The sequence below is a fragment of the Triticum aestivum genome, chromosome 1A (genome assembly GCF_018294505.1).
Source record: "Triticum aestivum cultivar Chinese Spring chromosome 1A, IWGSC CS RefSeq v2.1, whole genome shotgun sequence".
Taxonomy (NCBI): domain Eukaryota; kingdom Viridiplantae; phylum Streptophyta; class Magnoliopsida; order Poales; family Poaceae; genus Triticum; species Triticum aestivum.
Window position 1 is genome coordinate 346697357 of NC_057794.1, and position 72089 is coordinate 346769445.

Below are 72089 nucleotides of genomic sequence, written 5' to 3' on the forward strand. Positions count from 1 at the left end.
GACGATCTTGATGTTTAACCGTCGCAGGGCTTCGCCTAAGCACCGCTACAATATGACCGAGGTGGAATATGGTGGAGGGGGGCACCGCACACGGCTAAGTAACGATCACGAAGATCAACTTGTGTGTTCTAGGGTGCCCCCTTGCCCCCGTATATAAAGGAGCCAAGGGGAGGGGGTGGCCGGCCAAGGAGGGCGCGCCAAGGGGGAGTCCTACTCCCACCGGGAATAGGACTCCCTTCTTTCCTAGTTGGAGAAGGAGAAGTGGGAAAGAGGAGGAAGAGGGAAAGGAAAGGGGGGCGCCGCCCCCCTCTCCTTGTCCTATTCGGACTAGGAAGGGGAGGGGTGTGCGGCCACCTCTTGCCTCCTTTCCTCTTCTCCCTTAGGGCCCATGTAGGCCCAATAACCCCTGGGGGGGGGTTCCGGTAACCCCCCGGTACTCCGGTAAAATCCCGATTTCACCCGGAATGATTCCGATATCCAAATATAGGCTTCCAATATATCGATCTTTATGTCTCGACCATTTCGAGACTCCTCGTCATGTCCATGATCACATCCGGGACACCGAACAACATTCGGTACATCAAAATACATAAACTCATAATGAAACTATCATCGTAACGTTAAGCGTGCGACCCTATGGTTCGAGAACAATGTAGGCATGACCAAGACACGTCTCCGGTCAATAACCAATAGCGGAACCTAGATGCTCATATTGGTTCCTACGTATTCTACGAAGATCTTTATCGGTCAGACCGCATAACAACATACGTTGTTCCCTTTGTCATCGGTATGTTACTTGCCCGAGATTCGATCATCGGTATCTCAATACCTAGTTCAATCTCGTTACCGGCAAGTCTATTTACTCGTTCCGTAATACATCATCTCACAACTAACTCATTAGTTGCAATGCTTGCAAGGCTTATGTGATGTGCATTACCGAGAGGGCCCAGAGATACCTCTCCGACAATCGGAGTGACAAATCCTAATCTCGAAATACGCCAACCCAACATGTACCTTTGGAGACACCTGTAGAGCACCTTTATAATCACCCAATTACGTTGTGATGTTTGGTATCACACAAAGTGTTCCTCCGGCAAACGGGACTTGCATAATCTCATAGTCATAGGAACATGTATAAGTCATGAAGAAAGCAATAGCAACATACTAAATGATCGTGTGCTAAGCTAATGGAATGGGTCATGTCAATCAGATCATTCACCTAATGATGTGATCCCGTTAATCAAATAACAACTCTTTGTCCATGGTTAGGAAACATAACCATCTTTGATTAACGAGCTAGTCAAGTAGAGGCATACTAGTGACACTCTGTTTGTCTATGTATTCACACATGTATTATGTTTTCGGTTAATACAATTCTAGCATGAATAATAAACATTTATCATGGTATAAGGAAATAATTAATAACTTTATTATTGCCTCTAGGGCATATTTCCTTCAGTCTCCCACTTGCACTAGAGTCAATAATCTAGATTACACAGTAATGATTCTAACACCCATGGAGCCTTGGTGCTGATCATGTTTTGCTCGTGGAAGAGGCTTAGTCAACGGGTCTGCTACATTCAGATCCGTATGTATCTTGCAAATCTCTATGTCTCCCACCTGGACTAGATCCCGGATGGAATTGAAGCATCTCTTGATGTGCTTGGTTCTCTTGTGAAATCTGGATTCCTTTGCCAAGGCAATTGCACTAGTATTGTCACAAAAGATTTTCATTGGACCCGATGCACTAGGTATGACACCTAGATCGGATATGAACTCCTTCATCCAGACTCCTTCATTTGTTGCTTCCGAAGCAGCTATGTATTCCGCTTCACACGTAGATCCCGCCACGACGCTTTGTTTAGAACTGCACCAACTGACAGCTCCACCGTTTAATGTAAACACGTATCCGGTTTGCGATTTAGAATCGTCCGGATTAGTGTTAAAGCTTGCATCAATGTAACCATTTACGATGAGCTCTTTGTCACCTCCATAAATGAGAAACATATCCTTAGTCCTTTTCAGGTATTTCAGGATGTTCTTGACCGCTGTCCAGTGTTCCACTCCTGGATTACTTTGGTACCTCCCTGCTAGACTTATAGCAAGGCACACATCAGGTCTGGTACACAGCATTGCATACATGATAGAGCCTATGGCTGAAGCATAGGGAACATCTTTCATTTTCTCTCTATCTTCAGCAGTGGTCGGGCATTGAGTCTTACTCAACTTCACACCTTGTAACACAGGCAAGAACCCTTTCTTTGCTTGATCCATTTTGAACTTCTTCAAAACTTTGTCAAGGTATGTGCTTTGTGAAAGTCCAATTAAGCGTCTTGATCTATCTCTATAGATCTTAATGCCTAATATGTAAGCAGCTTCACCGAGGTCTTTCATTGAAAAACTCTTATTCAAATATCCCTTTATGCTATCCAGAAATTCTATATCATTTCCAATTAGTAATATGTCATCCACATATAATATCAGAAATGCTATAGAGCTCCCACTCACTTTCTTGTAAATACAGGCTTCTCCAAAAGTCTGTATAAAACCAAATGCTTTGATCACACTATCAAAGCGTTTATTCCAACTCCGAGAGGCTTGCACCAGTCCATAAATGGATCACTGGAGCTTGCACACTTTGTTAGCTCCTTTTAGATCGACAAAACCTTCTGGTTGCATCATATACAATTCTTCTTCCAGAAATCCATTCAGGAATGCAGTTTTGACATCCATTTGCCAAATTTCATAATCATAAAATGTGGCAATTGCTAAGATGATTCGGACAGACTTAAGCATCGCTACGGGTGAGAAGGTCTCATCATAGTCAATCCCTTGAACTTGTCGAAAACCTTTTGCAACAAGTCGAGCTTTGTAGACAGTAACATTACCGTCAGCGTCAGTCTTCTTCTCGAAGATCCATTTATTCTCAATTGCTTGCCGATCATCGGGCAAGTCAACCAAAGTCCACACTTTGTTCTCATACATGGATCCCATCTCAGATTTCATGGCTTCAAGCCATTTCGCGGAATCTGAGCTCACCATCGCTTCTTCATAGTTCGTAGGTTCATCATGATCTAGTAGCATGATTTCCAGAACAGGATTACTGTACCACTCTGGTGTGGATCTTACTCTGTTTGATCTACGAGGTTCAGTAGCATTTTGATCTGAAGTTCTATGATCATCATCATTAACTTCCTCACTAATTGGTTTAGGTGTCACAGAAACCGGTTTCTGTGATGTACTACTTTCCAATAAGGGAGCAGGTACAGTTACCCCATCAAGTTCTACTTTCCTCCCACTCACTTCTTTCGAGAGAAACTCCTTCTCTAGAAAGGATCCATTTTTAGCAACGAATGTCTTGCCTTCGTATCTGTGATAGAAGGTGTACCCAACAGTCTCCTTTGGGTATCCTATGAAGACACATTTCTCCGATTTGGGTTCGAGCTTATCAGGTTGAAGCTTTTTCACATAAGCATCACAGCCCCAAACTTTAAGAAACGACAACGTTGGTTTCTTGCCAAACCATAGTTCATAAGGCATCGTCTCAACGGATTTTGATGGTGCCCTATTTAACGTGAATGCGGCCGTCTCTAAAGCATAACCCCAAAACGATAGCGGTAAATCTGTAAGAGACATCATAGATCGCACCATATCAAGTAAAGTACGATTACGACGTTCGGACACACCATTACGTTGTGGTGTTCCGGGTGGCGTGAGCTGTGAAACTATTCCGCATTGTTTCAAATGTAGACCAAACTCGTAACTCAAATATTCTCCTCCACGATTAGATCGTAGAAACTTTATTTTCTTGTTACGATGATTTTCAACTTCACTCTGAAATTCTTTGAACTTTTCAAATGTTTCAGACTTATGCTTCATTAAGTAGATATACCCATATCTGCTTAAATCATCTGTGAAGGTGAGAAAATAACGATATCCGTCACGAGCCTCAACATTCATCGGACCACATACATCTGTATGTATGATTTCCAACAAATCTGTTGCTCTCTCCATAGTACCGGAGAACGGCGTTTTAGTCATCTTGCCTATGAGGCACGGTTCGCAAGTACCAAGTGATTCATAATCAAGTGGTTCCAAAAGTCCATCAGTATGGAGTTTCTTCATGCGCTTTACACCGATATGACCTAAACGGCAGTGCCACAAATAAGTTGCACTATCATTATCAACTTTGCATCTTTTGGCTTCAACATTAGGAATATGTGTATCACTACTATCGAGATTCATCAAAAATAGACCACTCTTCAAGGGTGCATGACCATAAAAGATATTACTCATATAAATAGAACAACCATTATTCTCTGATTTAAATGAATAACCATCTCGCATCAAACAAGATCCAGATATAATGTTCATGCTCAACGCTGGCACCAAATAACAATTATTTAGGTCTAATACTAATCCCGAAGGTAGATCAAGAGGTAGCGTGCCGACCGCGATCACATCGACTTTGGAACCATTTCCCACGCGCATCGTCACCTCGTCCTTTGCCAGTGTTCGCTTAATCCGTAGTCCATGTTTCGAGTTGTAAATATTAGCAACAGAACCAGTATCAAATACCCAGGTGCTACTGCGAGCTCTAGTAAGGTGCACATCAATAACATGTATATCACATATACCTTTGTTCACCTTGCCATCCTTCTTATCCGCCAAATACTTGGGGCAGTTCCGCTTCCAGTGACCAGTCTACTTGCAGTAGAAGCACTCAGTTTCAGGCTTAGGTCCAGACTTGGGTTTCTTCTCCTGAGCAGCAACTTGCTTGTTGTTCTTCTTGAAGTTCCCCTTCTTCTTCCCTTTGCCCTTTTTCTTGAAACTAGTGGTCTTGTTGACCATCAACACTTGATGCTCCTTCTTGATTTCTACCTCCGCAGCCTTTAGCATTGCGAAGAGCTCGGGAATTGTCTTATCCATCCCTTGCATATTATAGTTCATCACGAAGCTCTTGTAGCTTGGTGGAAGTGATTGGAGAATTCTGTCAATGACGCTATCATCCGGAAGATTAACTCCCAGTTGAATCAAGTGATTACAATACCCAGACATCTTGAGTATATGCTCACTGACAAAACTATTCTCCTCCATCTTGCAGCTATAGAATTTATTGGAGACTTCATATCTCTCAATCCGGGCATTCTTCTGGAATATTAACTTCAACTCCTGGAACATCTCATATGCCCCATGACGTTCAAAACATTGTTGAAGTCCCGATTCTAAGCCGTAAAGCATGGCACATTGAACTATCGAGTAGTCATCAGCTTTGCTCTGCCAGACGTTCTTAACATCGTCAGTTGCATCAGCAGCAGGCCTGGCACCCAGCGGTGCTTCCAGGACGTAACTCTTCTGCGCAGCAATGAGGATAATCCTCAAGTTACGGACCCAGCCCGTGTAATTGCTACCATCATCTTTCAATTTTGCTTTCTCAAGGAACGCATTAAAATTCAACGGAACAACAGCACGGGCCATCTATCTACAATCAACATAAACAAGCAAGATACTATCAGGGACTAAGTTCATGATAAATTTAAGTTCAATTAATCATATTACTTAAGAACTCCCACTTAGATAGACATCCCTCTAATCATCTAAGTGATCACGTGATCCAAATAAACTAAACCATAACTGATCATCATGTGAAATGGAGTAGTTTTCAATGGTGAACATCGCTATGTTGATCATATCTACTATATGATTCACGCTCGAACTTTCGGTCTCAGTGTTCTGAGGCCGTATCTGCATATTCTAGGCTCGTTAAGTTTAACCTGAGTATTCTGTGTGTGCAAAACTGGCTTGCACCCATTGTAGATGGATGTAGAGCTTATCACACCCGATCATCACGTGGTGTCTGGGCACGACGAACTTTGGCAATAGTGCATACTCAGGGAGAACACTTTTTATCTTGAAATTTAGTGAGAGATCATCTTATAATGCTACCGTCAATCAAAGCAAGATAAGATGCATAAAAGATAAACATCACATGCAATCCATATAACTGATATGATATGGCCATCATCATCTTGTGCTTGTGATCTCCATCTCCGAAGCACCGTCATGATCACCATCGTCACCGGCGCGACACCTTGATCTCCATCGTAGCATCGTTGTCGTCTCGCCAATCTTATGCTTCTACGAATATCGCTACCGCTTAGTGATAAAGTAAAGCATTACAGGGCGATTGCATTGCATACAATAAAGCGACAACCATATGGCTCCTGCCAGTTGCCGATAACTTGGTTACAAAACATGATCATCTCATACAATAAAATTTAGCATCATGCTTTGACCATATCACATTACAACATGCCCTGCAAAAACAAGTTAGACGTCCTCTACTTTGTTTGTTGCAAGTTTTACGTGGCTGCTACGGGCTTAAACAAGAACCAATCTTACCTACGCATCAAAACCACAACGATAGTTTGTCAAGTTGGTGTTGTTTTAACCTTCGCAAGGACCAGGCGTAGCCACACTCGGTTCAACTAAAGTTGGAGAAACTGACACCCGCCAGCCACCTGTGTGCAAAGCACGGCGGTAGAACCAGTCTCGCGTAAGCGTACACGTAATGTCGGTCCAGGCCGCTTCATCCAACAATACCGCTGAACCAAAGTATGACATGCTGGTAAGCAGTATGACTTATATCGCCCACAACTCACTTGTGTTCTACTCGTGCATATAACATCAAACCATAAAACCTAGGCTCTGATGCCACTGTTGGGGAACGTAGTAATTTCAAAAAAATTCATATGCACACGCAAGATCATGGTGATGCATAGCAACGAGAGGGGAGAGTGTTGTCTACGTACCCTCGTAGACCGAAGCGGAAGCGTTGACGCAACGTAGAGGAAGTAGTCGTACGTCTTCCCAGTCCAACCGATCCAAGCACCGTTACTCCGGCACCTTCGAGTTCTTGGCACACGTTCAGCTCGACGACGCTCCCCGGGCTCCGATCCAACAAAGCTTCGGGGAGGAGTTCCGTCAGCATGACGGCGTGGTGACGATCTTGATGTTTAACCGTCGCAGGGCTTCGCCTAAGCACCGCTACAATATGACCGAGGTGGAATATGGTGGAGGGGGGCACCGCACACGGCTAAGGAACGATCACGAAGATCAACTTGTGTGTTCTAGGGTGCCCCCTTGCCCCCGTATATAAAGGAGCCAAGGGGAGGGGGCGGCCGGCCAAGGAGGGCGCACCAAGGGGGAGTCCTACTCCCACCGGGAGTAGGACTCCCTTCTTTCCTAGTTGGAGAAGGAGAAGTGGGAAAGAGGAGGAAGAGGGGAAGGAAAGGGGGGCGCCGCCCCCCTCTCCTTGTCCTATTCGGACTAGGGAGGGGAGGGGGGCGCGGCCACCTCTTGCCTCCTTTCCTCTTCTCCCTTAGGGCCCATGTAGGCCCAATAACCCCCGGGGGGGTTCCGGTAACCCCCTGGTACTCCGATAAAATCCCGATTTCACCCGGAACGATTCCGATATCCAAATATAGGCTTCCAATATATCTATCTTTATGTCTCGACCATTTCGAGACTCCTCGTCATGTCCATGATCACATCCGGGACTCCGAACAACCTTCGGTACATCAAAATACATAAACTCATAATGAAACTGTCATCGTAACGTTAAGCGTGCGGACCCTACGGTTCGAGAACAATGTAGACATGACCGAGACACGTCTCCGGTCAATAACCAATAGCGGAACCTGGATGCTCATATTGGTTCCTACATATTCTACAAAGATCTTTATCGGTCAGACCGCATAACAACATACGTTGTTCCCTTTGTCATCGGTATGTTACTTGCCCGAGATTCGATCGTCGGTATCTCAATACCTAGTTCAATCTCGTTACCGGCAAGTCTCTTTACTCGTTCCGTAATACATCATCTCACAACTAACTCATTAGTTGCAATGCAGGCTTATGTGATGTGCATTACCGAGAGGGCCCAGAGATACCTCTCCGACAATCGGAGTGACAAATCCTAATCTCGAAATACGCCAACCCAACATGTACCTTTGGAGACACCTGTAGAGCACCTTTATAATCACCCAGTTACGTTGTGACGTTTGGTAGCACACAAAGTGTTCCTCCGGCAAACGGGAGTTGCATAATCTCATAGTCATAGGAACATGTATAAGTCATGAAGAAAGCAATAGCAACATACTAAACGATCGGGTGCTAAGCTAATGGAATGGGTCATGTGAATCAAAGCATTCACCTAATGATATGATCCCGTTAATCAAATAACAACTCTTTGTCCATGGTTAGGAAACATAACCATCTTTGATTAACGAGCTAGTCAAGTAGAGGCATACTAGTGACACTCTGTTTGTCTATGTATTCACACATGTATTATGTTTCCGGTTAATACAATTCTAGCATGAATAATAAACATTTATCATGATATAAGGAAATAATTAATAACTTTATTATTGCATCTAGGGCATATTTCCTTCAGCGGGCGGGTGTCAGCTTCTCCAACTTTAGTTGAACCGAGTGTGGCTACGCCCGGTCCTTGCGAAGGTTAAAACAGCACCAACTTGACAAACTATCGTTGTGGTTTTTGATGTGTAGGTAAGATTGGTTCTTGCTAAGCCTGTAGCAGCCACGTAAAACTTGCAACAAACAAAGTAGAGGACGTCTAACTTGTTTTTGCAGGGCATGTTGTGATGTGATATGGTCAAGGCATGATGCCAAATTTTATTGTATGAGATGATCATGTTTTGTAACCAAGTTATCGGCAACTGGCAGGAGCCATATGGTTGTCGCTTTATTGTATGCAATGCAATCGCCCTGTAATGCTTTACTTTATCACTAAGCGGTAGCGATAGTCGTAGAAGCATAAGATTGGCGAGACGACAATGATGCTACGATGGAGATCAAGGTGTCGCGCCAGTGACGATGGTGATCATGACGATGCTTCGGAGATGGAGATCACAAGCACAAGATGATGATGGCCATATCATATCACTTATATTGATTGCATGTGATGTTTATCTTTTATGCATCTTATCTTGCTTTGATTGACAGTAGCATTATAAGATGACTCTCACTAAATTTCAAGATAAAAGTGTTCTCCCTGAGTATGCACCGTTGCCAAAGTTCATCGTGCCCAGACACCACGTGATGATCGGGTGTGATAAGCTCTACATCCATCTACAACGGGTGCAAGCCAGTTTTGCACACGCAGAATACTCAGGTTAAACTTGACGAGCCTAGCATATGCAGATATGGCCTCGGAACACTGAGACCGGAAGGTCGAGCGTGAATCATATAGTAGATATGATCAACATAGTGATGCTCACCATTGAAAACTACTCCATTTCACGTGATGATCAGTTATGGTTTAGTTGATTTGGATCACGTGATCACTTAGAAGATTAGAGGGATGTCTTTCTAAGTGGGAGTTCTTAAGTAATCTGATTAATTGAACTTAAATTTATCATGAACTTAGTACCTGATAGTATCTTGCTTGTTTATGTTTGATTGTAGATAGATGGCCCGTGTTGTTGTTCCGTTGAATTTGAATGCGTTCCTTGAGAAAGCAAAGATGAAAGATGATGGTAGCAATTATACGGACTGGGTCCGTAACTTGAGGATTATCCTCATTGCTGCACGGAAGAATTACATTCTGGAAGCACCGCTGGGTGCCAGGCCTGCTGCCGATGCAACTGACGACGTTAAGAACGTCTGGCAGAGCAAAGATGATGACTACTCGATAGTTCAATGTGCCATGCTTTACGGCTTAGAACCGGGTCTTCAAACCACGTTTTGAACGTCATGGAGCATATGAGATGTTCCAGGAGTTGAAGCTAATATTTCAAGCAAATACCCGAATTGAGAGATATGAAGTCTCCAATAAGTTCTATAGCTGCAAGATGGAGGAGAACAGTTCTGTCAGTGAGCATATACTCAAAATGTTTGGGTATAATAATCACTTGATTCAACTGGGAGTTAATCTTCCAGATGATAGCGTCATTGATAGAATTCTCCAATCACTTCCACCTAGCTACAAGAGCTTCGTGATGAACTATAATATGCAAGGGATGGATAAGACAATTCCCGAGCTCTTTGCAATGCTAAAAGTTGCGGAGGTAGAAATCAAGAAGGAGCATCAAGTGTTGATGGTCAACAAGACCACTAGTTTCAAGAAAAAGGGCAAAGCGAAGAATAAGGGGAACTTCAAGAAGAACATCAAGCAAGTTGCTGCTCAGGAGAAGAAACCCAAGTATGGACCTAAGCCTGAAACTGAGTGCTTCTACTGCAAGCAGACTGGTCACTGGAAGCGGAACTGCCCCAAGTATTTGGCGGATAAGAAGGATGGCAAGGTGAACAAAGGTATATGTGATATACATGTTATTGATGTGTACCTTACTAGAGCTCGCAGTAGCACCTGGGTATTTGATACTGGTTTTGTTGCTAATATTTGCAACTCGAAACAGGGACTACGGATTAAGCGAACACTGGCGAAGGACGAGGTGACGATGCGCGTGGGAAATGGTTCCAAAGTCGATGTGATCGCGGTCGGCACGCTACCTCTACATCTACCATCGGGATTAGTATTAGACCTAAATAATTGTTATTTGGTGCCAGCGTTGAGCATGAACATTATATCTGGATCTTGTTTGATGCGAGACAGTTATTCATTTAAATCAGAGAATAATGGTTGTTCTATTTATATGAGTAATATCTTTTATGGTCATGCACCCTTGAAGAGTGGTCTATTTTTGATGAATCTCGATATTAGTGATACACATATTCATAATGTTGAAGCCAAAAGATGCAGAGTTGATAATGATAGTGCAACTTATTTGTGGCACTGCCCTTTAGGTCATATCAGTGTAAAGCGCATGAAGAAACTCCATACTGATGGACTTTTAGAACCACTTGATTATGAATCACTTGGTACTTGCGAACCGTGCCTCATGGGCAAGATGACTAAAACGCCGTTCTCCGGTACTATGGAGAGAGCAATGGATTTGTTGGAAATCATACATACAGATGTATGTGGTCCAATGAATGTTGAAGCTCGTGGCGGATATCGTTATTTTCTCACCTTCACACATGATTTAAGCAGATATGGGTATATCTACTTAATGAAACATAAGTCTGAAACATTTGAAAAGTTCAAAGAATTTCAGAGTGAAGTTGAAAATCATCGTAACAAGAAAATAAAGTTTCTATGATCTGATCGTGGAGCAGAATATTTGAGTTACGAGTTTGGTTTACATTTGAAACAATGCGGAATAGTTTCGCAACTCACGCCACCCGGAACACCACAGCGTAATGGTGTGTCCGAACGTCGTAATCGTACTTTACTTGATATGGTGCGATCTATGATGTCTCTTACAGATTTACCGCTATCGTTTTGGGGTTATGCTTTAGAGATGGCCGCATTCACATTAAATAGGGCACCATCAAAATCCATTGAGACGACGCCTTATGAACTATGGTTTGGCAAGAAACCAAAGTTGTCGTTTCTGAAAGTTTGGGACTGCGATGCTTATTTGAAAAAGCTTCAACCTGATAAGCTCGAACCCAAATCGGAGAAATGTGTCTTCATAGGATACCCGAAGGAGACTGTTGGGTACACCTTCTATCACAGATCCGAAGGCAAGACATTTGTTGCTAAGAATGGATCCTTTCTAGAGAAGGAGTTTCTCTCGAAAGAAGTGAGTGGGAGGAAATTAGAACTTGATGAGGTAACTGTACCTGCTCCCTTATTGGAAAGTAGTACATCACAGAAACTGGATCTGTGACACCTACACCAATTAGTGAGGAAGCTAATGATGATGATCATGAAACTTCAGAACAAGTTACTACTGAACCTCGTAGATCAACCAGAGTAAGATCCACACCAGAGTGGTACGGTAATCCTATTCTGGAAGTCATGCTACTAGATCATGATGAACCTACGAACTATGAAGAAGCAATGGTGAGCCCAGATTCCGCAAAATGGCTTGAAGCCATGAAATCTGAGATGGGATCCATGTATGAGAACAAAGTGTGGACTTTGGTTAACTTGCCCAATGATCGACAAGCAATTGAAAATAAATGGATCTTCAAGAAGAAGACTGACGCTGACGGTAATGTTACTGTCTACAAAGCTTGACTTGTCGCAAAAGGTTTTCGATAACTTCAAGGAATTGACTACGATGAGACCTTCTCACCCGTAGCGATGCTTAAGTCTGTCCGAATCATGTTAGCAATTGCCGCATTTTATGATTATGAAATTTGGCAGATGGATGTCAAAACTGCATTCCTGAGTGGATTTCTGGAAGAAGTGTTGTATATGATGCAACCCGAAAGGTTTTGTCGATCCAAAAGGAGCTCCAGCGATCCATTTATGGACTGGTGCAAGCATCTCGGAGTTGGAATAAACCCTTTGATAGTGTGATCAAAGCATTTGGTTTTGTACAGACTTTTGGAGAAGCCTGTATTTACAAGAAAGTGAGTGGGAGCTCTGTAGCATTTCTGATATTATATGTGGATGACATATTGCTAATCGGAAATGATATAGAATTTCTGGATAGCATAAAGGGATACTTTAATAAGAGTTTTTCAATGAAAGACCTCGGTGAAGCTGCTTACATATTGGGCATTAAGATCTATAGAGATAGATCAAGACGCTTAATTGGACTTTCACAAAGCACATACCTTGACAAAGTTTTGAAGAAGTTCAAAATGGATCAAGCAAAGAAAGGATTCTTGCGTGTGTTACAAGGTGTGAAGTTGAGTAAGACTCAATGCCCGACAACTGCAAAAGATAGGGAGAAAATGAAAGATGTTCCCTATGCTTCAGCCATAGGCTCTATCATGTATGCAATGCTGTGTACCAGACATGATGTGTGCCTTGCTATAAGTCTAGCAGGGAGGTACCAAAGTAATCCAGGAGTGGATCACTGGACAGCGGTCAAGAACATCCTGAAATACCTGAAAAGGACTAAGGATATGTTTCTCGTATATGGAGGTGACAAAGAGCTCATCGTAAATGGTTACGTTGATGCAATCTTTGACACTGATCCGGACGATTCTAAATCGCAAACCGGATACGTATTTACATTAAACGGTGGAGCTGTCAGTTGGTGCAGTTCTAAACAAAGCGTCGTGGCGGGATCTACATGTGAAGCGGAGTACATAGCTGCTTCGGAAACAGCAAACGAAGGAGTCTGGATGAAGGAGTTCATATCCGATCTAGGTGTCATAACTAGTGCATCGGGTCCAATGAAAATCTTTTGTGACAATACTGGTGCAATTGCCTTGGCAAAGGAATCCAGATTTCACAAGAGAACCAAGCACATCAAGAGACGCTTCAATTCCATTCGGGATCTAGTCCAGGTGGGAGACATAGAGATTTGCAAGATACATACGGATCTGAATGTAACAGACCCATTGACTAAGCCTCTTCCAAGAGCAAAACATGATCAGCACCAAGGCTCCATGGGTGTTAGAATCATTACTGTGTAATCTAGATTATTGACTCTAGTGCAAGTGGGAGACTGAAGGAAATATGCCCTAGAGGCAATAATAAAGTTATTATTTATTTCCTTATATCATGATAAATGTTTATTATTCATGCTAGAATTGTATTAACCGGAAACGTAATACTTGTGTGAATACATAGACAAACAAAGAGTCACTAGTATGCCTCTACTTGACTAGCTCATTAATCGAAGATGGTTATGTTTCCTAACCATAGACATGAGTTGTCATTTGATTAACGGGATCACGTCATTAGGAGAATGATGTGATTTGAGATTATGCAACTCCCGTTTACCGAAGGAACACTTTGTGTGCTACCAAACGTCACAACGTAACTAGGTGATTATAAAGGTGCTCTACAGGTGTCTCCAAAGGTACATGTTGGGTTGGCGTATTTCGAGATTAGGATTTGTCGCTCCGATTGTCGGAGAGGTATCTCTGGGCCCTCTCGGTAATACACATCACTTAAGCCTTGCAAGCAATGCAACTAATAAGTTAGTTGCAGGATGATGTATTACGGAATGAGTAAAGAGACTTGCCGGTAACGAGATTGAACTAGGTATTGGGATACCGACGATCGAATCTCAGGCAAGTAACATACCGATGACAAAGGGAACAACGAATGTTGTTATGCGGTCTGACCGATAAAGATCTTCGTAGAATATGTAGGAGCCAATATGAGCATCCAGGTTCCACTATTGGTTATTGACCGGAGACGTGTCTCGGTCATGTCTACATTGTTCTCGAACCCGTAGGGTCCGCACGCTTAACGTTACGATGACAGTTTCATTATGAGTCTATATATTTTGATGTATCAAAGGTTGTTCGGAGTCCCGGATGTGATCACGGACTTGACGAGGAGTCTCGAAATGGTCGAGACATAAAGATTGATATATTGGACGACTATATTTGGACACCGGAAAGGTTCCGGGTAAGATTGGGACAATACCGGATCACCGGGAAGTTATCGGAACCTCCCGGGAGGTATATGGGCCTTATTGGGCCTTAGTGGAAAGGAGGGGAAAGGAGCAAGGGAGGGGGCGCCCCCCCAAGCCCAATCCAAATTGGGAGGGGGGCCGCCTCCCCCCCCCTTTCCTTCCTCCCTCCTTCCTCTTCCTTCCCTCTCCTACTCCTAATAGGAAAAAGGGGAGTCCTACTCCCGGTGGGAGCTGGACTCCCCCCCTTGGGCGCGCCACCCTCCTTGGCCGGCCCCCTCCTCCACTCCTTTATATACGGGGGCAGGGGGCACCCCAAAGACACAACAATTGATCATTGATCTCTTAGCCGTGTGCGGTGCCCCCCTCCACCATAATCCTCGATAATATTGTAACGGTGCTTAGGCGAAGCCCTGCGATGGTAGAACATCAAGATCGTCACCACGCCGTCGTGCTGACGGAACTCATCCCCGACACTTTGCTGGATCGGAGTCCGGGGATCGTCATCGAGCTGAACGTGTGCAAAAACTCGGAGGTGCCGTAGTTTCGGTGCTTGATCGGTCGGGCCGTGAAGACGTACGACTACATCAACCGCGTTGTTATAACGCTTCCGCTTCCGGTCTACGAGGGTACGTAGACAACACTCTCCCCTCTCGTTGCTGTGGATCACCATGATCTTGCGTGTGCGTAGGAATTTTTTTGAAATTACTACGTTCCCCAACAATCACCGCAGGTGCAACATCTCCAAGGTATCCACACGTACGGAGCAACGTCACTCGCCGGATTGCTAGATCCTAATGGGCAACTTGGGTGGGGGAGTGGTGTCGATGGTTGGATGGGAGACAAAGATCAACCCTAAACCGTGTGCCCCACTCTCTTTTATATACACCTCCCTAATGGGCTTAGACCCATTAGAGCTATAATCTCAGTCTAACTTGAACCCTAATCTGAACCATACTTCAACCCTCTTAAGTGTGCGACCCTATAGGTTCACGTGTACATGAACACAACCCGAGTCAGTAGATCATAGATGGTAGAGGTTCCTAACAGAATGTGTCAACTTTCATGTGCGTGTAAAGTCGTTTGACGAACCTTGAAGATGTGGCATATGCAACATTCCTTTTGTCTCACAATATGTGTTGTATAGCTCAAGGAAAGTACTTGTCGCCCTTGTTGGTAGCTCGACCTCTCCTTTTGAAACGGTGATTCCCAAGCTAGGTTAACGCTTAACCCAAGTCGCATGGCCATACTTTTTGAATATAATCATTCAAGAGGGCATACAGAATAGCTCTCTGAATAGGGGGGGTCTCATCTCGGTTAACCATGTCTCGCGACATATTTCATGACTAACAAGAAAATTACCTTTATAAATACCATGTTACGGAGTAGCGTTTGATAGACCTTAAGTAAGTCTATTCACATCAAGAGTACATGAGAAGACCTCTGGTCTAGGATATGGCATATACATTGTACAGAGACTAACATATGACAATATCTCGCTCCTTACATGACTAACGTAGAAATCATACAAAGCTTGGTCAAAATCAGGATCTGAAAAATCTTGCCAAATATGTGAAAAAATATTAAGCAAACACAAAAGCATGAAAACATACTAACAAAATGCAACCAAATAACTAAGAACTCGAGACAATTGGAAAAAATCATCCTCAGCAAAAACACCAGGAACAAAATGTTCCACATCTGAATCATCGCTCTCTTCAGGACAGCCGGCAGGAATGCCCTTACAACAACTCTTCTGGACTCTACCCATAGTATAAACTATTTCCTAAATATAGTTAAACGCACATATGAAAAAAACTAAGAAGTATTGCAGCATGAATAACCACGCGACCAGTGCTGGTGAACTAACAAAAATAAACTCCGAACATTACACACGTTCAATAATTGTCCATTGCATAAACATTACCAGGTTGCATAAAATGGAGCAACAATAGCAAATTATTTGATCCAAACAAAAATAATAATATCTACTGACCGAAGGCATATAAAAATACAAATACAACACTAAACAAAAAAGTGCAATTTACAAAATATAAAGGGCTCAATACACAAAGATAACAACAGAACACATCAATTGAGCCAAGAAAATATATACAATGGAAGTAATTACAGTGACCAAATGCCTAAGGAGACTACTAATTGAAATTATACTTAAACTAGAAATTACAACTATTGAAAAAGGGTCGACCACATTTCACCCCCCCCCCCCCCTACAAATACCAAGAACTCATATTAGCATACGCATGACAACAAAAAATACTAATAAGCAGAGAAAACTAAACTAAATCACTATCTACCATGCTTATAAAAATCTAAATAGTCAAGCATCAGTTGTGAAACTTACTAAATCACCGGGTAGCAAACTAAAACTTACAACATTTACAAAAACAAATCAGGAACTACAACTCAGGGAGAAATACTCAACAACTCTAGGTAGTCAACTAACCTAAACTCAATGTTCCACAACAAAGGCATCTATACAGCCAACTAAGCTAACAACAACTAACATCACTTGTGCAACAAAATCTCCTGCAAATTACAACGAATGTAACACAACCAAATCAACAAACACTACTAACCCTGACACAATCAACTAGGGGATGCATACGATGCAGAAAGAACTAACCAACAGCTAAATGACGGATCCAAATTGTCAAAAAGACAAAAATGTATCACGCAAACAACATACCCACGTCAGAAGAAATAAAATCATGCAAAACCTATGATGAAACTAACACATGCATCATACAATGGAGCATGAGCAAACCTACGTATCAGAGAACACAAGCAAACCACAAATCTCAGCAATGAATTAAAATCAGGAACAAAAAGGGGAGAGATGCAACGCTGAGGGAGAAGCAGTAGGGGGGAGAGACGAAATGAACCACGAATCCTAGAAGAGCACCAGACGGCCGACCACCAAACCCCCCAAGCACAGCAAGGTAGAGCTCCAAACCAAAATCGCCATGCCAAGCCCTTGACGCATCTGCCACTGGACACAAATAAAGGGGGACTCTACCGAGAGACACCGGGCGCGCGAATTAACGGGTCTCCTTGAAATTTTTACGGGTTCGATAACAACCAACCAACCCGAGAGCTGAAAGAAAAGCAGAACTGCATGAATCTCAACAAAGAGATCTGACAACAAAAAGGAATGAAAGCCAAAAGCTTTCACCCGGCTAAAATTTAGCAATTCTATTAAACATTGATGCCTGCTTTGAATTTATAAAACCATTCATACTTTACTTCGAATCTGATAATCTGGATGCTTTGTTTCTTCATTGTCGCTATGATACGAGGGCCCAATCCTTTATGGTCATGTGGAAAAGAGTATTAAACTTGGAATTTCCCAAACCATGTAACTTTAACCCAGGCAGCCAGGCTCATTTTTGCATTTCAAAGCAAAAAAAAGTTAGAAATTTACATGAAGTTAGAGTGACTGGTGTTTCTAACCAACAAAATTCCACAAAAAGAATGATTGTTTGTGTCTTGTAAAAAATGACAAGTAGGTTCTTCATGTCTTTTCCATACGAAATATAAATAGTCATATATTTTTTTACATTTCGTACAGGTTATTGTTCTATAGCATTTCCTATGACCATGAATTTTGTGCATTTTTGGAAGTCACGAGGTTTTAAACAATTTCAAATCCGGTCTAATATTTATTTGAAACAGTTTTTGAAATTCAGAATGAACCTTGCGGAACATTTTCTTCTCTACCAAGATGTCCCATTTCCCGTTACTTTCCTAACGGAGCCTGCAGCAGTTTATTGCTTAAAGATGATCAACTAGTTCATGCTGCCAAAACAATAAACTGCTGCAGTAACCATACACCATAACACATAATTTTCAGAGACCCAGCTCAACCCAATAATACTGATCCATCCCATTCCCATACCGCGTCTGAAAACACAATCAGACATCTCAGTAGAAGACTGGCAACACACTCAAGCAGCAGTGCACAAGAGCAGGTAAACAAGCTAGAGTTCTTGAATTGAAACTGAAAGCATTCTAGAATTCATGATCCACAGAAGAGAGCGATCAAACGCCTAGCCTAGAAGGTGAAGATCTCAGCAGGTACATGACCATGAAGATTAAAACTCACGTTAGTGACAGCGAGAGCTACAGCATTACAGACGGCGGCTAAATTAATCTTACTTAGGGAAAAACAGCATGCCAGAGAGCAAGAACCTAAATCTCCTAGCTACCAGGTCGGCCATTGCTGGTCGACGGCAGACGTTACAGCAGTACCAGCTCCTCTCCAGCCCAGCCAACAAATGGGGCTCTCTTCGAAGGCTTGAGCATGCGGTGTTAGTTCGACATCATCTTCATGTCAGCGTCATGCCTGTTGTTGTTCTGATGGTGCGCCGAGAGCGACCAGCCGCCGGATGCGTAGGCAGGGGGCATGTGCTGCTGCTGGTGCTGCTGCCCACCAGAGTGGTTGTAGGGCATCCCGCCGTGGTTGATGGGGCTGCCGGAGTCATCGGATGATGCGCTGGATGTGCCCTCTGAGGGAGGGCTGGCCACTGGAGCTGGCACATAGGTGGCCATCTGTGGAGGTGCGGACATCGGTTCAACCTTCCGTGGCTCAGCGGGCTTTGATTTTTTACCTTCGGCTATGAAACTAGCCACGACAACCTGATGGCAAAGATCCCAAGTCAGCATTTGACATATTTTAACAAAATGGAGCTACGGCAGAGACAATTCCCAAATTAATAGAACCTGAACAGGTGTCGCAGCCGTTAGCTGCCCAGCTACACATCCACCAAGAACCCGGCCATCAGATCCTGCAAGTGCAACGCTCAATCCACCAGTCCTGCTACGGGTGTCACCATCTTCTGCAAGCAGGAATGAACCAGATAGGGAGATGATCTCAAATCGACCCTGCACCAGAATCATATATCAAAGTTAGCCAAGTGGCATTAGGAAGAAAGCTCTATGAATGTAATACTCCCTCCGTTCCGAATTACTTGTCTTGGATTTGTCTAGATACGGATGTATCTAGACTCATTTTAGTGCTAGATACCTCCGTATCTAGACAAATCCAAGACAAGTAATTCGGAACGGAGGGAGTACAAGGTAAAGGTGTGCAATCATAAGCAGAAAGCCGCAAGCTTTGAGGATCAGACTGAAATAGTACTCCTATTGAAACACATGGAATTCTGTTTGATGTGTATAATTCTGATAGTTAAGAATAAATTCAGCAAAGAACAGAATACTAATTTAATTGTCACGTACATGTGGAATGTGCAAGCATCAGTATCCTATTTAATCCACACAAGATAATTACGTACCTCATAAGTCACCAGTCCACCAGATGTAGCTGGCTGCCGAAGTGTTACATTGCTTATTGCACCATTTGCTGAAAGAATGCAAACTGTGCGAGGTCCTTGCTGTGAGAAGGACATTATTTTTGAAGCAACATCCTGTCATGAAAAGAGATGGCTTTTACATTAAAACAAGCTTTCAGCCACTACAAACATAATCAAGCGGGCTGCAGGCAATTTAAGCATGAAGTGACGACAGAATTAGATTGCAGACGGAAATTGCATGGCATTGAGGAAACAAGTATGCAGGTGACTCCTCAAAAGAAACAACAAGTACAAACATCTAAAGCTCGCTATATCATTGAGTTGCTAGCAAAGAAAAATCACAAACGACTCGAACAATGAATAATCAATATACCTTTACCAAATGCAAATGCAATCTGATCTATGCACGTAAACCACACCATAATTAGGACGAGGATCTCGTACTAAACAAAATTACTTCACTTCAAGTTCAAACACAGCCTGATGTGCCCACTTCTACCTAATCTAGGTGAACTACCATAAAGAACATATCTCTGCATGCTTTGTGCCAGTTACAACAACATTGAAACCTACACCACTTGAGACATTATATCTTCAGGCGAAATTAACTCGGTCAAGAAAAGTTACACCCCCTTTTACTGCATAAAGAAACTTTTTATCAACGTGCAAGGTTGCTCCTGATCTAGATGAACTAGAAACTCTATGCACCAAACGGTGAATTTGATCCAACAATACCGTCAATCGTTTCAACTAGTCCCTCTTTTGATGGTCCAGACTCAACACTAGCAACAGACACAGGTGCCACCACTTGCTGGTATGTGTAGTTGCAAAAAGGCCAGGAGCCCATCTCCATGGTTTCTTCAGATCCTACTTGCTGCTGACCGGTGGGGCCGGTCAACAGCCATGCTGGGAATCTGCCGGGCACAGCACCACTACATCTTGCCGGCCTCCAAACCGGCAGATCCTCCTCTCATGTTCCTTTGATACGGCGAGGAGCTCCAACTACTCGCTAGCGAGTCAAAGGCTCGCAAGTCGCAGAGAGACATAGATCCACCACCATCAGTACTCACTGAACTGGATGGATGAATGGATGGAGAAGGAATAAACAATGTAAGATCAGGAAAAGAATGCGAGATCTGTGGTGTTTCTTCCACATGCATGGATGTTTATTACCTCGCCGGCCTTGACGGAGAGGATGTGCGGAGTGAAGGAGATGCCCCACGACCCTGCAGGAAATGGCAGACATGGCAAGTTAGTTAAGATTTACTCCTGGAAGAAGCGGCGGTGATTATGGTAGTAATGGTGCGCGCGTACCGAGTGCTTCGAACTGCTTCTTCTTGCCGGAGCCAGGGGGGCGGCCGCGGCGCTTGGCGTTGGGATCGGACGGGGGGCTGCTGATGGAGAAGCCGTGCTGCTGGCCTGGAGGCGGGGGCGGCGCGGCGCCGCCGGAGGCGGAGGAGAGTGGCGCGAGCGCGAGGGCCATGCTCCCGTCGGGCGCGTACTTGCGCGGGCGGCCCCGCTTCTTGCGCATGAGGTCGCCCATGCCGAGCGCATTGCTGCCCGGCGGTGGCGCCACCGCGTGTGGCGGCGGCGCGGCGTAGAGCATGGGGCCCGGAGCGTGATGCTGGTGCGGGTGCTGATGCTGATGCTGATGCGGGTGCTGGTGCTGGTGAGGGTGGTGCTCCCCGGGCGGCTTCCCCACCATCTGGTCGAACGAGAGCCTCATGCCGCCTCCGGGCATGGGCGCGGCAGGGTTCGCCGACCCAGCCGGCGGCTGCTGCTGCTGCTGCTGATGCTGGTGGTGGTGGTGGTGCTGATGGTGCGCGAACGGATGCGGCGGCGGCGGCATGGAGGCGATCGGCGGTGGCTGCGTGTGCGGCTGCGGCTGCGGCTTGGCCTGCGAAACCGGGGCAGGGGCAGCGGCCGGGGCCGGCGCCGGCGCCGGCGCGGTGGTGGGGGCGGCGGCGGTGGCGGCGGCGAGCGGCGCGACGTCCTTGGCCTCCATTCCGCCCAGATCCAGCCCTCCTGGTCTTCCGGGTGGCGCCGTTACCGCAGCTGCTTGGCCGTGAGCTTGAGTTTCAGCTCTCGAGTCTGAAGCCAACAAACAAAACCAATCAATCAATCAATCAGTCCGTCAGTATCCGGTCCGAGTTTGACCAAGCTGCTGCTGCTTTATTTCTCCCCCACTCCACTCGGAAGCTGCATCTCAAACTCACAAACTCACGAACAAAAAGGCTGGAGATAACAACCGAGGAGGAGTAACATGGGAGGGATCGAGCAAGCAAACAACCTCCAGAATATTATCAGCAGTTTTGCTAAAGCATGGAGGATGGGAACAAAAGGGAGCGAGAGATTAGGTGGGGGTTAGGAGGGGCGGCGCGCGTGCACGCACCTAATGGATGGACGGATGGATGAGATCGCCGAGGACACGCCGTGCTCCTCCTCCTCTCTTGCTTGAACACCAGACGCCACTCCCTCAGCTCACTCCTCACTCAGCTCAGTAGTTCTAATGCGGACTCGGCTAGGTAGAGGCAGAGCTATTCCAATCCAGAGGGAGGGAGGGAGGGGTGGCGAAGGGAAAAGAGGGGGAGGAGGGCAGCGAAATTACGGGGAATGGAAATTACTAAAGTAAAGGCAATAAAGAAGGGGGAGGGAGAGAGAGGAATTGGGGGCAGAAAGAAAGGCGATTTGTTACGGGTACACGCTTCACATGCAGGCACTGCATTTCGGGTAGTAATAAAGGCCAGCGGCAGGGCGTAGTTGGGGAGCTACCTCTGCTTTTCTCCTCTCCCCCTCTCTCTCTCTCTTCAAACGGAAAAAATCTTTATTTTTCTCACCTTGGGTTGGGGTATGTTTTCCTTGTCGTTCGAGAAAAATAGCAACAGTGCTCTACTCGGGCGGGGAAGAGAGAGAGGGGGGAGAAGCGGGAGTGGTCCACTCTACTCGAGAACCGAAACAGTAGCCGAATTAATATTCGAAAAGGGGAGCCATTGCTTGCTTGCCTGCTCGTTTACGCCACGGATTTACTACTCTATAATTAAATTGGCATGGTACCAGTGGCCGTATTGATGGCCGGTTTAGAAAAGGCCTCGTCTTTTTGGGCGTGCTCGGCGGGCAGGAATCAATCGCCCATGGTCTCATTACTTTTCTCTCTCCCATCTTTTTTTTCTTCTCTTTTTCTCCTTTGCTTGCTTGCCTGCGCTTGGCCTCCCTCTCGCCAGCTTTTCCCGCTTGCGCCACCCCGCCTCTTTCCTCGTCCCGTTTTTAAACCGGAAAATGTTTTCGTTTTAGGGAGGGAAGAAAGGGCCCGCGTGTCGGTCGGAGGCCGAGGTGGCCTGGTCAGAGGAGGAGCGGGCAGCTGGCTGACCGGTCAGAGGGACAGCAGGCCAGGATTCCAGGCCCGTCACGTGACACCATCCGGCCGCAGAAATAAACAACGCCGCGGGCCCACCGTCCCGGCACCGGTTCCCGAGGCGCGCCAGCGTCTCTCCCTGCGCGCCGGGACCCGCGGACTGACTCGCGGCAACGGTCACGGCCGCAGCCCGCGCAGGGCGTCTCTCGGCCGTCGGATGGCGCGCACGCACGCATGTTCCGGTGGCCCGGATGAGTCCACGAGGATCGGAGAGCCCGCCGCGGACCCGCGCCCGCTGCTCGCGGACCCATTGACCGGGGAAGTCAACGTTCTGGTGATCGGCTGGAGCGACCCAACGGAACGTACTGCTGCTGCTGCTGCTGGGGTGCTGCTGCTGCTGCTGCTGGAGCGACCCAACGGAACGTAGCAGCAGCGCACGATACGACAAACGTCGCCGCTGTTGGCGCCTCTCGTCACCGGTCGTGCTCATCCGTTCCATTTCCGCCCTGGGACATCGAGGGCATTCCTGGTAATCCACACGGGCAGGTTGCCGGGTCTCTCGTCAGCTAGGGTTTAAGGGCGTTCTGGGTGTAATTGTTCACACGAATCACCTCCGTTCGTGGTACGTCTGTCTTTTCTTCTGTGGGGAGATCTCGTCAAAGCATCGGTACAAAAATTGCTGTATGTACCAGAGGAGTACTGCTTCGCTTTTCTTTACAGTTTATTATTACGCTGAGCCGATAGGTGAGGCACTGTAGGTGCTGCTATGTTTTGTACTACTACCATTTGCACATAGTAGTTCATTTTTTCTGGAGATTTGTAGGCTGGTCATAGTGGGAGTAACTTGACAAAGTAACCCTGTGTATATTTAGATAAATTTGTTTATGTGACATGTAATTAATGAGAAGAGAGGTTTTTACAGTAACGTAATATGTTATTGTAACATAACGCAACATAAAGTAAAATAAGTCTATAATTTAATAAATGTATGCATCTACTCCCTCCTTTTCGGTTTATAGAGCTCAATTCAAAAATCTCATCAACCAAGATAGATGGTGAGCGGTGGAATATTTTTTATAAGTTTACAAAAGCACCTAATTAATGCTCTTATTTTCCTCAAAAAAATATGTTTATCAATGCATTAATTGTAATGCATGCATGCATAAAGTACATGCATTGATCAATTTTCTCTTAATACTTGTATGCAATGATTTAATGCACCTTGAAATCTGAACATGTGATGAGAAACAATCAAATTGATCCTTATAAAATGGAAAAACTAAAATTTGAGATAAGCCCTATAAACTGAAAAGGAGGGAGTATGATACTATTTTTATGTTACTTTGTGTTATGAGGTAGTAACATAGACTAGTGTCATACATGCATGACATTAGTCTAAGTTACTCCCCACTATGACTAGCTTAGTGTTGCTCCTAGATACCACGAAGCTGCACATAGTGGTTGTATCTTAGCCGATATCATGCACTCGGGACAAGCAAACAAGCTGATGTGGCAGACAATTAAATACTCCATCCATCTTTATTTAGTCTGCGTATTAGCTTTTACATCATATAGATTTGTTATGGTAAATGTGTATATTGCTTTCTATAAAGTTGATCAAATTTTACTGAGTTTGACTTTAGTCAACTCTAATATCCAGAATAAATAAAAACTAAAGGAGTAAGAGAGAGAGGGGTTAAAGTAACATAGGTATATACCGTGTCATAATAAATGGTATCCTACTATGTGTCATGCATGGGTAAATAACATCATACTTCTATATGACACTACTCTATAATAATATGCACTATGAAAGATAGTGTCATACACTAGTATCATAGGGTGAGAACTTGTGGCTCTCGGGTGCTGGTGCACCCGATATGCAAAAAAAATACAAATTCGAAAAAGTTCTAAAAATCTTGAAAATTTATGTAAATATACATGTCCAGCGATAGTACCCGTATAATAAGTTTCACGAAGGAATCCCTTCCAGGGTATTGTGCCCGACGGAAAAGAAAATGAAACTATATACAAGGTACTGTATATGAACAGTACACTTGGAAATTTCTTTTTTTTGGTCTGGGGTCAACGGAATTTCATTCCCGCCTTAAACTTTTTATACGGGTATAAAAGTAGGTCAACTTTGTATTCAAAAAAGTTTTAGCATTTTTTGACTTTTTCTGTAATTACTAAATTATTTTTAATTTATCATGGGTAGCAGTACCCATGTGCACCAAGGGATTTCCCTAGTATCATATGGATGATGTTAGTATATGATACTCCCCACTATGAGTAAGATGATGTGATTGCTTTTGAGGGATGTAGGTTAATGGTCCAGATTTAAGGAACACACCGTGCTTGAGGATCTTCTTCATGGAGCGAGTTGTCCTCAATGCTTACTTTAATCAAAATTTGTAACTAGCATACCAGATTTGATTTTGCATAAGTACCGAACACATTGGATGTGTTTCGTTTCTGATCTGATGATGATCCTTGTTCAGTTGCTTTTGTTTTCCTTCTCGGGCGTATAACCAGGAGCGAGTGGGTCATGGTGGTGGTTTGCGTGCAAGCGTCCAGGGGCGATGGCATGTGGGCCATAGTTTGACATAGTTGCGTGGCATAGCAAATCTAATCCAAGTGTCGCCCACTCCCCTCCCCCACATGCATCATATCAGGCAGTGCTATGGCTAATTTTGGTAACCGCGCCACCACCTTCTCATTCCTCCCTCTGCTCTCCTCGCCCCCTTCTTTGTCTGGCATCGTGTCGCTTGAATCGCCGGTGGTTTTTTCACGGCGGACGCCGATGAGTCCTCTGGGTGAGCCGAATCCCCCCTCCCTAGTATGCCCCTCATTCTCTGTTTTCTCCGGCCGACGATAATGGTGTTCGTTCCATGGTCATTGTCCTATGTTAGCACGGATGGTGGAGGCATCCCAATGCGCTCTATCGATGTGGGATTTGCTATTAGTTTAGAACCTATTTGCATGCATGGCCAATCACATGGTGATTGTGTAGTTCTCGAGTTTGTGGGGTGTAGGAGGGGTTGGTTGCGGACACTGGGACCAATCCCCTCAGTTTTTTGTTGATGATTTTTGTGCTAGGGTTTCGAGTGTGTGAAATTTGTAGCGACTGGTATTTTTGGGTGGGGTAATTCCGGTGATCCGTTTGTTTCTTAATCTGCTAGATGAAATCCCCTAGTAAAACAATGCTCAGATCATGTGTTGTTTCAAATCCCCTAGTAAAACAATGCTTAGATCCCCTATTGTTCACTATAATTGGTAGTTTAATTTTGGATCCTACCATGCTAGTTAATGGTTTTTTACCATGCTTGTTGTGCTGAATCTATCAGGGGTATCCCTATGTTTGATGAATTTGTTTTGTAAATCACCTAGCAAAATTGTGCTCGGGTCATGTTTTGGTTTGGATCTTACCATGTTAGTTTTAGTGTTACTTACTCGTAAATGTTCCGCTATATCTAACTACGGGTATGATGTGATGCATGGAAAAAAATTGTTAGTAGTTTCATGTGTTCATTACTTATCATCATTCTTCTTTGTAAGTCCACATGCATGATGTGGCCATTACCGGTGTAATTATTTTGTGTTTTTAAGTCAAAATTTCAATTCGTTGTTTTTTGGTCAACGAGGGCCACTAAAGTTTTGCATTGATAAATGAATGGTTGTGTCCCTACTTTTTATCTTCTCTCTTTCTAGTTATTTTCTCTCTTTCTAGTTATTTTAAGTCTATGATCTGTATTATGCATGTACTTATCATATTTGTTATGTATAAATTACCATATCTAATGTACACCAATTACCATTAAAGTATAAGCAAGTTTGCCAGCTGGATTTGTGCTTTTTTCGTCATGTTCTTTCTGATAGGGTTCGTAGGTATCATGTGTATCTGTACCATGCCATTTATCTGTTGGGTAACATAGCATGCAATTTCAAAAAAAATCTTACGCTCACGCAACATCTATCTAGAAGATGCATAGCAACGAGAAAGGGAGAGTATGTCCACGTACCCTCGTAGACCTAAAACGGAAGTGTTTTGTGTTGGGGAACGTTGCAGAAAACAAAAAAATTTCCTACGGTTTCACCAAGATCCATCTATGAGTTCATCTAGCAACGAGTGATTGGATTGCATCTACATACCTTTGTAGATCACGCGCGGAAGCGTTCAAAGAACGGTGATGAGGAAGGCGTACTCGACGTGATCCAAATCACCGGAGATCCTAACACCGAACGGACGACACCTCCGCGTTCAACACACGTACGGTCGACGTAACGTCTCCTCCTTCTTGATCCAGCAAGGGGAAGGAGAGGTTGAGGAAGATGGCTCCGGCAGCAGCACGACGACGTGGTGGTGATGGAGCTGCAGTACTCCGGCAGGGCTTCGCTAAGCTCTATGGAGGAGGAGGAGGTGTTGGAGAGGGAGAGGGAGGCACCAAAGGCGTGGGTTTTGAAGTCCTCCATCTCCCCACTATATATAGGGGGGGCTAGGGGGGGCGCCGGCCCTAGGAGATCCAATCTCCTAGGGGGGCGGCGGCCAAGGGAGGAATCCCTCCTCCCCAAGGCACCTAGGAGGTGCCTTCCCCCTTTGAGACTCTTCCCTTCTTGAAACCCTAGGCGCATGGGCCTCTTGGGGCTGGTGCCCTTGGCCCATATAGGCCAAGGCGCACCCCTTAAAGCCCATGTGGCCCCCCGGGGCAGGTGGCCCCACCCGGTGGACCCCCGGGACCCTTCCGGTGGTCCCGGTACAATACCGGTGACCACGAAACTTGTTCCGATGCCCGAAATAGCACTTCCTATATATAATTCTTTACCTCCGGACCATTTCGAACTCCTCGTGACGTCCGGGATCTCATCCAGGACTCCGAACAACATTCGGGTTACTGCATATACATATCCCTACAACCCTAGCGTCACCGAACCTTAAGTGTGTAGACCCTACGGGTTCGGGAGACATGTAGACATGATCGAGATCGCTCTCCGGTCAATAACCAACAACGGGATCTAGATACCCATGTTGGCTCCCACATGCTCCTCGATGATCTCATCGGATGAACCACGATGTCGAGGATTCAAGCAACCCCGTATACAATTCCCTTCGTCAATCGGTATGTTACCTGCCCGAGATTCAATCGTCGGTATCCCAATACCTCGTTCAATCTCGTTACCGGCAAGTCACTTTACTCGTACTGTAATGCATGATCCCGTGACCAGACACTTGGTCACTTTGAGCTCATTATGATGATGCATTACCGAGTGGGCCCAGTGATACCTCTCCATCATACGGAGTGACAAATCCCAGTCTTGATCCGTGTCAACCCAACAGACACTTTCGGAGATACCCATACTATACCTTTATAGTCACGCAGTTACGTTGTGACGTTTGGTACACCCAAAGCACTCCTACGGTATCCGGGAGTTACACGATCTCATGGTCTAAGGAAAAGATACTTGACATTGGAAAACTCTAGCAAACGAACTATACGATCTTATGCTATGTTTAGGATTGGGTCTTGTCCATCACATCATTCTCCCAATGATGTGATCTCGTTATCAATGACATCCAATGCCCATAGTCAGGAAACCATGACTATCTATTGATCAACGAGCTAGTCAACTAGAGGGTTACTAGGGACATGTTGGTGTCTATTATTCACACATGTATTACGATTTCCGGATAACACAATTATAGCATGAATAAAGGACAATTATCATGAACAAGGAAATATAATAATAATGCTTTTATTATTGCCTCTAGGGCATATTTCCAACAGTCTCCCACTTGCACTAGAGTCAATAATCTAGTTACATTGTGATGAATCGAACACCCATGGAATTCTGGTGTTGATCATGTTTTGCTCTAGGGAGAGGTTTAGTCAACGGATCTACTATATTCAGGTCCGTATGTACTTTACAAATATCTATGTCTCCATCTTGAACATTTTCACGAATGGAGTTGAAGCGACGCTTGATGTGCCTTGTCTTCTTATGAAATCTGGGCTCCTTGGCAAGTGCAATAGCTCCAGTGTTGTCACAGAAGAGCTTGATCGGCCCCGACGCATTGGGTATGACTCCTAGGTCGGTGATGAACTCCTTCACCCAAATTGCTTCATGCGCTGCCTCCGAGGCTTCCATGTACTCCGCTTCACATGTAGATCCCGCCACGACGCTCTGCTTGCAACTGCACCAGCTTACTGCCCCACCATTCAAAATATACACGTATCCGGTTTGTGACTTTGAGTCATCCAGATCTGTGTCGAAGCTAGCGTTGACGTAACCCTTTACGACGAGCTCTTCGTCACCTCCATAGACGAGAAACATTTCCTTAGTCCTTTTCAGGTACTTCAGGATATTCTTGACCGCTGTCCAGTGTTCCTTGCCAGGATTACTTTGGTACCTTCCTACCAAACTCACGGCTAGGTTTACATCAGGTCTGGTACACAGCATGGCATACATAATAGAACCTATGGCTGAGGCATAGGGGATGACACTCATCTCTTCTATATCTTCTGCCGTGGTCGGACATTGAGCTGAGCTCAATTTCACACCTTGCAACACAGGCAAGAACCCCTTCTTAGACTGATCCATATTGAACTTCTTCAATATCTTATCAAGGTATGTGTTTTGTGAAAGACCTATGAGGCATCTTGATCTGTCTCTATAGATCTTGATGCCTAATATATAAGCAGCTTCTCCAAGGTCCTTCATTGAAAAACTCTTATTCAAGTAGGCCTTAATGCTGTCCAAGAGTTCTATATCATTTCCCATCAAAAGTATGTCATCTACATATAATATGAGAAATGCTACAGAGCTCCCACTCACTTTCTTGTAAACGCAGGCTTCTCCATAAGTCTACGTAAACCCAAACACTTTGATCATCTCATCAAAGCGAATGTTCCAACTCCGAGATGCTTGCACCAGCCCATAAATCGAGCGTTGGAGCTTGCACACCTTGTTAGCATTCTTAGGATCGACAAAACCTTCTGGTTGTATCATATACAATTCTTCCTTAAGGAAACCATTAAGGAATGCCGTTTTGATGTCCATTTGCCATATCTCATAATCATAGAATGCGGCAATTGCTAACATGATTCGGACGGACTTCAGCTTCGCTACCGGTGAGAAAGTCTCATCGTAGTCAACCCCTTGAACTTGTCGATAACCCTTAGCAACAAGCCGAGCTTTATAGATGGTCACATTACCATCCGCGTATGTCTTCTTCTTATATATCCATTTATTTTCTATGGTTCGCCGCTCAACGGTCAAGTCAGTCAAAGTCCATACTTTGTTTTCATACATGGATCCTATCTCGAATTTCATGGCTTCTAGCCATTTGTCGGAATCCGGGCCCGCCATCGCTTCTTCATAGTTCGAAGGTTCACCATTGTCTAACAACATGATTTCCAAGACAGGGTTGCCGTACCACTCTGGTGCGGAACGTGTCCTTGTGGACCTTCGAATTTCAGTAGGAGCTTGATCAGAAGTATCTTGATCATCATCATTAACTTCCTCTCTAGTCGGTGCAGGCACCTCAGGAACATTTTCTTGAGCTGCGCCATTTTCCGGTTCAAGAGGTAATACTTCATCAAGTTCTACTTTCCTCCCACTTACTTCTTTCGAGAGAAACTCCTTCTCTAGAAAGGATCCATTCTTGGCAACAAAGATCTTGCCTTCGGATCTGAGGTAGAAGGTATACCCAATAGTCTCTTTAGGGTATCCTATGAAGACGCATTTTTCCGACTTGGGTTCGAGCTTTTCAGGTTGAAGTTTCTTGACATAAGCATCGCATCCCCAAACTTTTAGAAACGACAGCTTAGGTTTCTTCCCAAACCATAATTCATACGGTGTCGTCTCAACGGATTTAGACGGAGCCCTATTTAAAGTGAATGCGGCAGTCTCTAAAGCATAGCCCCAAAAAGATAGCGGTAAACCGGTAAGAGACATCATAGATCGTACCATATCTAATAGAGTGCGATTACGACGTTCGGACACACCATTACGCTGAGGTGTTCCAGGCGGCGTGAGCTGTGAAACTATTCCACATTTTCTTAAGTGTGTGCCAAACTCATGACTCAAGTATTCTCCTCCACGATATGATCGCAGGAACTTGATTTTCCTGTCACGTTGATTCTCAACCTCACTCTGAAATTCCTTGAACTTTTCAAAGTTCTCAGACTTGTGTTTCATTAAGTAGACATACCCATATCTACTCAAGTCATCAGTGAGGGTGAGAACATAACGATAGCCACCGCGAGCCTCAACACTCATTGGACCGCACACATCAGTATGTATGATTTCCAATAAGTTGGTTGCTCGCTCCATTGTTCCTGAGAACGGAGTCTTGGTCATTTTACCCATGAGGCATGGTTCGCACGTGTCAAATGATTCGTAATCAAGAGACTCTAAAAGTCCATCATCATGGAGCTTCTTCATGCGTTTGACACCTATGTGACCAAGGCGGCAATGCCACAAGTATGTGGGACTATCATTATCAATCTTACATCTTTTGGTACTCACACTATGAACATGTGTAGCATTACGCTCGAGATTCATTAAGAATAAACCATTCACCATTGGAGCATGACCATAAAACATATCTCTCATATAAATAGAACAACCATTATTCTCGGATTTAAATGAGTAGCCATCTCAAATTAAACGAGATCCTGATACAATGTTCATGCTCAAAACTGGCACCAAATAACAATTATTAAGGTTTAAAATTAATCCCGAAGGGAAATGTAGAGGTAGCGTGCCGACGGCGGTCACATTGACCTTGGAACCATTCCCGACGCGCATCGTCACCTCGTCCTTTGCCAGTCTCCGCTTATTCCGCAGCTCCTGCTTTGAGTTACAAATGTGAGCAACTGCACCGGTATCAAATACCCAGGAGCTACTACGAGTACTGGTAAGGTACACATCAATTACATGTATATCACATATACCTTTCGTTTTGCCGGCCTTCTTGTCCGCTAAGTACTTGGGGCAGTTCCGCTTCCAGTGACCACTTTCCTTGCAATAAAAGCACTCAGTCTCGGGCTTGGGTCCATTCTTTGGCTTCTTCCTGGCAGCTTGCTTGCCGGGCGCGGCGACTCCCTTGCCGTCCTTCTTGAAGGCTTTCTTACCCTTGCCCTTCTTGAACTTAGTGGTTTTATTCACCATCAACACTTGATGTTCCTTTTTGACTTCTATCTCTGCTGATTTCAGCATTGCAAATACTCCAGGAATGGTCTTTTCCATCCCCTACATATTGAAGTTCATCACAAAGCTCTTGTAGCTCGGTGGAAGCGACTGAAGGATTCTGTCAATGACCGCGTCATCCGGGAGATTAACTCCCAGCTGAGTCAAGCGGTTATGCAACCCAGACATAGTGAGTATGTGCTCACTGACAGAACTGTTTTCCTCCATCTTACAGCTGAAGAACTTGTCGGAGACTTGATATCTCTCGACCCGGGCATGAGCTTGGAAAACCATTTTCAGCTCTTCGAACATCTCATATGCTCCGTGTCTCTCAAAACGCTTTTGGAGCCCCGGCTCTAAGCTGTAAAGCATGCCGCACTGAACGAGGGAGTAGTCATCGGTACGTGTCTGCCAAGCGTTCATAACGTCTTGTTCTGCAGGGAGAATCAGGTGCGTCACCCAGCGGTGCTTGTAGGACATAATCTTTCTTGGCAGCTATGAGGATGATCCTCAGGTTCCGGACCCAGTCCGTGTAGTTGCTGCCATCGTCTCTCAACTTGGTTTTCTCTAGGAACGCGTTGTAGTTGAGGACTACGTTGGCCATTTGATCTACAAGACATATTGTAAAAAAAATTAGACTAACTTCATGATAATTAAGTTCATCTAATAAAATTATTCAATGAACTCCCACTTAGATAAACATCCCTCCTGTAATCTAAGTATAACATGATCCGAGTTAACTAGGCCGTGTCCGATCATCACGTGAGACGGACTAGTCAACATCGGTGAACATCTTCATGTTGATCGTATCTTCTATATGACTCATGCTCGACCTTTCGGTCTTCTGTGTTCCGAGGCCATGTCTGTACATGCTAGGCTCGTCAAGTCAATCTAAGTGTTTTCATGTGTAAATCTGTCTTACACCCGTTGTATGTGAATGTTGGAATCTAACACCCGATCATCACGTGGTGCTTCGAAACAACGAACTGTCGCAACGGTGCACAGTTAGGGGGAACACTTTCTTGAAATTATTACGGGGGATCATCTTATTTACTACCGTCGTTCTAAGCAAACAAGATGCAAAAACATGATAAACATCACATGCAATCAAATAATAATAGTGACATGATATGGCCAATATCACATAGCTCCTTTGATCTCCATCTTGGGGCTCCATGATCATCTTGTCACCGGCATGACACCATGATCTCCATCATCATGATCTCCATCATCGTGTCTCCATGAAGTTGCTCGCCAACTATTACTTCTACTACTATGGCTAACGCGTTTAGCAATAAAGTAAAGTAATTTACATGGCGTTTCTCAATGACACGCAGGTCATACAAAAAATAAAGACAACTCCTATGGCTCCTGCGGGTTGTCATACTCATCGACATGCAAGTCGTGATTCCTATTACAATAGCATGAACAACTCATACATCACATATATATCATTCATCATTCATCACAACTTTGGCCATATCATATCACAAAGCACTTGCTGCAAAAACAAGTTAGACGTCCTCTAATTGTTGTTGCAAGTTTTACGTGGCTGAAATAGGGTTCTAGCAAGAACGTTTTCTTACCTACGTGAAAGCGACAACGTGATTTGTCAACTTCTATTTACCCTTCATAAGGACCCTTTTCATCGAATCCGCTCCAACTAAAGTGAGAGAGACAGACACCCGCCAGCCACCTTATGCAACTTGTGCATGTTAGTCGGTAGAACCGGTCTCACGTAAGCGTACGTGTAAGGTTGGTCCGGGCCGCTTCATCCCACAATACCATTGAAGCAAGATAAGACTAGTAGTGGCAAGAAAGTTGCCAACATCTACGCCCACAACAAATTGTGTTCTACTCGTGCAAGAGAACTATGCATAGACCTAGCTCTGATACCACTGTTGGGGAACGTTGCAGAAAACAAAAAAAATCCTACGGTTTCACCAAGATCCATCTATGAGTTCATCTAGCAACAAGTGATTGGATTGTATCTACATACCTTTGTAGATCACGCGCGGAAGCATTCAAAGAACGGGGATGAGGAAGGCGTACTCGACGTGATCCAAATCACCGGAGATCCTAGCGCCGAACGGACGGCACCTCCGCATTCAAAACACGTACGGTTAGCGTAACGTCTCCTCCTTATTGATCCAGCAAGGGGAAGGAGAGGTTGAGGAAGATGGCTCCGGCAGCAGCACGACGACGTGGTGGTGATGGAGCTGCAGTACTCCGGCAGGGCTTCGCTAAGCTCTATGGAGGAGGAGGAGGTGTTGGAGAGGGAGAGGGAGGCACCAAAGGCGTGGGTTTTGAAGTCCTCCATCTCCCCACTATATATAGGGGGGGCTAGGGGGGGCGCCGGCCCTAGGAGATCCAATCTCCTAGGGGGGCGGCGGCCAAGGGAGGAATCCCTCCTCCCCAAGGCACCTAGGAGGTGCCTTCCCCCTTTGGGACTCTTCCCTTCTTGAAACCCTAGGCGCATGGGCCTCTTGGGGCTAGTGCCCTTGGCCCATATAGGCCAAGGCACACCCCTACAGCCCATGTGCCCCCCCGGGGCAGGTGGCCCCACCCGGTGGACCCCCGGGACCCTTCCGGTGGTCCCGGTACAATACCGGTGACCCCGAAACTTGTCCCGATGCCCGAAATAGCACTTCCTATATATAATTCTTTACCTCCGGACCATTCTGGAACTCCTCGTGACGTCCGGGATCTCATCCGGGACTCCGAACAACATTCGGGTTACTGCATATACATATCCCTACAACCCTAGCATCACCGAACCTTAAGTGTGTAGACCCTACGGGTTCGGAAGACATGTAGACATGACCGAGATCGCTCTCCGGTCAATAACCAACAGCGGGATCTGGATACCCATGTTGGCTCCCACATGCTCCTCGATGATCTCATCGGATGAACCACGATGTCGAGGATTCAAGCAACCCCGTATACAAGTCCCTTCGTCAATCGGTATGTTACCTGCCCGAGATTCGATCGTCGGTATCCCAATACCTCGTTCAATCTCGTTACTGGCAAGTCACTTTACTCGTACCATAATGCATGATCCCGTGACCAGACACTTGGTTACTTTGAGCTCATTATGATGATGCATTACCGAGTGGGCCCAGTGATACCTCTCCGTCATACGGAGTGACAAATCCCAGTCTTGATCCGTGTCAACCCAACAGACACTTTCGGAGATACCCGTAGTATACCTTTATAGTCACGCAGTTACGTTGTGAAGTTTGGTACACCCAAAGCACTCCTACGGTATCCGGGAGTTACACGATCTCATGGTCTAAGGAAAAGATACTTGACATTGGGAAACTCTAGCAAACGAACTATACGATCTTATGTTATGTTTAGGATTGGGTCTTGTCCATCACATCATTCTCCCAATGATGTGATCTCGTTATCAATGACATCCAATGCCCATAGTCAGGAAACCATGACTATCTGTTGATCAACGAGCTAGTCAACTAGAGGCTTACTAGGGACATGTTGGTGTCTATTATTCACACATGTATTACGATTTCCGGATAACACAATTATAGCATGAATAAAGGACAATTATCATGAACAAGGAAATATAATAATAATGCTTTTATTATTGCCTCTAGGGCATATTTCCAACATTTTGACAATGCAGTTGATATAGTCGAACTTCTTCTCGTTCCGACCGATCAAGTACCGAACGTACGGCACCGCTGAGTTCTGCACACATTCAACTCGATGACTTCCCTCGAACTCTTGATACAACAAAGTGTCGAGGGAGAGTTTCGTCAGCACGACGGCGTGGTGATGGTGATGGTGAAGGGATCCACGCAGGGCTTTGCCTAAGCACTACGACAATATGATCGGAGGCGTAAACTGTGAAGGGGGGCGCCGCACATGGCTAGAAATCAATCTTGTGTGTTCTAGCTGTGCCCCCCACATATATATAGGTGGGAGAAGGAGAAGGGCTGCAAGGGGCGCCCCAAGTAGGAGTAATCCTACTTGGGGGCATCCTCCAAGTCGGCCTCCCTGCTACCTCTTGAGCACTACGTTGGTTTTCCCGGAAGAGGAAGGGATGATGCAGCAAAGTAGCGTAAGTATTTCCTTCAGTTTTTGAGAACCAAGGTATCAATCCAGTAGGAGGCTACGCGCGAGTCCCTCGCACCTGCACAAAACAAATAAATCGTCGCAACCAACACAAATAGGGGTTGTCAGTCCCTATAAGGCCACTTACGAGAGTGAGATCTGATAGATATGATAAGATAATATTTTTGGTATTTTTATGATAAAGATGCAAAGTAAAACAAAGACAAAGTAAATAGCAAAGGAAATAACTAAGTAGTAGGAGATTAATATGATGAAGATAGACCCGGGGGCCATAGGTTTCACTAGTGGCTTCTCTCAAGAGCATAAGTATTCTACGGTGGGTGAACAAATTATTGTTGAGCAATTGACAGAATTGAGCATAGTTATGAGAATATCTAGGTATGATCATGTATATAGGCATCACGTCCGAGACAAGTAGACCGACTCCTGCCTGCATCTACTACTATTACTCCACTCATCGACCGCTATCCAGCATGCATCTAGAGTATTAAGTTAAAAACAGAGTAACACCTTAAGCAAGATGACATGATGTAGAGGGATAGACTCATGCAATATGAAGAAAATCCCATCTTGTTATCCTCGATGGAAACAATACAATACGTGCCTTGTTGCCCCTACTGTCATTGGGAAAGGACACTGCAAGATTGAACCCAAAGCTAAGCACTTCTCCCATTGCAAGAAAGATCAATCTAGTAGGCCAAACCAAACTGATAATTCGAAGAGACTTGCAAAAATAACCAATCATACATAAAAGAATTCAGAGAAGATTCAAATATTATTCATAGATAGACTTGATCATAAACCCACAATTCATTAGTCTAAACAAACACACCGCAAAAAGAAGATTACATCGAATAGATCTCCACAAGAGAGGGGGAGAACATTGTATTGAGATCCAGAAAGAGATAAGAAGCCATCTAGCTACTAACTATGGACCCGTAGGTCTGAGGTAAACTACTCACACTTCATCGGAGAGGCTATGGTGTTGATGTAGAAGCCCTCCGTGATCGATGCCCCCTCCGGCGGAGCTCCGGAACAGGCCCCAAGATGGGATCTCGTGGATACAGAAAGTTGTGGCGGTGGAATTAGGTTTTTGGCTCCATATCTGATCGTTTGGGGGTACATAGGTATATATAGGAGGAAGGAGTATGTCGGTGGAGCAACAGGGGGCCCACGAGGGTGGAGGGCGCGCCTGGTGGGGGTGGGCGCGCCCCCTACCTCGTGGCCTCCTGTTTCCTTTCTTGACGTAGGGTACAAGTCTCCCGGGTCTTGTTCGTTGAGAAAATCATGTTCCCGAAGGTTTCATTCCGTTTGGACTCTGTTTGATATTCCTTTTCTTTGAAACCCTAAAACAGGCAGAAAACAGCAATTCTGGGCTGGGCCTCCGGTTAATAGGTTAGTCCCAAAAATAATATAAAAGTGGATAATAAAGCCCAATAATGTCCAAAACAGTAGATAATATAGCATGGAGCAATCAAAAATTATAGATACATTGGAGACGTATCACTCCCCCCTTCCATATCCATCAGAGGGGAAAGGAAAGAGAGGGGGAGGGGAAGGAAAGGAGGAGACCGAATCCTCCCCTTTCCTCCTCCCTTCCATTCCTTTCCTTCTCCTCCCATTCAGCCTATAGGGGGCGCACCAGCGAGTGAGGGCTTTTGGCAGGCGACCTCCATGGAGGTGGATATTTTAAAAAATACAATAATTACATTTTGGAGTTTCAAAAAATTCTGAAAAAAATTCTACACATTCATATGGATGTATTCTACATGTGTATAAAATCTAACGAAATACATTATGGTGAGAGCTACACAAAAAAGAGAAAATCGTGCATTTCTAATAGTGAACAGTGTTCGCACTGTTCATCAGTTTGAAAACCGCGATTTTTCTTTTTTGTGTAGCTCTCATCATAATGTATTTCATCTTCAAAATTTACACACATGTAGAATACATCCATGTTAACATGTAGAACTCAATGTCCCTATCCGGTGGCATGCCTGGCAACTCTTCTGGAAATACATCCGGGAAATCCTTCACCACTGGTACTTCCTCCTGTACAACTCCTAATAAGGAATTCACTTGAGTCCTATTCGGCACATGCCGGGATACATACTTGATCCTTCTTTCTTCTGGAGTGGTAAGCAAAATCGACTTACTGGCGCAGTCAATGTTCCCTTCATACTTCGATAACCAATCCAGGCCTAATATCACGTCCAGTCCTTGTGACTCCAATACTATTAGGTCTGAGGGAAACATGTAGTTACAAATCCTTAATGGTAACCGATCACACCAAAGGCTAGCCATATACTCTACTCCTGGCGAGGTTACTAACATGGGTGTCCTAAGGGTTTGGGTTGGCAGTTTAAACTCATCCACAAATTCCCTTGATATGTATGAATGCGATGCACAAGTATCAAAAGGAACGATTGCAGTAAGTGACTTAATCATAAACTTACCTATTACTGCATCGGGTTGCGCTTTAATCTCCTCCACGCTAATGTGGTTCACTTGTCCCTTGTTGAAAGGGTTGGGCTTCTTCCCAGAGCCTCCATTGCCATTTCCACTATTTCCTTCAGAACATTCTGTGGCATAATGTCCGTTCTTCCCGCACTTGAAATAAGTAATGTGACATAGATCCTTCTTGGCGGGCGTTGCGGGGTCGGTACGATTCTGGCCGTTGCTTCCTCCATTACCATTTGCATTCCTGGGGCCACTATGGTTGTGCGAAATCCTTCCATTGTGCTTGTGACCTCCATGGTTATGTTGAAGGGGTCCTCCCGAGTTTTGGGTAAAACGGGGTCTCTGCTGAGCTCCAGAATTATACTTCCCGTGTCCATATTTCCTCTTACGGTTGTCAATCTGCTGCTGCTTCCCTTCAATCATGAGAGCTCTATCTACCAATTGTTGGTAGTTATTAAAAGTTGCTACCATCAACTGCATGCTCAGCTCATCATTCAGTCCTTCCAGAAACTTCTCTTGTTTAGCTGCTTCTGTAGCAACGTCATCTGGGGCATAATGTGCTAGCTTGCTAAAGCCATCCACATACTGGCCAACGGTGTGTCTTCCTTGGCGTAAGTTGCGAAACTCACGCTTCTTCATGGCCATAGCTCCTGCTGATACATGGGCTGTGCGAAAGGCCTGCTGAAACTGGTCCCATGTAACAGTGTCGATGGGATAGGTGACATTGTAATTCTCCCACCATGCTGCTGCGGGTCCATCAAGCTGATGTGAGGCAAAACGCACTCTTTCGGCATTTGTGCATCCTGCAGTGGTCAACTCCCTTCCAATCTTGCGGAGCCAATCATCTGCAACTATCGGCTCGGTGCTACTAGAGAACACCGGCGGATTCAGCCATAGAAATCGGGCTAAGTGATCAACAGGTGGTGGTGGGTTGTTGTTATTGTTGTTGTTCCCCTGATTCTGATTCTGGACTAGTATCTGCATCAAAGCATTCTGCTGCTGGATCAACTGGGTGAGCTCCAGTGGGAAAGCAAATCCATTGTCGCGTCTCGAAGGCATCTGATGGGTTTAGAAAATATGAGAAAACAGAGTAGAATGGGGTCTAGGGGGGGGAAACACTACCCATATGCACATGAGACAACACAATCATATCACTTCAATCAATTCAAACAAGGGCATACAATCGGTCTAACTATCGTTACAAAAGTGCGCGGACTATACTATATACATGGGGGAATACTACTACTGTTATGGTGGTCGACTAGAAAAATTGCTCGGAAGAAGACTCCATAATATTTGCTCCAGCTTTGTCAAGAAAGTCATCATTGCTATCGTCACGGTCCGAGTCGGTGTCGTCGATGATGATGTAGTTCTCCGGGCAAGTGGAATCGTCATCTTCTCCTCCTGGCGCGGGGTCTCCCATGAATACTCCCAACTTCCTTGTCAGATCGTCATTCTTCTCCACTAGTACAATGATTTCCTACTCATAATCTTCACAAGTAGCCTTGAGTTCTTCTTCAAGCTCCGTGATCCTTGTCATTGCCTTCTTCAGATCTATCATTCCAACTAGCACATCTGGTCCTCCTGGCGACGAATGTGCTGGTTTAACTCCTGGATGAAAGGGGCAATTGATCTATCCTTTCTGGTGCTGATCATCTCCCATTTCTCATCTCGGCGCCCACAAATATGATAGATAGTATCCTTAAGATCCTTGTGGTAAACTTCTCCAATGTGTCCCATGGTGATGTGGGCTGCCATGCTCTTGCCTAGACTCCAGGTGGGTGCATCAAAGGAAAACTCTATGGGCTCGGTGACCGGCATGAACGTCCTTCCTGGAATTTGAACTTGGATCATACAGCGCTCCTCTTCTGGTAAAGTGGCGTTGTAGGTCCCGGTGAAGCTTGGTATTCCAATGTTCAAGTATTTAGTGACTTCCTTCAAGTGTCATCCAAAGGGTGTGTCTTCATCCGATTGTGCAAACTTGTTCCTCATGTCCACCATCCTAAAGAGTAGAAAAGGGAGAAGAGTCAGAAATGAGAAGAGAGTATTGATCTAGGGTTGTAGCTTAGTGGCCGTGTCCTACAGTCAGCGTGTGCTGTGATACCATCTTGTAGCGACCAGACCTCAAACAGTCTGATCACTATGCATCAGTGTCATCCTTGGATCGGTAATGCTGACACGCACAATACTTGAGAATTTATAACAGAGTAGCAATCACACATTTATTACATCGAATGTCTCAAAAGAGAATATAAAACAATAAATATGGCTTAAGGCCAACTAAATCGATAACATTCGAAGACTTGGAAAATAACGTGAGTCCATCAACTCCAACGGCATCACTGAGTGAAATACAACGACCTATATCTCCTTACTCGTCGTCTGGAAAGTCTACAACATGAACGTTATAGCCCGAAACGGGTCAACACATGGAATATGCTGGCAAAATAACACAAGAGAAAATGAACAGAATAATTGCTATCTGATACGTCTCCAACGTATCTATAATTTTTGATTGCTCCATGCTATATTATCTACTATTTGGGCAATATTGGGCTTTATTATCCACTTTTATATTACTTTCGGGACTAACCTATTAACCGGAGGCCCAGCCCAGATTTGTTGTTTTTTGCCCATTTCAGTGTTTTGAAGAAAAGGAATATCAAACGGAGTCGAAACGGAACGAAATCAACTGGAGAAGTTATTTTTGGAAGGAAACCTACCGGATAGACTTGGACCCTACGTCAGAAGATGAAGGAGGAGCTCATGAGGGTAGGGGCGCCCACCCCCCTGGGGCGCGCCCCCTGCCTCGTGGCCCCCCCTTCAGTCCACCGACGTACCTTCTGCACCCATATATACCTACGTAACCTAAAACTTCCAGAACGGAGATTAGATCAGGAGTTCCGCCGCCAGAAGCCTCCGTAGCCACCAAAAGTCAATCGGGACCCTGTTCCGGCACCTTGCCGGAGGGGGGATCCCTCACCAGTGGCCATCTTCATCATCCCGGCGCTCTCCATGACGAGGAGGGAGTAGTTTCCTCGGGGCTGAGGGTATGTACCAGTAGCTATGTGTTTGATCTCTCTCTCTCTCTCGTGTTCTTGCTTTGGCACGATCTTGATGTATCGTGAGCTTTGCTATTATAGTTGGATCTTATGTTTCTCCTCCCCCTCTACTCTCTTGTAATGAATTGAGTTTTCCCTTTGGAGTTATCTTATCGGATTGAGTCTTTAAAGATTTGAGAACACTTGATGTATGTCTTGCGTGGGATAACCGTGGTGACAATGGGTTATTCTATTGATCCACTTGATGTATGTTTCGGTGATCAACTTGCTGGTTTCGTGACATTGGGAACCTATGCATAGGGGTTGGCACACGTTTTCGTCGTGATTCTCCGGTAGGAACTTTGGGCACTCTTTGAGGTCCTATGTGTTGGTTGAATAGATGAATCTGAGATGGTGTGATGCATATCGTATAATCATACCCACAGATACTTGAGGTGACATTGGAGTATCTAGGTGACATTAGGGTTTTGGTTGATTTGTGTCTTAAGGTGTTATTCTAGTACGAACTCTAGGGTTGTTTGTGACACTTATAGGAATAGCCCAACGGATTGATTGGAAAGAATAACTTTGAGGTGGTTTCGTACCCTACCATAATCTCTTTGTTCGTTCTCCGCTATTAGTGACTTTGGAGTGACTCTTTGTTGCATGTTGAGGGATAGTTATGTGATCCAGTTATGATATTATTGTTGAGGGAACTTACACTAGTGAAAGTATGAACTCTAGGCCCTATTTCCTATCATTGCAATACCGTTTACGCTCACTTTTATCACTTTCTACCTTGCTGTTTTTATTATTTCAGATTACAAATACCTTTATCTACCCTCCATATACCACTTGTATCACCCTCTCTTCGCCGAACTAGTGCACCTATACAATTTATCATTGTATTGGGTGTGTTGGGGACACAAGAGACTCTTTGTTATTTGGTTGCAGGGTTGCTTGAGAGAGATCATCTTCATCCTACGCCTCCTACGGATTGATAAACCTTAGGTCATCCACTTGAGGGAAATTTGCTACTGTCCTACAAACCTCTGCACTTGGAGGCCCAACAACGTCTACAAGAAGAAGGTTGTGTAGTAGACATCAAGCTCTTTTCTGGCGCCGTTGCCGGGGAGGTGAGTGCTTGAAGGTATATATTTAGATCTTGCAATTGAGTCTTTTAGTTTCTTGTTTTATCACTAGTTTAGTTTATAAAAGAAAACTATAAAAAATGGAATTGAGTTTGTTTCATATGCTTCACCTTTTTAATATCTTTCGTGAGTATGATGGAAAGGATAATTGTGCTCAAGTGCTAGAAGAAGAAATCCATAAAATGTTTGGCACTAAATATTTGAATGATGAGCATGATTGCAATGTTGTTAGTATGAATTCTTTGAATATCCATGATGCTAATGATATGCAAAGCCACAAGCTTGGGGAAGCTATGTTTGATGAAAATGATATTTTTGTCCCCCAAGCTTTGATGAGCAAATTTATTATGATGAAAGCATGCCTCCTATCTATGATGATTATTGTGATGACACGTATGCTTTAAAGAACAATAATAACCATGAAACTTGTCATCTTGATCTTAATTTTCAATCCTATGATAGTTGCTTTGTCGAGTTTACTCCCACTATTCCGAACGAGAAGAATTTTGCTTATGTGGAGAGTAATAAAATTTCTATGCTTGTAGATCACGAAAAGAATGCTTTAGGTGCTGGTTATGTTGTTGAATTCATTCATGATGCTACTGAAATTATTATGACGGAGGAATATATGCTTGTAGGAATTACAATAATATCAAGTTTCCTCTCTATCTGCTTAATATTTTGAAGTTATGCTTCTTTTACCTTCCTATGCAAGTTGATCCTTGTTCCCACAAGTTGTTTTCTCAGAAAATCCCTATGCATAGGAAGTGGGTTAGGCTTAAATGTGCTAGTCATATTCTTCATGATGCTCTCTTTATGTTTCAATTCTTATCTCTTATATGAGCATCATTGAAATCATCATGCCTAGCTAGGGGCATTAAACGATAGCGCTTGTTGGGAGGCAACCCAATTTTATTTTAGTTCCTTGCTTTTTGCTCCTGTTTAGTAATAAATAATTCATCTAGCCTCTGTTTAGATGTGGTTTTATATTTTAATTAGTGTTTGTGCCAAGTAGAACCTTTGGGAAGACTTGGGGAAAGTCTTGTTGATCATGCTGTAAAAAACAGAAACTTTAGCGCTCATGAGAATTGCTGACATTTTATTTGGAGAGTGATATTTAGTTAATTCTTTTTTCATATTATTAATAGATAAATTCCTCAGGTCCAGAAATTTATTTGAGAATTTTATGACTTCCATAAGTGTACGTTTGATCCATATTACTACAGACTGTTTTGTTTTTGACAGATTCTGTTTTTCACGTGTTGTTTACTTATTTTGATGAATCTATGGCTAGTAAAATAGTTTATAAACCATAGAGAAGTTGGAATACAGTAGGTTTAACACCAATATAAACAAAGAATGAGTTCATTACAGTAACTTGAAGTGGTCTTTTGTTTTCTTTCGCTAACGGAGTTTACGAGTTTTCTGTTAAGTTTTGTGTTGTGAAGTTTCCAAGTTTTGGGTAAGGATTCGATGGAATATGAAATAAGGAGTGGCAAGAGCCAAATCTTTGGAATTCCCAAGGCACCCCAAGGTAATATTCAAGGATATAAAAGAGCCTAAGCTTGGGGATGCCCCGGAAGGCATCCCCTCTTTCGTCTTCGTTCATCGGTAACTTTATTTGGAGCTATATTTTTATTCGCCACATGATATGTGTTTTGCTTGGAGCATCAATTTATTTTGTTAGGATTTTCTTGCTATTATTTAGAATAATGTTTTGCATATTTTATTTAAATAAAAGTGGCATTGATAGCCTTTACTATGCCTATGTTACAAGTATACATGTTGCTGTCTGAAAACAGAAAGTTTACCGCTGTTGCAATAATTACCTAGAAAATTCAGAATGTGATAAAATGTTGAAACCTTTTGCATATTAAGCTATGATAAATTTAATACAGTGGGAATTTTCTTTCATAATTTTCGGATCTAGGGAAGTATGGATGTTGTAGCATTCTTTATAGACTATCCTGTTTAGGCAGATTGCTGTTATGTTTGCATTGTTTGCATATGTTTGCTTCTTTAATGATTCTATTTGAGGATAGGACTATTAAATATGCAGAGGCATTTAGTATGCAATGTTGAATAATAATTTTAGTGCTTTGCTACAGTAGAGTATGATAAGGTTTTTGCAATGGTTTATACTAACTTATCTCACGAGTCCTTGTTGAGTTTTGTGTGGATGAAGCTTTTGAGATTTAGGGAGACGATGATATGAGAGGAATTAAGGAGACACAAAAGCTCAATCTTGGGGATTCCCAAGGCACCCCAAGATAATATTTCAAGAAGTCTCAAGCGTCTAAGCTTTAGGATGCCCCGGTTGGCATCCCACCTTTCTTCTTCGACAATTGTCGGTTAGTTTCGGTTGATCCTAAGTTTTTGCTTCTTCACATGATGTTTGCTATTCTTAGAATGTAATTTTCTTTTGCTTTGATTGCTGTTTGAATAAAATACCAAGATCTGAAATTATTAAATGTTAGAGAGTCTTCACATAGTTGCATAATTATTCGACTACTCATTGATCTTCACTTATATCTTTCGGAGTAGTTTGTCATTTGCTCTAGTGCTTCACTTATACCTTTTAGAGCATGGTGGTAGTTTTATTTTGAAGAAATAGATGAACTCTCATGCTTCACTTATATTATTTTGAGAGTCTTAAACAGCATGGTAATTTGCTTAAAATCCTAATATGCTAGGTATTCAAGAATAATAAAATTCTCTTATGAGTGTACTGAATACTAAGAGAAGTTTGATGCTTGATGATTGTTTTGAGATATGGAGGTAATAATATCAAAGTTGTGCTAGTTGAGTAGTTGTGAATTTGAGAAATGCTTGTGTTGAAGTTTGCAAGTCCCATAGCATGTACGTATGGTAAATGTTGTGTAACAAATTTGAAACATGAGGTGTTATTTGATTGTCCTCCTTATGAGTGGCGGTCGGGGACGAGCGATGGTCTTTTCCTACCAATCTATCCCCCTAGGAGCATGCGCGTAGTGCCGAGGTTTTTGATGACTTGTAGATTTTTGCAATAAGTATGTGAGTTCTTTATGACTAATGTTGAGTCCATGGATTATACGCACTCTCACCCTTCCATCCTTGCTAGCCTCTTCGGTACCGTGCATTGCCCTTTCTCACATCGAGAGTTGGTGCAAACTTCGCCGGTGCATCCAAACCTCTTGATATGATACGCTCTATCACACATAAACCTCCTTATATCTTCCTCAAAATAGCCACCATACCTACCTATTATGGCATTTCCAAAGCCATTCCGAGATATATTGCCATGCAAATTTCCACCGTTCCGTTTATTATGACACGCATCATCATTGTCGTATTGCTTTGCATGATCATGTAGTTGACATCGTATTTGTGGCAAAGCCACCGTTCATAATTCTTCCATACATGTCACTCTTGAGTCATTGCATATCCCGGTACACCGCCGGAGGCATTCATATAGAACCATACTTTGTTCTAGTATCGAGTTGTAATCATTAAGTTGTAAATAAATAGAAGTGTGATGACCATCATTCATAGAGTATTGTCCCAAAAAAGAAAGGCCAAAAAAGGCCAAATAAAAAAAAGGCCAAAAAAGGGGACAATGCTACTATCCTTTTTCCACACTTGTGCTTCAAAGTAGCACCATGATCTTTATGATAGAGAGTCTCTTGTTTTGTCACTTTCCTATACTAGTGGGAAATTTTCATTATAGAACTTGGCTTGTATATTCCAACAATGGGCCTTCTCAAGTTCCCTAGGTCTCCGTGAGCAAGCAAGTTGGATGCACACCCACTAGTTTCTTTTGTTGAGCTTTCATACATTTATAGCTCGAGTGCATCCGTTGCATGGCAATCCCTACTCCTCGCATTAACATCAATCGATGGGCATCTCCATAGCACATTGATTAGCCTCGTTGATGTGATACTCTCTCCTTTTTGTCTTTTCCACATAACCCCCTTATTATATTCTATTCCACCCATAGTGCTATATCCATGGCTCGCGCTCATGTATTGCGTGAAAGTTTATGAGTTTAAGATTACTAACGTATGAAACAATTGCTTGGCTTGTCATCAGGATTGTGCATGATGAGAGCATTCTTGTGTGACGAAAATGGAGCATACTAAACTATATGATTTTGTAGGGATGAACTTTCTTTGGCCATGTTATTTTGAGAAGGCATAATTGCTTAGTTCGTATGCTTGAAGTATTATTATTTTTATGTCAATATGAACTTTTGTCTTGAATCTTTCGGATCTGAATATTCATATCACAAGTAAGAAGAATTACATTGAAATTATGCCAAGTAGCATTCCACATCAAAAATTCTATTTTTATCATTTACCTACTCAAGGACGAGCAGGAATTAAGCTTGGGGATGCTTGGTACGTCCCCAACGTATCTATAATTTTTGATTGCTCCATGCTATATTATCTACTGTTTTGGGAAATATTGGGCTTTATTATCAACTTTTATATTACTTTCGGGACTAACCTATTAACTGGAGGCCCAGCCCAGATTTGCTGTTTTTTGCCTATTTCAGTGTTTCGAAGAAAAGGAATATCAAACGGAGTCGAAACGGAACGAAATCAACTGGAGAAGTTATTTTTGGAAGGAAACCTACCGGATAGACTTGGACCCTACGTCAGAGGATGAAGGAGAAGATCACGAGGGTAGGGGGGCGCCCACCCCCCTGGGGTGCGCCCCCCTGCCTCGTGCCCCCCCCCTTCGGTCCACCGACGTACCTCCTGCACCCATATATACCTACGTAACCTAAAACTTCCAGAACAGAGATTAGATCGGGAGTTCCACTGCCAGAAGCCTCCATAGCCACCAAAAGTCAATCGGGACCCTGTTCCGGCACCCTACCGGAGGGGGGATCCCTCACCGGTGGCCATCTTCATCATCCCGACGCTCTCCATGACGAGGAGGGAGTAGTTATCCCTCGGGGCTGAGGGTATGTACCAATAGCTATGTGTTTGATCTCTCTCTCTCGTGTTCTTGATTTGGCACGATCTTGATGTATCGCGAGCTTTGCTATTATAGTTGGATCTTATGTTTCTCCTCCCCCTCTACTCTCTTGTAATGAATTGAGTTTTCCCTTTGGAGTTATCTTATCGGATTGAGTCTTTAAAGATTTGAGAACACTTGATGTATGTCTTGCGTGGGATAACCGTGGTGACAATGGGTTATTCTATTGATCCACTTGATGTATGTTTCGGTGATCAACTTGCGGGTTTCGTGACATTGGGAACCTATGCATAGGGGTTGGCACACGTTTTCGTCGTGATTCTCCGGTAGGAACTTTGGGCACTCTTTGAGGTCCCATGTGTTGGTTGAATAGATGAATCTGAGATTGTGTGATGCATATCATATAATCATACCCACGGATACTTGAGGTGACATTGGAGTATCTAGGTGACATTAGGGTTTTGGTTGATTTGTGTCTTAAGGTGTTATTCTAGTACGAACTCTAGGGTTGTTTGTGACACTTATAGGAATAGCCCAACAGATTGATTGGAAAGAATAACTTTGAGGTGGTTTTGTACCCTACCATAATCTCTTTGTTCGTTCTCCGCTATTAGTGACTTTGGAGTGACTCTTTGTTGCATGTTGAGGGATAGTTATGTGATCCAATTATGATATTATTGTTGAGGGAACTTACACTAGTGAAAGTATGAACTCTAGGCCCTATTTCCTATCATTGCAATACCGTTTACGCTCACTTTTATCACTTGCTACCTTGCTGTTTTTATTATTTCAGATTACAAATACCTTTTATCTACTATCCATATACCACTTGTATCACCCTCTCTTCGCCGTACTAGTGCACCTATACAATTTACCATTGTATTGAGTGTGTTGGGGACACAAGAGACTCTTTGTTATTTGGTTGCAGGGTTGCTTGAGAGAGATCATCTTCATCCTACGCCTCCTATGGATTGATAAACCTTAGGTCATCCACTTGAGGGAAATTTGCTACTGTCCTACAAACCTCTGCACTTGGAGGCCCAACAACGTCTACAAGAAGAAGGTTGTGTAGTAGACATCACTATCTCTACATGCATATTTGGCTGGTGGAGGCTGTATAGTTAACATGTTTTGCGAAAAGCCATTTTTTCCCTACAACAAAGGAATAAATTTTATTTAACTATCATGGTAGTTGTTAAACATTGAGAAGGTTCCTCCAACTCAAACCCAATTAAACTTCATCATTAATCCAGTCAAATTATATTAAGAGTGATGAGATCCACATGATAATCCAAGAACTAGATACTCAAGATGTCCATAACCCGGGACACGGCTAACCATGATTAGTTTATACACTCTGAAGAGGTTTGCACACTTTTCCCCACAAGACTCGTATACATCCATGGTCGGAGATTCAAGACACGGTCTTTCTGAAGCATTAACTCTCTACTCTGGGTAGACTATACCACCTACAACCCACTACATCTGCTAGTCTACCTCTTCAAGAGCTTCATACAACTTACTCAACTATGCTAGAGCCTATAATAGCTTGTGGCTGCACAGGAAAGTTTCTAGCATGAATAATCTTATGATCCCTTTGAGCTTGGGTGGCGGGCCATAGGATGATCACACGGGTCCTCCGGGATATCCTAGGACAACACTGGGTACTCTAGGTGTCCACAAGCAATCCACCCAGATGTGTATTTAAGTTGCCACCTTAAGTTGAACCATTAGTTAATAAACTCACATCTGTCATGAATACTCTCAAACCCAATCCACGTCTACGAGCATAGCATAGCAATATAGGCAACGTAGAAGTAACCCCCGAGGGTTTGATAATGAAACAGGTGAATAGGTACTACCTCAACTACTTCCCAAAACCCACAATTTAATCAGATCCTAATCATGCAAGTGTTTGAGGATTGATCCAATGCAATAAAACTGGGTAGTAAAGAGGTATGATCAAACTGTTACTTGCCTTGCTCATGATCCACAAAACCTAGAGACTCGTAGTAGCACGCTTCGCACTCTGGGTACTCTATCGCAAACAAACAAGCATACAATAAGCACTCAACTACAAGCACATGTAAAACTCAAATAAGATATCTAACCAGAAAATTCAACTTAAGAACTCCGGTTTGCAAAAAGAATCAAACCAAACGAAGCAACGAAACTCAAACTGCGAAAGAAACAAGATCCGTTTACTAATCTGGACTAAATTCAAATTTTACAGTAGCAAAATCATGTTTAAGTTGGTTAAACAGAAAGAGGGCTTCGAGACGAAGATCTAGGTGCTTGAATCGCCTAATTCCGACTAACAAGCGAAAAGATAAACTAAAACGAAAATCGAATCAGGAATCACGATCGAAAGTAATCGCGATAAATCCCAGAAAAAGAAAAACTGACGAATAGGCTAACGAACGAATGTTCGCTGTCTGTGACTAACGGGCGAACGGTGTTCGTTTAAACGAACGAATGGACGAACGTCCGCAGAATAATAAACCGGCGGAAAAACTGATCTAACGAATTAAACCGGAAAAATAAAAAAATCGAGATTTTAACCGAAGAAACCGACCGGTCAACGGCGGTCAACGACGATGAGATCCGGCGGGGGGCGGCGGCTCGGCGGCGGGAGGCGGCGGCACGGCAGCGGCACTAGGCAAGGGGCACGGGGTGGGCTGGGCGGCGGTGGGCTGCGGGGCAGGGGGTGGCTTATAAGGGGAGCCTGGGGAGGAGTCCGAGCCGGATACGCCCCGTAGGTCGGTTTCCCTTTTTTTTCTTTAAATTAATTCCGATCAGAAAAATGAATAAAAGAAATACTAAACGGACTCCAAAAATCCTGAAATAAATTTTCCCCGCCCTCTAAAAATCTACCGGACAAGGTGAACATTTATTTGGGCCTCTAATGCAATTTTGAAAAACGCATATTTTTTCCTAATTCAAATAAAATAGCGATAAAAATTCCGAATAAAAACTTATTTGATTTTAATATTAAATCTCTAATATTTCTTTATTTTGGGGAAGTCATTTTATCCCCTCTCCTTTTATTTTCATAAAATAAATATTTGAAGAGAAAAATAATTAAAATCAAATGATCCTGTTTTGAAAATTTGAGAAAACTCAAATATGAAAATAACGAAACCCCCAACTCTCTCCGTGGGTCCTTGAGTTGCGCAGAATTTCTAGGATCAAACCAAAATGCAATGAAATATGATATGAAATGATGATCTAATGCATAAACCTACCCCCTTAAGATGAATCTCGCCCTCGAGATTCAGGTTGGCTAGAAAAATAGGTGAGGGTGATCCTTCCGTAGGTCTTCCTCTCATTCCCAGGTGGCTTCATCCTCAGTATGATGGCTCCACTGAACTTTACATAACTTGATAACCTTGCTGCGTGTGACTCGGCTGGCAAAATCAAGAATCTTGACTGGTTTCTCCTCGTAGGTCAAGTCGCTATCCAGCTGAATCGCTTCCAGTGGCACTGTATCTCTCAGAGGATTACCAGCCATCTCTGCGTGGCACTTCTTCTGGAACACATCATGAACTCCTAACAATCCTTCGGGCAATTCCAAATTGTAAGCAACTTCTCCCATACGTTCCAAAACACGGTATGGTTCCACAAAACATGGTGCTAACTTTCCCTTAACTCCAAAGCGCTTCACTCCTCGGAGTGGTGATACACGAAGATACACTCTGTCTCCAACTTCGTAAACTGTCTCCTTGCGTTTAGAATCTGCATAACTCTTCTGCCTGGACTAGGCTACCTTGAGTCTATCACGAATCAGCTTAACCTTCTCTTCAGACTCTTTAATCAAATCTGGTCCAAATAGCTGATGGTCTCCAACTTCGTCCCACAACAATGGTGTCCTGCACCTCCTTCCGTACAATGCTTCGAAAGAGGCCATCTTCAAACTGGCTTGATAGCTATTGTTGTAAGAGAACTTTGCATAAGGCAAATTGTCGTCCCAACTAGATCTATAGTCTAGCGCACAAGCTCTCAACATGTCCTCCAAAATTTGATTGACTCTCTCAGTCTGTCCATCTGTCTACGGGTGAAAGGATGTACCGAACTCTAGCCTGGTTCCCAAAGTCTCATGCAACTGATTCCAAAACTTTGAGGTGAAGTGGGTTCCTCTATCTGATACAATGGTCCTCGGAACTCCATGCAGACATACGATCCTAGTCATGTATATCTTTGCCAACTTAGCACTGGTGTAAGTGGTCTTCACTGGGATGAAATGAGCTACCTTCGTCAAAAGATCGACTACAACCCATATAGAGTCATAGCCTGAACGAGTCATGGGTAATCCCGTGATAAAGTCCATGCCTAGTTTATCCCACTTCCATTTGGGTATCGGCAATGGATGTAGCAATCCCGCTGGCTTCTGATGTTCTACCTTCACTCTCTGACATACATCACAAACTGCTACATACTCCGCAATATCCTTCTTCATTCCGGTCCACTAGAATCTATCCTTCAAATCCAGATACATCTTGGTATTTCCTGGGTGAATTGAATACGGCCAATCATGGGCCTCTTGTAGAATCAACTTCCTGATCTCCGGATCATTAGGCACATAAACGCGATCCTTAAACCATAGGGCATCGTGCTCATCCTCATGGAATCCCTTAGCTTTTTCTTTGCTCATTCTTTCCTTTATCTCAGCAATCTCCTTGTCTGTCTTTTGGGCTTCCCTGATCTTATCCATCAAGGTAGACTGAATCTCCAATGCTGCTACATAACCTCTCGGAACTATTTCCAAACATAGCTCACGAAGATCCTCCGCTAACTCCTTGGGTAACTCTTCGGTCATGAGTGTATTGACATGGCTCTTGTGGCTCAACACATTGGCTACTACGTTAGCCTTTCCGGGATGATAATGCAACTTCATATCATAATCCTTAATGAGCTCCAACCATCTCCTCTGTCTGAGATTCAACTCCTTCTGCATGAAGATATACTTCAAACTCTTGTGATCCGTGTACACCTCACAATGGTTTCCGATGAGAAAATGTCTCCATGTCTTCAAAACATGCACTACGGCTGCTAACTACAAAACATGGGTAGCATAATTCAACTCATGGGGTTTGAGCTGTCGTGAGGCATATGAAACAACTCTTCCTTCCTGCATAAGAATTGCTCCAAGTCCTCGACGAGAAGCGTCGCAATACACCTGGTAATCCTTGCATTGATCTGGAAGAATCAACACTGGAGTTGTAACCAAGCGTTTCTTCAACTCCTGGAAACTGGCCTCACATTCCTCAGTCCATTTGAACTTGGTGTCCTTCTTCAACAACTCCGTCATGGGCTTTGCAATCTTCAAGAAATTCTCAATGAACCTCCGGTGGTATCCTCCGAGTCTAAGAAAACTCCGGATCTCTCCAACTCACGTGGGTGCTTCCCAATTTGTCACAGTGACAACCTTGGTAGGGTCTACGGCTATTCCTTCTCCGGATATGACATGTCCGAGGAATCCAACTTCCTTCAACCAAAACTCACACTTGCTGAACTTGGCATATAGCTAATGTTCTCTGAGCTTCCCAAGTACCAAATGCAAATGCTCCTTATGCTCCTCTTCATTCTTCGATTAGACCAGAATATCATCAATGAACACCACGACGAACTTATCCAAGAACTCCATAAACACCTTGTTCATCATGTTCATGAAATAGGCAGGTGCGTTAGTCAGACCAAACATAACGGTATACTCATATAGCCCGTACCTTGTGGTAAAAGCTGTCTTAGGTATATCCTGCTCTCGAATCTTTAGCTGGTGGTACCCTGATTGTAGATCGATCTTGGAAAACACCTTAGCTCCTTGTAGCTCGTCAAACAAATCATTTATCATCGGAAGTGGGTACTTGTTCTTGATTGTCACCTCATTAAATCCCCGATAGTCAACAACCATCCTCAGTGATCCATCCTTCTTCTCCACTAGAAGCACTGGTGATCCCCAAGGTGACGAGCTTGGGTGAATATAACCTTTATCCAGTAACTCCTTAATCTGCTTCTTAATTTCTTCTAAATCCTTTGCGGGCATCCTGTACGGTCTCTTAGATATTGGCCCTGTGCCTGACAAAACTTCAATAAAAAAATGCAATGTCCCTAACCGGTGGCATGCCTGGCAACTCTTCTGGAAATACATCTGGGAATCCTTCACCACTGCTACTTCCTCCTGTACAACTCCTGATAAGGAATTCACTTGAGTCCTATTCGGCACATGCTGGGATACATACTTGATCCTTCTTTCTTCTGGAGTGGTAAGCAAAATCGACTTACTGGCGCAGTCAATGTTCACTTCATACTTCGATAACCAATCCATGCCTAATATCACATCCAGATCTTGTGACTCCAATACTATTAGGTCTGAGGGAAACAGGTAGTTACAAATCCTTAATGGTAACCGATCACACCAAAGGCTAGCCATATACTCTACTCCTGGCGAGGTTACTAACATGGGTGTCCTAAGGGTTTCGGTTGGCAGTTTAAACTTATCCACAAATTCTCTTGATATGTATGAATGCGATGCACCGGTATCAAAAGGAACGATTGTAGTAAATGACTTAATCATAAACTTACCTATTACTGCATCGGGTTGCGCTTCAATCTCCTCCATGCTAACGTGGTTCACTTGTCCCTTGTTGAAAGGGTTGGGCTTCTTCCCAGAGCTTCCATTGCCATTTCCATTGTTTGCTTCCGGACATTCTGTGGCATAATGTCCATTCTTCCCACACTTGAAACAGGTAATGTGACCTAGATCCTTCTTGGCGGGCGTTGAGGGGTTGGTACGGTTCTGGCCGTTCCTTCCTCCATTACCATTTGCATTCCTAGGGCCACTATGGTTGTGCGAAATCCCTCCATTGTGGTTGTGACCTCCATGGTTATGTTGAAGGGGTCCTCCTGAGTTTGGGGTAAAACGGGGTCTCTGCTGAGCTCCAGAATTATACTTCCCATGTCCATATTTCCTCTTACGGTTGTCAATCTGCTGTTGCTTCCCTTCAATCATGAGAGCTCTATCTACCAAATTGTGGTAGTTATTAAAAGTTGCTACCATCAACTGCATGCTCAGCTCATCATTCAGTCCTTCCAGAAACTTCTCTTATTTAGCTGCATCCGTAGCAACGTCATCTGGGGCATAACGTGCTAGCTTGCTAAAGTCATCCACATACTGGCCAACGGTGCATCTTCCTTGGCGTAAGTTGTGAAACTCACGCTTCTTCATGGCCATAGCTCCTGCTGATACATGGGCCATGCGAAAGGCCTGCTGAAATTGGTCCCACGTAACAGTGTCGATGGGATAGGTGACAGTGTAATTCTCCCACCATGCTGCTGTGGGTCCATCAAGCCGATGTGAGGCAAAACGCACTCTTTCAACATTTGTGCATCCTACAGTGGTCAACTCCCTTCCAATCTTGCAGAGCCAATCATCTGCAACTATCGGCTCGGTGCTACTAGAGAACACCGGCGGATTAAGCCTTAGAAATCGGGCTAAGTGATCAACAGGTGGTGGTGGTGGTGGGTTGTTGTTATTGTTGTTGTTCCCCTGATTATAATTCTGGACTAGTATCTGCATCAGAGCATTCTGCTGCTAGATCAACTAGGTGAGCTCCGGTGGGAAAGCAAATCCATTGTTGCGTCTCGGAGGCATCTGATGGGTTTAGAAAAGATGAGAAAACAGAGTAGAATGGGGTCTAGGGGGGAAAACACTACCCATATGCACATGAGACAACACAATCATATCACTTCAATCAATTCAAGCAAGGGCATACAATTGGTCTAACTATCTATACAAAACTGCTCGGACTATACTATATACATGGGGTAATACTACTACTGTTATGGTGGTCGACTAGAAAAATTGCTCGGTAGAAGAGTCCATAATATCTGCTCCAGCTTCGTCAACAAAGTCATCATCGCTATCATCAGGGTTCGAGTCGGTGTCGTCGATGATGATGTAGTTCTCCGGGCAAGTGGAATCGTCATCTTCTCCTCCTGGCGCGGGGTCTCCCATGAATACTCCTAACTTCCTTGTCAGATCGTCATTCTTCTCCACTAGTACAACGATTTCCTCCTCATAATCTTCGCGAGTAGCCTTGAGTTCTTCTTCAAGCTCCGTGATCCTTGTCATTGCCTTCTTCAGATCTATCATGCCAACCAGCACATCTGGTTCTCCTGGCAACGAATGTGTTGGTTTAACTCCTGGATGAAAGCGGCACTTGATCTATCCTTCCTGGTGCTGATCATCTCGCATTGCTGATCTCGGCACCCACAAATATGATAGATAGTATCCTTAAGATCCGTGTGGTAAACTTCTTCAATGTGTCCCATGGTGATGTGGGCTGCCATGCTCTTGCCTAGACTCTGGGTGGGTGCATCAAAGGAAAACTCTATGGGCTCGGTGACCAGCATGAACGTCCTTCCTGGAATTTGAACTTGGATCATCCAGCGCTCCTCTTCTGGTAAAGTGGCGTTGTAGGTCCCGGTGAAGCTTGGTGTTCCAATGTTCAGGTACTTAGTGACTTCCTTCAAGTGTCGTCCAAAGGGTGTGTCTTCATCCGGTTGTGCAAACTTGTTCCTCATGTCCTCCATCCTAAAGAGTAGAAAAGGGAGAAGAGTCAGAAATGAGAAGAGAGTATTGATCTAGATTTGTAGCTTAGTGGTCGTGTCCTATAGTCAGCGTGTGCTCTGATACCATCTTGTAGCGACCACACCTCAAACAGTTCGATCTCTGTGCATCAGTGTCATTCCTGGATCGGTAATGCTGACACACACAGTACTTGAGGATTTATCACAGAGTAGCAATCACACATTTATTACATTGAATGTCTCAAAAGAGAACATAAAACAATAAATATGGCTTAAGGCTAACTAAACTGATAACAATGGAAGGCTTGGAAGATAACGTGAGTCCATCAACTCCAACGGCATCACTGAGTGAAAGACAACGACCTATAGCTCCTTACTCGTCATCTGAAAAGTCTGCAACATGAACGTTGCAGCCCAAAATGGGTCAGCACATGGAATATGCTGGCAAAATAACACAAGAGAAAATGAACAGAATAATTGCTATCTCTACATGCATATTTGGCTGGTGGAGGCTGTATGGTTAACATGTTTTGCGAAAAGCCAGTTTTTCCCTACAACAAAGGAATAAATTTTATTTAACTATCATGGTAGTTGTTAAACATTGAGAAGGTTCCTCCAACTCAATCCCAATTAAACTTCGCCATTAATCAAGTCAAATTATATTAAGAGTGATGAGATCCACATGATAATCCAAGAACTAGATACTCAAGATGTCCATAACCAGGTGCACGGCTAACCATGATTAGTTTATACACTCTGCAGAGGTTTGCGCACTTTTCCCCACAAGACTCGAATACATCCATGGTCGGAGATTCAATACTTAGTCTTTCTGAAGCATTAACTCTCTACTCTGGGTAGACTATACCACCTACAACCAACTGCTACCTCTTGAGCACTGCGTTGGTTTTCCCCGAAGAGGAAGGGATGATGCAGCAAAGTAGCATAAGTATTTCCCTCTGTTTTTGAGAACCAAGGTATCAATCCAGTAGGAGGCTACGCGCGAGTCCCTCGTACCTGCACAAAATAAATAAATCCTCGCAACCAACGCAAATAGGGGTTGACTATCCCTACTCGGCCACTTACGAGAGTGAGATCTGATAGATATGATAAGATAACATTTTTGGTATTTTTATGATAAAGATGCAAAGTAAAATAAAAGCAAAGTAAAAGCAAAAGGAAATAACTAAGTATTGGTATATTAATATGATGAAGATAGACCCGGGGGCCATAGGTTTCACTAGTGGCTTCTCTCGAGAGCATAAGTATTCTACGGTGGGTGAACAAATTACTATTGAGCAATTGACATAATTGAGCATAGTTATGAGAATATCTAGGTATGATCATGTATATAGGCATCACGTCCGAGACAAGTAGACCGACTCCTGCCTGCATCTACTACTATTACTCCACTCATCGACCGCTATCCAGCATGCATCTAGAGTATTAAGTTAATGAAAACAGAGTAATGCCTTAAGCAAGATGACATGATGTAGAGGGATAAACTCATGCAATATGATGAAAACCCCATCTTGTTATCCTTGATGGCAACAATACAATACGTGCCTTGCTGCCCTTACTGTCACTGGGAAAGGACACCGCAAGATTGAACTCAAAGCTAAGCACTTCTCCCATTGCAAGAAAGATCAATCTAGTAGGCCAAACCAAACTGATAATTCGAAGAGACTTACAAAGATAACCAATCATACATAAAAGAATTCAGAGAAGATTCAAATATTATTCATAGATAGACTTGATCATAAACCCACAATTCATCAGTCTCAACAAACACACCGCAAAAAGAAGATTACATCGAATAGATCTCCACAAGAGAGGGGGAGAACTTTGTATTGAGATCCAAAAAGAGAGGAGAAGCCATCTAGCTACTAATATGGACCCGTAGGTCTGAAGTAAACTACTCACACTTCATCGGAGGGGCTATGGTGTTGATGTAGAAGCCCTCCATGATCGATGCCCCCTCTAGCGAAGCTCCGGAACAGGCCCCAAGATGGGATCTCGTGGATACAGAAAGTTGCGGTGGTGGAATTAGGGTTTTGGCTCCGTATCTGATCATTTGGTGTACGTAGGTATATATAGGAGGAAGGAGTACGTCGGTGGAGCAATAGGGGGCCCACGAGGGTGGAGGGCGCGCCTGGGGGAGGCAGGCGCGCCCCCTACCTCATGGCCTCCTATTTTGTGTCTTGACATAGGGTCCAAGTCTCCTGGGTCTTGTTCGTTGAGAAAATCACGTTCCCGAAGGTTTCATTCCGTTTGGACTCCGTTTGATATTCCTTTTCTTCGAAACCCTAAAATGGGCAAAAACAGCAATTCTGGGCTGGGCCTCCGGTTAATAGGTTAGTCCCAAAAATAATATAAAAGTGGATAATAAAGCCCAATACGGTAGATAATATAGCATGGAGCAATAAAAAATTATAGATACGTTGGAGACGTATCAAGCATCCCCAAGCTTAATTCCTGCTCGTCCTCGAGTAGGTAAATGATAAAAACAGAATTTTGATGCGGAGTGCTACTTGACATAATTTTAATGTAATTCTTCTAAATTGTGGTATGCATATTCAGATCCAAAAGATTCAAGACAAAAGTTTATATTGACATAAAAAATAGTAATACTTCAAGCATACTAACTAAGCAATTATGTCTTCTCAAAATAACATGGCTAAAGAAAGTTATCCCTACAAAATCATATAGTCTGGCTATGCTCCATCTTCACCACACAAAGTATTTAAATCATGCACAACCCTGATGACAAGCCAAGCAATTGTTTCATACTTTTGACATTCTCAAAAAAAATTCAATCTTCACGCAATACATGAGCGTGAGCCATGGATATAGCACTATAGGTGGAGTAGAGTGGTGGTTGTGGAGAAGACAAAAAGGGAGGAGATAGTCTCACATCAACTAGGCATATCAACGGGCTATGGAGATGCCCATCAATAGATATCAATGTGTGTGAGTAGGGATTGCCATGCAACGGATGTACTAGAGCTATAAGTATATGAAAGCTCAACAAAAGAAACTAAGTGGGTGTGCATCCAACTTGCTTGCTCATGAAGACCTAGGGCATTTTGAGGAAGCCCATCATTGGAATATACAAGTCAAGTTCTATAATGAAAAATTCCCACTAGTATATGAAAGTGACAACATAGGAGACTCTCTATCATGAAGATCATGGTGCTACTTGGAAGCACAAGTGTGGTAAAAGGATAGTAGCATTGTCCCTTCTCTCTTTTTCTCTCATTTTTTTATTTGGGCCTTTTCTATTTTCTTTTTTATGGCCTCTCCTTTTTTTTCTTTTTTTTATTTTCCGTCCGGAGTCTCATCCCGACTTGTGGGGGAATCATAGTCTCCATCATCCTTTCCTCACTGGGACAATGCTCTAATAATGGTGATCATCACACTTCTATTTTCTTACAACTCAAGAATTACAACTTGATACTTAGAATAAGATATGACTCTATATGAATGCCTCCGACGGTGTACCGGGATATGCAATGACTCATGAGTGATAGGTATGAAAGAATTATGAACGGTGGCATTGCCACAAATACGATGTCAACTACATGATCATGCTAAGCAATATGACAATGATGGAGTGTGTCATAATAAACGGAAAGGTGGAAAGTTGCATGGCAATATATCTCGGAATGGCTATGGAAATACCATGATAGGTAGGTATGGTGGCTGTTTTGAGGAAGGTATATGGTGGGTGTATGATACCGACGAAAGGTGTGCGGTATTAGAGAGGCTAGCAATGGTGGAAGGGTGAGAGTGCGTATGATCCATGGACTCAACATTAGTCATAAAGAACTCATATACTTATTGCGAAAATCTACAAGTTATCAAAGCAAAGTATTACGCACATGCTCCTAGGGGGATAGATTGGTAGGAAAAGACCATCGCTCGTCCCCGACCGCCACTCATAAGGAAGACAATCAATAAATAAATCATGCTCTGACTTTATCACATAACGGTTCACCATATGTGCATGCTACGGGAATCACAAACTTCAACACAAGTATTTCTCAAATTCACAACTACTCAACTAGCATGACTTTAATATCACCATCTGTAACATCCCAAATTTTCAATTTGGAATGTTATACACTAGATCATCATTGCATATCATAATTTATTTGCTTTTGGCTTTGATCCTAGAAATTCTATGCAACTCAAGGACCCACGGAGAGAGTTGGGGATATCTTTATTTTCATATTTGAGTTTTCTCAAATTTTGAGAATAGGATCATTTGATTTTAATTATTTTATCATCAATTATTTCTATTACAAAAATATGAGAGATGGAATAAAATGACTTTCCCAAAATAAAGAAATATTGAGGATTTAATAATAAAATCAAATAAGTTTTTATTTCGGAGTTTTTTTGTTATTTTATTTGAATTTAGGAAAAATGTGCGTTTTTCAAAGTTGCATTTAGGCCCCAAATAAAAGTTCACCTTGTGCGGCTTGATTTTAGAAGCCCAGGAAAATTTATTTCGGGATTTTTGGAGTCCATTTAGTATTTCTTTTATTTGTTTTTCTGCGCGGAATATTAAAAAGATGCAACCGACCTATGGGCCGTGTCTGACCTGGACTCTAGGCCCGATCGGGCTTTATAAGCCGGGGAGCCCAGCCCGGAGCCTCCCCAAAACCCTATCCCCAGCCCCCGCCGCCGCCCCGCGCCGCGCGCGCCGCCGACCGCCGCCGCCGCCCCCGGCCGCGCCACCGACCGCCGCCCCTGCCACCGCGCCGCCGCCGACCGCCGCCGCCGCCCCGCCGCCGTCGCCAGATTTTCTCCCCAGAGTTGTCGGGTAGTTTTTTTAGACGCCGTTTTTTTCCCGAAAAACCGTTCGGTTTTTCCGACGGTTTTGTTCATTTTTTTAGTTCGTTTTTTTAAATAGATCGGTTTTCCCAATTTATTTAAATAGCGAGCGATCGGCCGTTCATTCGTTCTAGCGAACGTTCATCATTTTTCTTTTTCTCGGATTAAATCCACGATTTTTCTGATCGCGATTCCTGATCCGATTTTCGTTTTAGTATAACTTTTCGCTCGTTTATCGGAATCAGGCGATTCAAGCGCCTGGAGTTTCGTCTCGAAACCCTCTATCCATTTAACCAACTTAAACAAGTTTTTTCCACTGTAAATATTACCCTAGATCCAGAATAGGAAACGATGCCTGTTTCTTTTGTCGTTTGACTTTCTTTGCTTCGTTTGATTTGATTCTTTTTGCAAACCGGAGTTCTTAAGTTGAACCTTCCGGTTAGATCTCTTATTTGAGTTTTACCTGTGCATTAGATGAGTACTTATTGTATGCTTGTTTGTTTGTCTGCGATAGAATACCCGGAGTGCGCCGCCTGTTACTTCGAATATCTAGGTTTTGCGGATCATCAGCAAGGCAAGTAACACTTTGATCATGCCTCCTACTACCCACTTTTATTGCATTAGGTCAAACCTCAAACATTGCATGATTAGGATCTAATTAAATTGTGGGATGAGAAGTAGTTGAGGTAGTACCTATTACCTGTTATATTATCAAACCTTTGGGAGTTACTTCTATGTTTGCCTATTATGCCATGCTATGCTAGTAGACGTGGATTGGGTGAGTGTTATCCATGACAGATGTGAGTTGTTAATTTAATGGTTTATCTAAGGTGGCAACTTAAACACACATCTGGGTGGATTGAGGTACCTGGGTATTCCAGGATTGCCTGTTTTTCTTTATGGACCGCCACCCAGGCCCAAAGGGATCATGAGATTTTTCATGCTAGAAACTTCCGTGTGCAGCCACAAGCTATTATGGGCTCTAGCATAGTTGATTAAGTCGTGCGAACTCTTACAGGGTAGACTAGCAGATGTAGGGGAAAGTAGGTGTAACGGTCTATCCATCGTAAGGTGCTAGCGCTTCTGAAAGACTGTGTCTCGGTCATCCGTCTTCTCAAACACCATGTAGTGCGAGAAACCAAATGGAGGCGATCGAGTCTTGTGGGGAATAGTGCGCAAACCTCTGCAGAGTGTAAAAACTAATCATGGTTAGCCGTGTCCTCGGTTATGGACATCTTGAGTATCTAGTACTTGGATTATCATGTGAATCTCAACATGTTACTCTAAAATTTAATTTTGTTGGGTTTTGTTTAATGATGATGCTTAATTGGGATTGAGAATGCTGTCAACCATTCTCAATGTTTAAAAACTACCATGATAGTTAAATAAAATTTATTCCTTTGCAGTAGGGAAAAATTAGCTTTACGCAAAATTGTAACCATAGAGCTTTCCACCAGCCAAATATGCATATAGTATAGTTGTTTCATTCCATTACTCTCTATGTGTTACCTTGCCAGCATATTCCATGTGCTGACCCATTTCGGGCTGCAACGTTAATGTTGCAGACTTTTCAGATGACGATTAAGGAGTTTTTAGGTCGTGGTTCTATACTCAGTGATGCCGTTGGAGTTGATGGACTCACTTATCTTCCAAGCCTTCCGCTGTTATCGTTATTAAATGGCCTTAAGCCATATTTATTGTATTAAGTTCTTTATTGAGACACTCGATGTAATAAGTGTGTGATTGCTACTCTATTATAAATCCTTCAAGTACTGTGTGGTGTCAGCATTATTGATCCAGGGATGACACCTGAGCATAGAGATTGGACCGTTTGAGCTCTGGTCGCTACAGAGATGGTATCAGAGCACACGCTGACTGTAGGACACGACCACTAAGCTAAAGACCTAGATCACTATTCACTCTCTTCTCTTCTGACCTCTCATCTTTTATACTCTTTAGGATGGCGGATGCAAGGAACAAGTTCACGCAACCGGATGAAGATACACCCTTTGGACGTCACCTGAAGGAAGTCACTAGATACCTGAACATAGGAGTACCAAGCTTCACCGGAACCTACAACGCCACCTTACCTGAAGAAGAGCGCTGGATGATTCAAGTTCAAGTTCCAGAAAGGACGTTCATGCCAGTCACTGAGCCCATAGAGTTTTCTTTTGATGCACCAACTTGGAGTCTAGGAAAGAGCATGGCAGCTCACATCGCCATGGGACGCATTGGAGAAGTCTACCGCAATGATCTCAAGGATACTATCTACCAGATTTGTGGGCGCCGAGATGAGCACTAGGAGATGATCAGCACCAGAAAGGATAGATCAATTGCAGCTTTTATCCAGGAATTAAACCAGCATATACAACGACAGGAGAACCAGATGTGCGCCGACATGATAGACCTGAAGAAGGCAAGGACAAGAATCAAGGAACTGGAGGAAGAACTCAAGGCTACACGTGAGGATTATGAAGAAGAAATAGAAGTATTGGTGGAGAAGAATGACGATCTGATCAAGAAGATCGGAACATTTATGGGAGGCCCTACACCGGTAGATGAAGATGAAGAACCTAAGGAGATTCGCCCGGAAGACTACATCATCATCGACGACACCGACTCGGACCCAGATGATAGCGATGATGACTATGTTGATGAAGCCGGAGCATATATCATGGAGTCTGCAACCGAAGAATATTTCTAGTAGACCACCTCATCAGTAGTAGTAGTCCACCGTGTAAATACAGTAGTCCGAGCACTTTTGCGATAGTTAGATCGATTGTATTCCCTTGTTTGATTGAATGAAGTGAATTGTTTGCTTTTGCCTCATGTGCATATGGGTAGTGTTTTCTCTTTAGACCCCCTCTATTCTTAAATCTCATCTTTTCTAAACCCTCAGATGCCTCCGAGACATGACCCCGGATTTACCTTTCCACCGGAGCTCACCCAGTTGATCCAGCAGCAGAACACATTGATGTAGTTGCTAGTCCAGAATCAGAATCAGGGGAACAATAACAACCCACCACCACCACCACCTGTTGATCACTTAGCCCGTTTTCTTAGGCTGAATCCGCCGGTGTTTTTTCTAGTAGCACTGAGCCGATAGTAGCAGATGATTGGCTCCGCAAGACAGCTAGAGAGTTGACCACAACAGGATGCACAGATGCGGAGAAGGTGAAGTTTGCCGCACATCAGCTTGAAGGACCCGCAACATCATGGTGGGAGAATTTCACAGCCACTTTCCCTGTCGACACTGTCACATGGGACCAGTTTCAACAGGCTTTTCGAACTGCCCATGTTTCAGCAGGAGCGATGGCCATGAAGAAGCGTGAGTTTTGCAACTTGTGCCAAGGAGGACGAGCAGTTGGCCAGTATGTGGAGGACTTTAGTAAATTAGCATGTTATGCCCCAGATGACGTTGCTACGGATGCAGCAAAGTAGGAGAAGTTTCTGGAAGGACTGAATGATGAGTTGAGCATGCAATTGATGATAGCAACCTTCAACAAGTACCAGGAGTTGGTAGACCGTGCTCTTATGATTGAAGGCAAGTAGCAGCAAATTGAGAACCGCAGGAGGGAGTATGGACAAGGGAAGTACAATTCTGGAGCTCAGCAGAAGCCACGTTTTACCCCTAGATCGGGAGGACATTTTCAGCATACCCATGGAGGAGGTAGCTCGCACAATCACAACGGCACCAAGAATGGTAATGGCAATGGAGGAAGCAACGGCCAGAACCGTACCAACCCATCAAACCCAGCCAAGAAAGACCTGAGCCAAGTCACTTGCTTTAAGTGTCAGAAGACCGGACATTATGCCAATGAATGTCCTGAAGGACAGAATGGCAATGGAAGCTCTGGGAAGAAGCCGAACCCTTTCAACAGGGGACAGGTGAACCACGTTAACATGGAGGAGGTTGAAGAGCAGCCGGATGCGGTAATCGGTAAGTTTTTGGTTAAGTCATTTACTGCACTCGTTCTTTTTGATACTGGTGCATCGCATTCATACATATCCAGGGGATTTGTGGATAAGTATAACTTGCCCACTAAGGTTCTTAGAACACCTATGCTAGTAAGCTCACCAGGAGCGGAGTATATGGCCAGTCAAGGAAGTTTTCAAGTGCCATTGAGTATAGGTAGGCATGTGTTTCCCTCGGATTTAATCATTTTGGAATCACAAGGATTGGATGTAATTCTGGGTATGGACTGGCTGTCGATGTATGGAGGAAACATCGATTGCGCCAGCAAGACAATTTTGCTTACCACCCCAGAAGGGAGAAGGATCAAGTATGTATCCCAACATGTGCCAAAAGGGACTCAAGTAAATTGTTTAACATGAGTTGTGCAGGAGGAAGTACCAGTGGTAAGGGATTTCCCCGAAGTATTTCCAGAAGAGTTGCCAGGCATGCCACCGGATAGAGATATTGAGTTTTTGATTGAGCTATTGCCAGGCACAGGGCCAATATCGAAGAGACCATACAGGATGCGCGCAAAGGATTTGGTGGAGATTAAGAAGCAGATTAAGGAGTTACTGGATAAAGGTTACATTCGCCCAAGTTCGTCGCCTTGGGGATCATTAGCATCATAGATATTCAAGGAATTCATACTAACAACATTGAAATTAAGATCATCATTCACATATTTTATGCCAAGCATTCTATGTAATTCTTCTTCTAGCATTTGAGCACAATTATCCTTTCCATCATACTCACGAAAGATATTAAAAAGATGAAGCGTATGAGGCAAACTTAATTCTATTTTTTGTAATTTTCTTTTATAGACTAAACTAGTGATAAAATAAGAAACTAAAAGACTCGATTGCAAGATCTAAAGATATACCTTCAAGCACTCACCTCCCCGGCAACGGCGCCAGAAAAGAGCTTGATGTCTACTACACAACCTTCTTCTTGTAGACATTGTTGGGCCTCCAAGTGCAGAGGTTTGTAGGACAGTAGCAAATTTCCCTCAAGTGGATAACCTAAGGTTTATCAATCCGTAGGAGGCGTAGGATGAATATGGTATCTCTCAAGCAACCCTGCAACCAAATAACAAAGAGTCTCTTGTGTCCCGAACACACCCAATACAATGGTAAATTGTATAGGTGCACTAGTTCGCGAAGAGATGGTGAAACAAGTGGTATATGGATAGTAGATAAAGGTATTTGTAATCTGAAATAATAAAAACAGCAAGGTAGCAAGTGATAAAAGTGAGCGTAAACGGTATTGCAATGATAGGAAATTAGGGCCTAGGGTTCATACTTTCACTAGTGTAAGTTCCCTCAACAATAATATCATAATTGGATCACATAACTATCCCTCAACATGCAACAAAGAGTCACTCCAAAGTCACTAATAGCGGAGAACGAACGAAGAGATTATGGTAGGGTACGAAACCACCTCAAAGTTATTGAGGGAGTCCTGGATTAGGGGGTGTCCGGATAGCCGGACTATACCTTCGGCCGAACTCCTGGACTATGAAGATACAAGATTGAAGACTTCGTCCCGTGTCCGGAAGGGACTTTCCTTGGTGTGGAAGGCAAGCTTGGCGATACGGATATGTAGATCTCCTACCATTGTAACCGACTTTGTGTAACCCTAGCCCTCTCCGGTGTCTATATAAACCGGAGGGTTTTAGTCCGTAGGACGAACAACAATCATACCATAGGCTAGCTTCTAGGGTTTAGCCTCCTTGATCTCGTGGTAGATCTACTCTTGTACTACCCATATCATGAATATTAATCAAGCAGGAGTAGGGTTTTACCTCCATCGAGAGGGCCCGAACCTGGGTAAAAACATCGTGTCCCTTGTCTCCTGTTACCATTCGCCTAGACGCATAGTTCGGGACCCCCTACCTGAGATCCGCCGGTTTTGACACCGACATTAGTGCTTTCATTGAGAGTTCCTCTGTGTCATCACTTTTAGGCCCAATGGCTCCTCCGATCATCAACGACGATGCAATCCAGGGTGAGACTTTTCTCCCCGGACAGATCTTCGTATTTGGCGGCTTTGCACTGCGGGCCAATTCGCTTGGCCATCTAGAGCATATCGAAAGCTACGCCCCTGGCCATCAGGTCAGATTTGGAAGTTTGAGCTACACGGCCAACCTCCGCGGAGACTTGTTCTTCGACGGATTCGAGCCGCACCCGAGCATGCCGCACTATCACGATGGGCATGATCTAGCTCTGCCGCCGAACAGTGCCCTGGAGGCCGCACCCGCATCAGCTCCGACCCTTAATTCGGAGCCAACTGCGCCAATCGAGGATGGGTGGTTGGACACCGCCTCGGGGGCTGCAATCTCTACGGCGATCGAGCCGAACAGCAGCTCTATTCTCTGCGAAGCCCGTGACTCCAAGGAGTCGGACTCCTCTCCAGACTCCGAGCCCTCCGCGCCCCTACCGATCGAACCCGATTGGGCGCCGATCATGGAGTTCACCGCCGCGGACATCTTTCAGCACTCGCCCTTCGACGATATTCTGAATTCACTAAAGTCTCTCTCTTTATCAGGAGAGCCCTGGCCGGACTATGGTCAGCAAGGTTGGGATGTGGATGATGAAGAAATTCAAAGCCCACCCACCACCCACTTCGTAGCCACTGTCGATGATTTAACCGACATGCTCGACTTCGACTCCGAAGACATCGATGGTATGGACGCCGATGCAGGAAACGATCAAGAACCAGCGCCTATAGGGCACTAGAAAGCCACCTCGTTGTATGATATATACATGGTGGACACCCCAAAAGAAGGCAATGGCGATGGAACAGCGGAGGATGACCCCTCCAAGAAGCAGCCTAAGCGCTGGCATCAGCAGCGCCGCTCTAAATCCCGCCAAAGCAAAAACAGTGATTCCGGCACGGGAGATAATAACACCCCGGACAATGCCGAAGACAACCACCTCCAGCAAGATTCAGCACAGGAGGATGGAGAAGCCAGCCCTCATGAGAGAGCGGCAGACAGAGAGGTCGAGGACGATAATTATATGCCTCCCTCCGAAGACGAGGCAAGCCTCGACGACGACGAATTTGTCGTGCCGGAGGATCCCATCGAACAAGAGCGTTTCAAACGCAGGCTTATGGCCATGGCGAGCAGCCTCAAGAAAAAACAGCAACAACTTAGAGCTGATCAAGATTTGCTAGCCGACAGATGGACTGAAGTCCGTGCGGCCGAAGAGTATGAACTCGAACGCCCCTCCAAGAGCTACCCAAAGCGCAGGTTGCTACCCCAATTAGAGGAGGAAGCACCTAAACCTACATCACCAGCTCATGATGCGGCTGACCGGCCACCCCATGGCCGCGACAGAGAGGCCACTCGGCCCTCCACTCAAGCCGCACCCCGGCGCCGCTTAAAAAATACCAAGGAACGGGAAAACGCGCCAGACCTGCGAGATATATTGGAAGGCAAAACAAGGCAAAAAAGATCGATCTACGGATCGCGTGGGCGCCCCACGGCACGAGACGGTACTCGTCACGCCAGATACAGTAAATCCGACCGGGCCGAACACAGTAGACAAAGCTCGTTTGAGCTGCGTCGTGATATAGCCCAATACAGAGGCGCCGCACAACCACTATGCTTCACAGATGAAGTAATGGATCATCAAATCCCCGAGGGTTTCAAACCCGTGAACATCAAATCATACGATGTCACAACAGATCCTGCGGTATGGATCGAGGACTATCTCCTTCATATCCACATGGCCCGCGGTGATGACCTACACGCCATCAAATACCTCCCACTCAAGCTTAAAGGACCAGCTCGGCATTGGCTTAACAGCTTGCCAGCAGAAACAATTGGTTGTTGGGAGAACCTGGAAGCCGCATTCCTCGACAATTTCCAGGGCACTTATGTGCGATCACCAGACGCCGATGACCTTAGCCACATAATTCAGCAGCCAGAGGAATCGGCCAGACAATTCTGGACACGGTTCCTAACCAAGAAAAATCAAATCGTCGATTGTCCGGACGCGGAGGCCCTAGCAGCCTTCAAGCATAACATCCGCGACGAGTGGCTTGCATGGCACCTAGGACAGGAGAAGCCGAAATCTATGGCAGCCCTCACAACACTTATGACCTGCTTTTGCGCGGGAGAAGACATCTGGCTAGCTCGCAGCAATAACATGACCAAGAGCCCTGGTAATTCGGATACCAAGGACAGCAGTGCCAGGTCGCGTCGCAACAAGCAAAAGCGCCACATTAACATCGACAATGCTGAGGATACGGTAGTTAATGCCGGATTCAGAGGCTCTAAACCCAGTCAGCGGAAAAAGCCATTCAAAAGAAATACTCCGGGCCCGTCCAGTTTGGACCGAATACTCGACCGCTCATGCCAGATACATGGCACCCCAAACCAGCCAATCACACCAACAGGGATTGTTGGGTGTTCAAGCAGGCGGGCAAGTTAAATGCCGAAAGCAGAGACAAGGGGCTGCATAGTGATGACGAGGAGGAGCCCCGACCGCCGAACAACAGTGGACAGAAAGGTTTCCCCCCATAAGTACGGACGGTGAACTTGATATACGCAACCCACGTCCCCAAGAGGGAGCGGAAGCGTGTGCTAAGGGACGTATACGCGATGGAGCCAGTCGCCCCAAAGTTCAACCCATGGTCTTCCTGCCCGATCACTTTTGATCGAAGGGACCACCCCACTAGCATCCGTCATGGCGGATTCGCCGCATTGGTTCTAGACCGAATTATTGACGGATTTCACCTCACTAGAGTCCTTATGGACAGCGGCAGCAGCCTGAACCTGCTTTACCAGGATACAGTGCGGAAAATGGGCATCGATCCCTCGAGGATTAAACTCACTAAAATGACCTTTAAAGGCGTCATACCAGGTGTAGAGGCCAACTGTACAGGCTCACTTACACTTGAAGTGGTCTTCGGATCTCCGGATAATTTTCGAAGCGAGGAGTTAATCTTCGACATAGTCCCGTTCCGCAGTGGCTATCACGCACTGCTCGGGCGAACCACATTTGCCAAATTCAATGTGGTGCCGCACTATGCATACCTTAAGCTCAAGATGCGAGGCCCTTGAGGAGTCATTACGGTTAATGGAAACACCGAACGCTCTCTCCGAACGGAGGAGCATACGGCGGCTCTCGCAGCGGAAGTACAAAGCAGCCTCTCAAGGCAATTCTCCAGTCCGGACATTAAACGTCCGGACACTGCCAAGCGCGCCCGGAGCAACCCACAAAAAGACCGTCTGGCACGTTCCGAGCAAGCGTAGCAATGCGGCCCCAACCCCAGCCCTCGCGAATTTGCAAAACCAGTGTTGCGCGTACATAACTACGCTCTGGAAATACCATGGGCACAGGGGGAGAGGCACCATCACGGCACGCCCAAAACGCGGCTTAAACCGCACTAGGGGCTGCCGATTTCTTAATTTTCTCTTATTTTTAGGACTCCATTCTTCGGAAGGCTTGTCCGGCAGTACAATTGCCGCACAAACGATACAACCAGGGAAGCAGAAAGCTACGCCGCACTATGGAACTCTAAGGTGGTCTCTATAACGAGCAATATACCTGTTTCACATACCATTCCGCAGCTCGCCCCTAGAAAGGACATGTTAAATAGTCTCGTCTTTTGCTTATTGCACTATTTGTATCATTCTGCTTTGATCACAGCTTTTTTAAATAAAAAATGCATAGCTTCCGTCTATTATTGCATTACTCTTTTTTTATGAATATATGTTCATTAATGACATGTTGCACCCGTACACTTTGGTACAGCCAATACGTCAGGGGCTTAAGTACCCCACAATATGGTGTGAGAAGTCCGAACACTTTCACAAGTGCGGCACCCCGAACTTATAGCATTATATGCATCGACTCCGAATCATGTCTTGGGTCAATAGTTGGGTTTGCCCGGCTCCTATGTTTTGGTACCTTACGTTCCGTTATATCGGCTAAGGTAGCACTAGGAGAACTACTGCGATTGTGCCCCAGTTGAGATGGGCTAAGCACCTCAGTAGAGAAAGCTAAAACTGACCGTCATGATGAGGCGAGAGCTGGTCGTTGTTCGAGAGGTTTTCGAGTCCCTAAAGACTTATGCCGCTTAGAGCGAGGAGTCGGCTTTGTCCGGCCTAGGCGTGGATAGCGCCCCGAACTCGGTCTTCTGAACACTAGGGCTTCGCCGAAATTGAAAATTATAGAATTCTATGGCTAAGTGAGAGTGTTCAAGCATTATAGTCCGATTGCCTTGTTCGTTGTGTTGAGCGCCTCCCTCGAAGGACCCAAGAATGGGAAAAAGAGCGCTCATGTTTATCCCGAACACCCCAACACTCGTGGCATGGGGGCAGAAGCCGGCGACTCGCCATCTCGCAAATTTGATAAACGGCCGCACAGAAGGTAAGATTTTAAATTCAAAAGCGTTGCTTAGCGCATATGAAGAAGTTTTCAGCGTACATGATCACAAATGCGAGTTTACTCAAAAATTACATCTTTGGAGCATTCATCCGCTATAAGGTGGGCACCCTTCAGGACGCCCTCATAATACGCTTCCGGGACGCGATGCTCCTTGCCCGGCGGCGGCCCGTCCTTCACCAGCCTCTCCGCATCCATCTTGCCCCAGTGCACTTTAGCACGGGCAAGCGCCCTACGGGCACCTTCAATGCAGACGGAGTGCTTGATTACTTCAAGCTGTGGACAGGCATCCACCAGCCACCTCACCAGCCCAAAGT

At 44.3% G+C, this 72089-nt stretch overlaps 1 protein-coding gene across 1 annotated transcript; it reads right to left on the reverse strand.

Annotated features, from left to right (window-relative positions):
• Nucleotides 1-18407: 18407 nt before the first annotated feature.
• On the reverse strand, nt 18408-22434 carry LOC123049992 (AT-hook motif nuclear-localized protein 10). Its single transcript, XM_044472843.1, has 6 exons — nt 22140-22434; nt 21062-21838; nt 20921-20973; nt 19730-19861; nt 19158-19319; nt 18408-19073 (listed from the first exon to the last, which is right to left on the reverse strand). Exons 2-6 carry the CDS (start codon nt 21750-21752, stop codon nt 18747-18749), a joined length of 1365 nt encoding a protein of 454 aa, XP_044328778.1. The 5' UTR covers nt 21753-21838; nt 22140-22434; the 3' UTR covers nt 18408-18746.
• Between the last annotated feature and the right edge of the window lie 49655 nt (nt 22435-72089).

Coding starts and splice junctions, on each gene's coding strand:
- LOC123049992 (XM_044472843.1), bottom strand. CDS start 21,752: ATGGAGGCCAAGGACGTCGCGCCGCTCGCCGCCGCCACCGCCGCCGCC. Junction 20,974..21,061: donor GAAGCAGTTCGAAGCACTCG/GTACGCGCGCAC, acceptor CATTTCCTGCAG/GGTCGTGGGGCATCTCCTTC. Junction 19,862..20,920: donor TCTCCGTCAAGGCCGGCGAG/GTAATAAACATC, acceptor TTTTCATGACAG/GATGTTGCTTCAAAAATAAT.